Source organism: Neovison vison, chromosome 3, assembly GCF_020171115.1.
Source record: "Neovison vison isolate M4711 chromosome 3, ASM_NN_V1, whole genome shotgun sequence".
NCBI lineage: Eukaryota > Metazoa > Chordata > Mammalia > Carnivora > Mustelidae > Neogale > Neogale vison.
In genome coordinates this window covers 202,783,483-202,854,331 of record NC_058093.1, presented here as the reverse complement: position 1 = coordinate 202,854,331, position 70,849 = coordinate 202,783,483, and positions in this window count along the sequence as shown.

The following is a 70,849-nucleotide window of genomic DNA, read 5'->3' as shown; positions in this document are numbered from 1 at the left end:
CTGTAAGAATCAGTGAGTACTGGAGAAAACCCCAGTCAGAGGACAGACACTGACTTCGAAGCCTTGAGGCTGCCTGTGGTCCCTGAGGCTCCTACACATGGGCTCCTGTCCCAGGATGGTGTCCTGGCTCAAAGTGGGTGTCCAGTCCTGCAGGCAGACGTGGGGTCCGTCTTGACTCATTCAGAGAGCCTCCAGGTACGTGTGTCTCCTGACCCACCTTCTTGGGGTGGAGGGATCGATAGGGTTGGAGCAGGAGGACAGATGCTCACCTGTTCTGTGCTGAGTTCCATTCTGATGGGCCCGTGCCCTGCTGAATACTACCCAGATAGGAGCCACCCCATTAGCGTGGAAACCCACCCCTATCCCTTCCCTGCACTCCATTCCCTCCTGATTATTAGTTTCTGGTCAAGGATTCTGCACACTTAAGAACCCTGTCGACCCAACTGATTGTCTGTATGGAGAAAAGTGTGGGAAAGATTGGGGAACACGAGGAGCGTGGACCAGGTCTGTGTTTATTTTAAGTCCTGAAGTCTCCCTTAATTTACAGATTCTTCAGAGCCAGATGCCTAGCCATCTGCATAAAGCACTCTTTCCTGGAAATGAGTCCCCGGGCCTCCCCAAAGGCCCATTCTTTATTGTAAGTGAGGGCCATATCCCTGCTGCTGGAACATTCCTTCTGCTATTAGTATCCAGAGAGAGAAGGCTGCCTTGTTCGGGACTCTGCTGTTGTTAAGACGGCAACAATCCCCAAAGCAATCAACAAATTCAATGCAAGACCTATCAAACTTCCAGCTGCCTTTTTGCAGAAATAGATAAGCTGATTCTAAAATTCATATGGAAATCCACACAGGTGATGGTGAGTTGGGACGGGGACTTCCTGGAGAGTCAGGCTCTGTGGACAGCACATGGAGTGGGTGGAGAAGAGCTCTGGGGTCACGTGGGTCTGAGGCTGAGCAGGGGACTGTGGACAGGGCAGGAGCATGCAGGTCGCCGGGCAGCACCATCGGGAGGAGCAGAAACTGAAGTGGACGGGTCCTGTGACTTCAGGTGGGTGGGTGGGTCACCATGAAAGGAGGCGGGGCCAAATGAGGGGGCGGGCCAAACTTAAGAAGGGGCGGGGCCAGGTGAGTGTGGGTAAGGCCTCTCTCTATGTCCCTGTGGAGAACACCACGGGCATCTCTCCTGCTGACAGGTCCCCTCACGGTGTTCCCTGGCCCCATCACAGTGGCCCCATCACATCAGGAGCAGGAGAAGGGGCGGTCACCTGTGCGTGAAATGACGAGTCCCCTATGTTCAGGATGGTCGAGGGGTTTATTTTGGGGAGGAGGAGGAGGAGGTCACCATGGTGGAGGTCACCATGAAAGGTTGATGGCACCTTCAGAGATGCTGGTGTCCCCGGGGCGGTTATGCCCCAAGACAAGAGCGAGCTCACAGCTGCCCTCTCGCCCACGTCCCCGCCTCCTTCTGGCTCCTCGGGTTTGCTCTGTGCTGCACGCGGGGTCCCATCTGGCTCTGTTGGTGCCTTGTTCACCGAGAACTTCAGGACTTGGGGACACCTGGGCCCCGGGGGAGGACTTGAAAATGTTCTCGGTTGCATGCTGCAGCAGTTGGTTCTGATGGCAGCCCCCGTGTGACGTCCCAGCAGTGTTCTCTCCCACGGTGCTGACCTGGGAGCTGCCAGGGGAGGGTCCCAAGTCCTCAGGACAGAGGATATGGGAAGGGCACTGTTGGGAATGCCGCTCCCTCCTGAGGGTCCCAGAATCCCACAGGGACAGAGGAAGGACGGGCAAGCTTGTTTTCAGAGATGTGCGGGCCCCATGTTTCCCGGGCTCCTCGTCCCCAGGGCTCCGTGGCATCTCTGACCCTGGTCCCAGGTGGCCCTGGCACATGCTGACCTCCTGCTGTGCTCAGCTGCAGGTGCACGGAAGAGGCAGGTTGTGGGGGTTGGGCTGTCACCTGAAGATAAAAACGAGCTCATGCTGGCATCGCACGGGCGCCTACATCATATGGTCAGGACGTGTCCCTTGACAGGACAGACCAGAGTCCAGCCACATACAGCTCAAAGGGGCCTCATGCGACTGGAAGGGTCCGGGTAGGAGGGCGTTCCGGCAGCATTTGGACAGGGGAGGCAGGGCAAGGGCCTGGGTCAGGGCCTTCGGGGTGTCCTCAGGTGACTGATTGACACCTTGAACAAGGGCGCCTGTGGTCCCCACGCAGCCTGGGGTGAACTGTGAGTGCAGCACGCGGGTGTGTCCTCAGTTTCCCCATGCTTCCCAGCTCTTCACCACTCACATACTGCACGATGTGACTGTGTTCAATCTGGGGGATTTTCTGGGTTTCCTGTTTTAGAGCTGTGATGCTGCATTTAGTGGGTCAGACAAAGGGTTTTCTTGTCCCACCACGTGGCACCCGAGCCCCCGAGTGGGGATGGTTTGCCCTCTGCAGGACTCGAGGTCAGAGATGAGTGTCCTGGGTGTGCTTCCTTCAAGGGCCCATTTGTGTTGGAAACAGGGACTCGTCCTGGAGGAGAGCCTCCACGAGCACTCCCGCGGGGAAGGAAGGAGAGGGCAGTGAGCAACGGAGCTGCGTCTTCATTCCTCCCCGGTTGTGCTGGAAGGATGCCTCCCTTCTCCCTCCTCATGTCCCTGCTGCTCACCCAGCCTGGAGGGGCATCGTGGAGAGGGAAGAGACAGGCCAACGGTCTCTGACTCACACACACACACATTCACACACTCACTCACTCACACTGCACAGGGTTTCAGAGGCTAATAGCTGTTTCCAGCTCGCTCCCTGTCTGAGCAAGGGGTGGCCACGGGGAGACCCTCAGAGTGTGGCTGGAGGAATTCATGAGCAAAGTCACTTCATGGACACCCCCTCCCCTGGGGCTATCACCCTGCCCGGTGCTGCCAGGGAGCTCTGCTCCTGGCTTTCCTTGGAGAAGAGTAACCCCGTGTGTGTGGGGTCTGGGGACCCACGTGGCATGCATGGGGTCACGTGGAACAGTGCTTGCCTCCCACTTGAGCTGAGCATTCCTGTGGTCCATGGCTGCTTCCTCCCTGGCCTGTCAGGACACCCCTGGGTGGGGTGGGGGTCGGTCTTGTCCTCTGCTTTTCCAGGGCTTAGCTCTCTCCACACACACATGTTCTGCCTCCTTGTCCCCATGAGGAGCCCCTCTGCATGACATCTCCTCCAGGCTTGAGGGGAGCTGCTGCCCAGGCTCTAAACAGAACCTCCCATCAGAAAGATGTTTCTGCGTTGCTGTGACTGGTGTGGCCTCCCGGGCTGTTGCGGATGTGTGGAACCAGACCTGGGAAGGCTCAAGCAGGTCCACCCAGGGGGCATCTCTGGTCGTGACCTGGCTGAGCCCAGCCCCCCAGGGCCTCTCTCTAGAAAAGTGTCTGAGGCTGCTTTATCATGTCCCTTGTGAGATGGAAGCATCTAGGAAGTGTCAGTCCAGGGTCTATAGGTAAGTGAGAGCTCAGCACCAACAGTGTCTACTGACAGTTCTGCAGCTGTTATTCTGGAACATTGCTGCTACCCATCTGGAGTGCTGGTGACTGCAGAATATTCTGGGTCCCTGATGTCATTTATCTCCCGAACATGCAGGTAATATTATGTCTTTATGTGACAGTGACCGTGACCCTGGATGGCCTGTGAGCAAAGCTTCCTCATTTGGGTGTAGCTGTCCTCCTCTGTGGCATGGGACAGCCTGCTGGGTGGCGGGTGTGTGCGGAGGGGGGTCGTTCAGTCTGTGAGTGTATGGGAGGGGGAGAAGGGAGGCAGCTCACTCCATCAGTTTAAAAAAACGAAGTCACAGAGGTATTTATGATTAAATATATCTTCCCCCCCAAATCTGTCACCACTCTGTGTTGAAGACACCAGATTTAGACAGTCTGTGGGTGTCTTTGTGGGAGCAAATCACATCTATTCATTGCCAGGAAAGGTTGATTTGAAAATGGCTTGAAGTTATCCATGCTAAAAATGAACATTTCATGAACAGTAATGTGACTGAGTGACAGCCTGAGCCACATGCCCACCTCTTGGCTTGGAGTGTGGACAGGAAGAAAGAACCTCGGGGTGTATCCAGGGTGAATTACCATTTCTCCCAAAGGAAATCCAGTAGGAGGGGGAGAGAAAACAAAAAACAGAGAGGCAGGGTAGGAGACAGTTATGAAAATCCTTAAATGGAAAAGTCAGGGAAGATTCTAGAAAAGCTTAACTGCTGGTTGATGTAGATGCACTGAGCTGGAAAAGAGCGCAATGGAATGCTGCCTGAAATCACCTTCAGTGAGGGGGTCAGGAGTCGAGCTAAAAGACAAATGAAGGATCACTTCTGCAGCCACACACCCGCCCTCATTTCCTCACCAGTGGGATTATGTATATGGGAAATGCAGTGGGATGGCCTCACTCTGGGAGAATTTCTCAGAACACAGTTAGCAGGGAAGACCAGATGTGGCCAACAAGCGCCGGTCAGAGGGCCTGGATTCTGGTAAAATCAGGCTGCCCTGAGCTCCTGCCTAATGGGACTGGAGCTGAGGCGTCATGATTTCCCGGAGACAGAGGTATGGGAGCATCTCCCAACAGGACGGGCCTCTTGGGGACCTGGCCCAGGAAGCCCCAGTTCTGTTCCTCTCCTCTGCCTGCCTGTGGTGCCATGTGTGCGGGCACACACCTGCGACATGGACCCAGCAGGGTCCTCAGCCCCCACCTGCCTGCCCTGGGGCCGCTACCGAGGGAGAGATCCACTCTCCTGGGCTGCAGGGTGGTCCTCCCTTGTTGGTTTAGGGGCGCAGGGCGGCATCTAAAGAGCCCGGCATGGGCGGTGGAGGGCCCGGCCATGTGCCAGCCGTGTTCTCTGGGTGCGTCTGCCCTCCGGTTTCCTGAGAACACGGATTTGGGTTTGTAGCTCTGGGTGTGGCCGGAATTCTGGCCTCCGGAGGATGCGGATGCAGCGGGTACAGGGCCGACCCCCCTCTGGGAGGGATGAGGCCCCACCGCGTGCCCTGGGGGCCGGTCCCGGAGCCGCTGGTGGGCGGTGGCGCCCCTAGGAAGGGGCTGCAGAGATGAGCGCTGCGCATGGACACCTGCCTCTGACACACACCCGGGGCAGATGAGGGACCTCCAGCTGCACGTGGGAAACCAGGTGCCAGGGACACGATGCTGCCCTGAGAATGAGCTGGTATCTCGGGGAGTCTGGGACAACAGAGCTTGGGGTGCCCAACAGAAATCACGCCGTACCTGGGGCTCTCTCTTTAATTCTTTTGTTTTTCCCTCCTTTTCATTATTTTAATTATTGAAGGTGTTATTACGTGTTATTATTTTTCCTCCCTCCCATCATGGCTCCCCCTTCCCGGCCCCACATGGATACGGGCTCTGAGCGCCACAGCCGGCACAGGTCGGATTTAGGGACTTACTGGCAGCTGCCTGGCCCACCTGTCTGTGAAGGCCCAAGCTCGAAGGCTGGCTCCCTGGCGGCTCCGCCCCTTCCCCAGAGCCCACCCCATTGGGCCAATCTGCTCACGTGGCCAGCCTGAGCCAATCCTGCTGCAAAGGACCCCAGCCGTGATGCTGATGCGCTCTCCTGAGCCAATCACTCTGCCAGAGTCGCAGGTCCCACCGGAACTGTGGAGACTAGAAAGGGAACCTGGGCCCCGCCCCTTCCCTGGGTGGGACAGTGGGGGATGAGGGCACATGACCCAGGATGTCAGGAGTCAGTCATGGCTCACACCCAGAGAGATGGCCCTCTGCGTCTTTGATCCTAGGTCCCCTGCTGGTTGATGGCCATGCTCCTGCACTACTTCTTCCTGCGCGCCTTCGCGTGGATGCTGGTGGAAGGGCTGCATCTCTACAGCACGGTGATCAAGGTCTTTGGCTCAGAGGACAGCAAGCAGAGGCTACTACTGTGGGATAGGATGGGGTAGGTGGGGAAGGGGTGGGGGCAGAAGGGGATGGGTTGGGGCAGGAGGGGTAGGATGGGGCAGAGGAGGGTAGTGGGGTAGAATGGCACAGGTGGGGCAGGTTAGGATGGGATGGGGCAGGTGGAGAAGGGGTGGGGCAAGTGAGGGTAGGGGAATACGATGGGACAGGGGGGATAGATTTACTTTTCATGGGTTTATTGTACTTGAAGGTAAGTGTTTTGTGCTTTGAGCTGGCAAATTTCTTTGAGGAGGAAATGGAGGTAAAATACACCTCTCTGCTTCTGGTTTTCTAGGTGTACATGGCTTCATTAGTCCCCTGGAGGGAGGAAGATGGAGACATTGGACTTCAAGGAGCCGGTAGAGAGTAGGGGTCCTGAAGGAGGGCCCACAACAGGGAGGGGCACCTCATGGCAAGAAGAAGGGGGAGGGATGCTGGTAGACAAATTGTCCATTCTGTCCTGCAGTACGAACTGAAACTTTTATACCTTTTATTGAATGGGGAACTAGGTGACGGGGATCAAGAGTATGCTTACCAAGAGTGCCCGGGTGGCTCAGCTGGTTAAAAGTCAGACTGTTGATGTCAGCTCAGGTCTTGGTCTCAGCGTTGTGAGATTGAGTCCCAGGCTGGGCTCAGACTCTCACTCTCAGTGAGAGTCTCCTAGAGATTCTCTTTCCCTCTGCTCCCTCCCCCGCATGCTCTCTCTACAAAACATAAAAGTACACTTAACACGATGCATACTGAGTAAGGTATAGAACTGTTGAATCAGTATACACCTGAAACTCAAAACACTGTATGTTCATTATACTTGAATAAAAAATAGAGCAAGGAGGAAATCTGCTCCATTATTTGCAAAGTCGAAAAGAAAATGGGAATCTTCCCTTTTGCAATAGATGTGCTCCTCACAAGGAAGGGACTACAACAGGTTTTTACCAGTTTGTGATAACCAGGATGGGGCATAGTCCTGATGATGAAGTCTCTCTACTTCCCCTGTCTGTAAGGTTGCTTTACTCAAGGACTCTAAATTGTGGTTGCGAACCTACATGTCCACCAGGACCAGACAGGACACATACACCTGTAAAGTGGCTAGGTGTAGGAGAATAGGCTGTTGGGAGTGGGGCGACATGTGACCCTCCCCCGAAAGCATGTGAATTAAAAAAAGTTCATACCCTATTGAGTCCAAGTAAAGCAGTTTTGAGATCTGGACTCAGCACCCCAGCAGTTTGGTGACGGACTCCTGTGTGTATAAAATGACACCATGGTTTCCAAACCTCACAACTTAAATAGACATGCATAGAGGAGATTTATTTTTTTAAAGATTTATTTAGTTATTTATTTTTTTAGAGAGAGACTGCATGTGAACAAGTGGGGGGAGGGGCAGAGGGAGAGAATCTTCAAGCCGACTTCCTGCTGGCCTCGGAGCCTGAGGTGGGCCTTGATCTCACAACCCACGAATTCATGTCCTGAGCTGAAACCAAGAGTCGGAGCCATCACTGACGGAGCCAGCCAGACGCCCTGCATAGATGAGATATTCTATAAAGCCATGCATTTTCAGGTGGCATGCCGATAGGGTTATTTTGTAACACCTTAGAGTTATTTTGTAAATTCAGATTATTACTTTCTGGGTGCAGAGCTCAGAAAACCCTTGTAATTCTGTCCCTCCAACAAGGTCTGTGGAAAGCACTAGTATTTACAGCAATGTGCTCACCAACTTTGGCCTTCCTCTGTCTCCCACCACCCTCCAATGGGCTCATTTATTACGGCTGCCGGAGTGACAGCAGCTTAGCCTCGGGTGGCTCAGGTGGCTGGGAAATTGGATGATGCTGCGTTGGCGCTGAGCTCAGGAGGGAACCGGGGGATCATTAGAACAGGCTGGAACTCCCCACGGTGAGAACTGAGCTGGGTAAAGAGCTTCAGTCGGCCCCAGGTGTTCACAGCATTGCAGGAGGCAGGTGTCTCTCCATCCTTTCCCCTTGCTGATCCCTCACCCACACAAGGGAGGGCGCAGACTCCTTGCCCATTGGACACATCCTGCCAGATCCCCCCAGGCCACCCTGCCCCAGGTATTCCTGGGGACAAACCAGCACAGGCATCACCAGCTCCCCCAGCTGACTCCAGAGTCGCTCTAGTGCCCTCAGAGGCCTTGGTGCGGACCTCTTGTCCGCCCAGCTGCCATCACCACTGGCTCCTCCCCTTTCTGGAGGCTGCAGCTGAGAGGCCATGCTCTGGAGTCAGGAGTGGGGACAGGACCTGCTGGAGACAGGCAGGACAGCTTTTCCCTCACCCACCTGCGGGCTTCTCTCCGGATTCATCCAGAACACAGCCCGCATTCTCACAGTCTAACCTGAGACAGAGGGAATCTGATCCTGGGACATCCTCCAGTGGTCCATGCTGGCTTGAGGACAGGCCTCTTAAAGAAGCCATGTATGTGAAGTTCAGCCTTGCACCCTTCCAAGCTGGGCCAGACAAGTGTGAGCAACTGCGAGCGAAAGGCATTTCTGACAGACCCCTTATGGAGCCGCAAGTCGGCTAACGGACTGGTTGGGTTTATGTCCCAGGGTCCTTCTCGGAGGAGCCCTCGAGTATTCGGAAGGTGCCCAGAGCATCCATGGTAGGGCTCTGCTGGGGTCCTGAGGTCTGGGGCAGTGACAACTTGTCCTGTCTCTGATGTTATGTTGAAGGAGGGAGGACAGTGGGGCCCAACGTGTGCAGTGTGGTCAGTTCTCAAGGCCTGGCGTGGTGTCCTGGACTGGCGGGGGTGGAGGCACCAGCTCAGGCTGTGTCAGAGCTGCTCTAAGGGGGTGCCGTGGGAGCCAGGCCTGGATGGAGCTGTGGGAGAGAACGTTCCAGAAACGCTGGTGGGGGCCAGGCCCGGTGTGCTGCCGTGCGGAGGGGGCTGTGTGTGCTGGGGGAAGAGGGTGGCCCGCAGGTCCTGTCCCCGAGCTCGGGCCCTGGGTGAAGCCCATCAGGAGGAGGCCCGGCCGGCCTGTCTCCCAGCAGAAACCTTCCCACGTGGACTCATCCTCGGAGCTGAGTCACCTGCAAAGGTGAAACCACGCGCTGCTTCCCGGCCTCCCTTGCAACAGACCCTGCCCTCCCACGTGATCCAGGCCCACCAATCAGAAGCGTCCCGTGAGCCTCTGCGCAGGAAGGGAGCCGGGAGGAAGATGGCGTCAGGGACTGACGGAGACGCCTGAGTATCAGAGGTCGTGGTGTCCCCGGGGCACGGGCAGGGGCCGCAGCCCGCGGTCTGGTTGAGTGGCCTTCGAGGCACTGAGGCCGAGTCTCTGCCCACGACGGGCTCCAGAGTGTCCCTGTGTCCACAGCTGCGGCCGAGCGTCGGCCTGTCCCAGAGCGTGTTGGACATGCGCGGGCTCAGACCCGCCCAGACCTGTGTGGGGCTCCGCGTGTCCGCCGGGCGCAGGTGAGGTGTGTGTGTGGCCGCCGGAAGGGCACCTGGTTGGGCCGTTTCCACCCCGCGGGAGGGCCTTTGGGGAGGGGGCGGTGTGTCCGCTGAGGGTCCCTCCTGCCGCTGGCCTCGGAGGGATGGCGGGGTGGCCGGGCGGCCTGTAGGGGTCCGGAGGAAACCCGTGCTCGTTGGGCGGTGCGCCAGCACGCGCATGGCCCCTCCAGGGCGCGGGCCGGTCCTGCACGCTGGGACCCACATGCACACACCACACGAGCGCCAGTGCAGACACTTTCCCGTGGACACAATCATGGAGACTCGGGTGGGTGCTTCACTCGGGTCTCTCTCGTGTCCCCTGAAGGGCGGGCCCCTCACCCTTCTCTGACCCTTCCATGGATGGTGACCCTCCTCAAGCCCCTGGGGGCCGGGTTCGGGAGAAGGATGCTGTAATGAGCGGCCACAGCCCCAGGCCATGTGGAATGCCCGGGCTCCTGCGTCTGCCTGGGAGGGTCACTGGGCGCAGCTCCCCACGCTGCAGAGCAGTAAGGATCAAACGCTGGTGGCTGGCCCATGGCTGGGCCTGGTGGTGACTAGCATCGAGCGCTGGGCACTATGTACCAGCAATGGGCACCTTTGTCCTCAGGGCAGAGTGGGCTGCCATGTGCTGTGACCGTAGGTTTGTGATTGGGCTGTGTTATTTGTGCATCAGCAGGGGTTCTGACATAGTGGGGGCATTAGCTTTTGTCATCATCAGCTGGAAATACTATTTATACCCAGGCACGTCCATCCCATGAATCAATTACAAGGGAAGGAAATCAGATTTGAGAGAAAGTCCCTGTGTAGTATATTGCACTTCAAATTATAATCCTGTGAAATTTCATTGTTTATGTCTAGACTAAAAGAAATTGAATTTTGGTTATTTAATTACATTTCCTGCTGCTTCTAGGAGGAATATTGTTTTTATAAAGGCATCTGTCTTGTTGAGAGCATTTTTGTTTTCTCGTGTTGCTTCTGGAAGTGAGCAGCGCTGTCAGGGTCTTCTAGTCTTCTCTGGGAGTCTTGGCATTTGTTCTGGAGGGCAAGTCTGGAAGGACATGACATCTGTTTTGCCCCCTTTGCCTTTATCATTGTTACTGTCCTGTTGCCATCATCATCGACATCACAGTCCCCGTCATTACTGTTACCGCACCCTTCCTCATCCGTGTTGGCATCGTCACCAGCACCATCCCGCTGCCACTGCTCTAAGTGCTTTCAGTGCATTCTCCCTTTGTCATCCTCACTGGTCCGTAAGGTAGTGTCCTTGCCATCCCCATTCAAATGAACAAGTTGAGGCACAGAGGGTTACGAGACTCCCCTCATGTTGCACAGGTGGTGAGACACAGAACCCATGCTCACCCTCGGCAGTTTTCCCCGAGGTCCTCCTGAGTAGGAGCACACCCCTGCTCTCCGTGGAGAGCCCTGGCCCTCTGCCCTAGGGTTCCCTCCTCACCTGGCTATCTCCAGAATGCCACCTCCCAACCCCCGGCCTTTTCCAACCCACCCTCCTTCAGACTCCTTTCTGGTTCACCTCCTCAGGAAGCTCCTTCTAGTGTCTCTCCTCAGCAGCTCACAGCACTGCTGCGGTCCCCTCCTGACATCAGCCACCTGAAGCACAGTCCTGATGACCCAGGAGGTGGTCCTTCAGCTGGACAGACTGTCCCAGCCGAGTGCCCTGAGCATCTCTCTAGGACATCTGGAACAGCTTGTTGTTGGTCTTTCAGGGCCCTGTTGGTGGGCCTTAAGGAGCAGGAGGCGTCTATCATCTGAAATTCCTGGTCTGTATGAGAAAAATGGTGCTCTCTTGATCCCCGAGCACACAAATAAAAAAGCTTTCCTTCCTCAAGTGACCCCTGAGTCTGATTCATCCCTCAGAGGTAGAGTGAAACATAGTTGATTCAAACACAGGATAATGGTGGGCATTTTACTTGTGCCTGCGCACACGCTAACTCACAGAACACGGTGAGCGTCCGGCTCAGAAAGGTGCAGGATTTCTCGTGTTTCTGTTTGTCCTGGCGGTTTGTGTGCTCTCCTCATCTTCATCCCTCCCGTGTCCTCACCTGTGCTGGGACTTGGGTTGGAACAGGTGTGGTGCCTGGGCCGGTACACAGAGTCTGACGGGGTGGGGCCAGGGCCCGGCTTCGGACTGAAGAGCTGCCACTGTTTCCTGGACCCTCGTAACCATGTCCCCGAAGACATGCCTGGGTTCACCCACCGAGCCCAGGGGATACGAGACTTCGAGGCCCAGAAACTCTGGAGTGGGTTCAGCCCAGACCAAGCCAGAATTCAGACCACCGCTGACCCACTGCGAGTGGGTCCCACCAGACATGGGGAAGCACCAGGGAGGACCCCACAGAGCAGCCGACCCTCAGTCGAGCCAAAGACCCATAAGGACACAAGGCTGCTATTTTAGGCCACTGTTCCAGGGTGATTCCTTACACAATATCCTGTAGCAAGAGCTGACAGACATTGTCCCCTTTCCTGTCTGGGCACCCAGGAGTACATGGGTGTCCCTGCTGACAAGTGCCTGGGTCCCTCATCCCCCTGAAATAGCAACTCTGGAAAACCTGGGGGAGCCTCTTTTCTGGTGCATTCCGGAGACACCAGGCATGTGTGGACCCTGCGTTCCAGACCCTTGACAGGCAATTGACAACTCGTGTAATAAACACGTCATTATTGCCTATGAAGGTTTTATGGCTGCGTTATAGGAAAGATCTATTTCTGCTCAGGAGTTAGTGGGGGAAGAAAAATACAGAATCCAGCCAAGCCTCCTGAACAGTAATGTGTGATTTGTTTACTCAGTGAGGGATCGGACTGTATGAGCTTTCACGTTCACACGCAGGGCACACGCGGAAAACTGTCCTCGGTGGATTGGTCTGATGAGGCCGGGAATGTCTCAGACATGTGAGTGGTCATCCCGCTGCTGATGAAGACACTTGTAATCCTCACCCCCCGCTGCGAACGGGTTTGGGGACCCGGAGGTGGCTGAGCCTGTGGCAGGTGGGAAGGACCTGGCGAAAATGCGTTATGCCTATTGGCTCGTCATCAGAGGGAAACAACACGACTTACCAAGTGGACCAGGAGTCATCACGTCCCCTGATGGGGCGGTGGGAGCCGGGACCTCCCGGCCAGCAGCAGACACAGGCAGGTCTGTGCTGTGAGCGCTGCCTGGCGGCCCCAGGCCCACACATGCTGCGTCCTGGAGGACAGAGGACTTTTGGAGGTATTCAGAAGTATTCTGGCCCTACTCCCCTCGGCCTGGGCAGAGTTGTGCTGCCCCCGATGTCGGGCAGAGTCCTGGAATGTGTGTGGGCCCGCTGCAGACAGATGTCACTGTATCTAGAAAAGCGCTCCATGATGAGCCGAGAGAGGAGCCTGCCGGCCAGCCTACCAATCCAGGAGGTCAGGAGACCCTCGAGGCTGACCCCAGCAGGCTCCGGAAGGGCTGTCCTGCTCACCAGGAGCCTCACCTGGCTTAGCCTCTGTGGTCCCACCTCACCTGGATGAGCCCCGCCGAGCTCCCTGAGAGTGCCTGCCTGTGCCCCTCCAGCTGTGTCTTCCCCGTGGAAGGAAGGAAGGAAGGCCGCTGCCTTCAGGGCCACCTGCTCTCAGCTCAGAGCGCCTGCCTTCAGACTGATGAGCTGTCGGAGCTGAGCCGGAAATGGCCTCCTTCGGAAGCTTGGACCGGCTGCTCCCTGCCAAGGAGAAAGGCCTGAGGGACAGCTCTCCAGCCTGAGACAGACTAAGCTTCGCACATAAAACGGGTCTCCCTTCCCCAGGATTTTCTCCTGATGCTGAGCCCTTCACAAAATTACAATTTTAAGGATGGGATTTGTGAACGATGGGTTTGCTCCTCCTGTTTCCAGAAGCTCAGGCACGGCAGCTTCCCCCAGCCGCCCCTTGCACAGGCCGTGCCCCCAGCAGCCTGCTCCTGGACAGAGGGCCTGATCCCAAGGGCAGCACCCGCACCCTCTGTCCCCCTTGTGGGGGAAGCAGTGGCTCAGTCAGGCCCAGAAGCTCCCGACTGCATCCCCACAGTCTTCCTTAGAGATCGCGGGGCAGGTTGCTTGGGCCCAGCGTGGCTCGTTCAGTTCACGCCGGCTGGACTTGTGGGCGTTCAGCTCTTCTGAGAAATGCCCTGGATCATTCACTGTGCTTCTTGTTGCTATTTTTAACAGCTCTGTAGCATTACCGTGGACGTGAGACCGAAGGCCCAGCTGGTGACTGTGCTTGTGTGTATCCGCGTGAAACCGTCCCCACGGTCAGAATGGTGAGCATATCCGTTCCCCAGCTTCCCTGTTCCCTTTGCTCACCCCTGCTGCTGTGTGGGAGCAGGCGCTCCGCATGCTGTCACTACAACGCGTTTCCACGTTTTAGGGTTTTTTATAAAGAGGCTCCTGCCATGGGCACCCACTTGGGCTCCTTTTCCTCAAAGTCATGGTTTTGACCTCATCCACGCAGCTGTGTGTCAGCGGTTCAGCCTCTCTGTGGCTGAGCAGGTTAGCGTGTGACGGGCCGTGGCATGTGCATCCATTCGGCTGTGGGTGGACGTTCAGTTGTTTCCAGTTTGGCTCATGGCAGACAATGCTGCTGTGCACGTGCGCGGACATGGTTTTATTTAGGCATTTGCATTTTCCTGGGGTGAGAATCTAGGAGTGAATTGGCCGGGTCACGTGTGGGGACTGTTTAGGCAGCCACCATATTGTTTTCTGGAATCCTGCCACATCTCCGGACATTAGCAGGGCACGAGAGTTCTGGTTCGCCCACATGCTGAGCAGCACCCTGTGTCTACGGGTCTGAAATGTTGGCCGTCGTGATAGGTGTGCAGTTATGATTTTAGACACCCAGAAGGGGTAGGACTCCTGAACCACACACTGACTTGTTGGAGCCTACAGTTCAGTGATTTCTCGTCAATTCCATCACCACACTGTCACCACCGTCCAGTTTTGGAGCCTTTGATCTCTATCTCTGCCCTACGTTTGCGCTGTTGTTGGTCAAGATATGAGGCTTCTGGTTGGTGTTTCTTTCGTTTTACATGAATGTCCAATCTTTCCAACACCGTTTGCTGTGAAAACTAGACTTAGTCCACTGACTTACTATTCGACTGTGTGGAAAGTCAGCGTCCATAGTATTTTGGGTCTGTTCTGGATTACTGTCACCAGAAGGAATTACTAAAATTAGGGGGGGGTGTTCCTCCACTTCCTTTTCTTCCTTAAAATTGTTCTGACCTTTCTGTTTCATTTGCCTTTCTATGTGAATTTCTGAGTCAGCCTGTCACTCCCTCTGCATGGAAACCACGAGCATTTTACTGTACCGCACTACACGAGGGGTTATTTGGTGAAAATGTGTCCCCACTCCAGCGCCCTCAAACCCGTGAGCATGGAACGCCCCTCCCTTTTTTTAGACCTGAGGCTTGTCTTACCAGTGATTTTCAGTGTTCAGAGCACAGACCCTGTACACGTTTCATGGCCAAATGTGATTGTATTTTGCGGTTCACGTTTTCACTTCCTGTTTATGTTGTGGCTCCTGGATGCTGGGGGCGGTGGGGGTCAGGGAAGGAAAGTTATTTTGGTGTTGATCATCCTTCAAGTTCTGGTTGCCTTCCCATGTCCATACCAAGCTGTGGGGCTTCCGGACTTTTCAGAGAGCTGTTCCGTGCACTTGAGGGTTTCTAGTGCGTTTCCTGGGAGAGCAGTGGCACGTGTGGACTGGAGAGCAGACTTCTGTAAGGAGCTGTGGCTACGCCCCCAGCCGTCCACTGAAATCCAGCCCCTTCCCGGGACACGCAGTGGGACTACCTTTCCCGGCCTCCCTTGCATTCCCATGTTCACGTGACCCTGTTGTGTCCAGTGGGTGTGTGAGCAGAACGGAGGGTCACCCTGTCCGGGGCTGGGCCCTAGAGGCTCCTGCCCACATGCTGAGCGAGGGGGTGATGCCCTGAGAAACCTGAGGCTGATGCCGGCTGGGCAGCCAGGACACAGGGTCCCTGCCTGACTGTGGAGGAGAAGCATCTCGTCAGGCTGAACATTCATCCTGGACAGTTTCACCAGAAAAAAACATTATTTTCCCTTTACATTGTGGAAGGTCACAGGTCGGGTGTCACTCCTTCCCAGTCTCAGCTGGCTACTACCTGGAGGACAGACATATTTTCACCCACAAAGAAGAGCACACTGGGGGTCTGGCCGGAGGGCAGGAAGGACAGTGTGAGGGAGGGGGGTCATGGCATCTGCCCCAAGGGAGTGGAGGTGACAGGGAAGAGGGTATTTACAGAGGGATTCTGGGGCCGCAGAACCAGCCTCCGAGCCCCACACGGAGCGGAAAGAGAGGACTCCTTTTGGGGCTCATTTGAGTAGTCTCTGCCCAACGTGTACCCTAGTCCCGTGTCCCTTTGAGGTCACACCCCACATTATCTGGGTGGCTTGACTGACCTGGGGTGTGGCCCGGGACCTCAGCCTGAGGCAGGGGCCACAGCCAGGCTGGCTTGGTCGGACTACAGGGGGTGGCCCAGGGGATGTGGCAGGAGGCCTGATTGAGTCTGTTCCCCTAATTAACGGGCCTGAGCGGCCGACCCACAAGGCCTTGTGTGTCTTGTCCTTGGACAGAATTGTCCTTACAGGCCCAACCCCAGGAGCAGGTGCTTCGGGACGACACCCCACTCTGGGTGCAGATGCACAGGGGTGTCTGCAGGGAAGCACATCTGGGGAAGTACGAGGAAACGGAGTGGCCCAGTTGACAGAAGAACCACAGTGTGCCGGGCGGCCCGGTCTCTCCATTCTCAGTCTCGGTGCGCCCAGATGCTCACTCTCTGCTCCCCATCACTGGACTCGTCTTGTGTCAGGGCCAGTGTTCAGACCGATGCGGTAAACGTAGTTCAGTAAATTCTTATTTTTGCTTTAAGATTTTGCTTGTTAGCGACACACAGGAGAGGAACACAAGCAGGGGGAGTGGGAGAGGGAGAAGCAGGCTCCATGCCGAGCAGGGAGCCCGATGTGGGGCTTGATCCCAGGACCCTGGGATGATGACCTGAGCCGAAGGCAGAGGCTTAATGACTGAGCCACCCAGGCACCCGTAGTGTAGTAAATTCTAGGGGAATTCAGCCCAGGTCCAAGGAAAGTGCAGGGGTGTGGTGGGAACTTTGTGACGCAGTCCCAGCACCAGGGGCTTACAGCCGTGACCCTCGTCGGGTGTCCGGTGCTCGGGCTGCAGGAGGTGCTGTGCCTCATGTGCTCGAACCCAAGGAGGTGGTGCTGCCCAGGCCCATCCTGTGTTGCCCCTGTTTTGAGGAGAGGTCACTGGTGTAGGGGTGGAGTCAGGGGATGGAGGGGTTTCATCCCTGCAGCCTGAGAACCCTCCGCGAGGCCCCCGTCCCGACTCCGACCTATATGCAGGCCTGTGTCAGGATGTTTGTGGCAGGGGGGGTGTAGATGGAAGGTTCCAGAGCCTCTCTCAGTCCCGTGATGGACACGGTGCAGCCCGGAGACAAGGTTGTAGGTGTCCGTGTGCACAGCACACATCCCCTGCCAGGGTCATGCTGGAGGGCGAGCATATGCCCCAGGGTCACGGTCCATGTCTCAGTGTGTGATAGCAAGACCCTGGGGAGTCCCAAGGGACCAAAAGGGACTGTCCCGTGCACTCTGGGTCGATGCTCGATGGCACGCTCTGCAGCAACCAGGTGACCGTCATTTACACCCAGTGGTAGTGGTCTCTGCCGTGTATGGAGTGCAGTGGGGACGGGGACGTGTCATCGACAGTACAGTTCCAGCTCAGTAGGCAGAAGGTCGTGTGTGTGCACGCAGAATACGTGTGCCGTCTTCTAGTGACGCATCCCTCACACACACGCTGTGACGGGGACGGCGTAGCGACACAGCAGTTCCGTGCGTGATCTCGTGCTCCCCGGTGCGCATCTTCACCCTCTGTCACCACGCGGCGTGACTGCACTGGAGTCCAAATGCTGGCCTTCCGTCTCTGTGACACCGCCCGGATGTGTGTCATCCTGACGCCCCGGCCATGCCCAGCCTCTGGATCATTCCAGGCTTGCTATTGGCGCTTTTTTCTGAGACCAGGTAAAAGTCAGGTTAAGGCACAGCGTTAGCTGGTAGCGGCGATGGGCTTCTGATGGCGGGACTGTGGGTGCTCCTAGTTCTTCTTCGACTCCCTGCATTTTCTGGGCTCCTTTCCCGTGCCGGTAATATGTACGTCTCATGCGGCTAAGCTAACGGGAAGCTTTTAAAGATTGGCTTTGCCTGCTGGCACCTTCCTCCCTGGGCACGTGGCTTGGCGAGCACGGGCCCTGCGTGTCCCCACCTTTGTGGAATGTGTGTGCGGTATCTCCCACCGTCACCACAGCCCCACGAAGATCATCCGAATAGCGGTCAGACTGACCACAGCCATCCCTGTACGAGGGTAGCTTCAGAGGGCGCCACTGCTTGTCTGTGCGCAAAGTTTCGTTTGTCTCACGGTGTCATCCACGGACCAAAATAACCTCTGAGTGAACCTTCCCCCGTAATTTTTACTTCAGCTGTGAATTAATCAGTTCCTTTTGTAGCAATGATTTCATCGCTGAAGAATTTCGTTTAAAAAATATCGGATGAGGGACGTCTGCGTGGCTCATTCTGTTAAGTGCTAGGCTCTTTTTTTTTTTTTTTTTAAAGATTTTATTTATTTATTAGAGAGAGAGGGAGAGAGAGCAAGCACAGGCAGACCGAATGGAAGGCAAAGGCAGAGGGAGAAGCAGGCTCCCCGCCAAGCAAGGAGCCCGATGTGGGACTCGATCCCAGGACGCTGGGATCATGACCTGAGCCGAAGGCAGCTGCTTAACCAACTGAGCCACCCAGGCGTCCCAAGTGCTAGGCTCTTGATGTCAGCTGCGGTCATGATCTCAGGGGGTGAGATCGAGCCCTGGATCCGCGTCGCACTGGGCACAGAGTGTGTTTGAGGTCCTTTTCTTCTCCCCTCGGCACCTCCCCCTGTGCCAGTCTGTGTTTCTCAAAGTGAAACAAAAAACCCTTAAAGAATTAAAAGAAAAAAAGTCTGAAAAAGAACAAAAAATGGATGACTGTTCTAAGAGTTGGGTTCCCCTAGGTACTGGGTGACTGATGAGGAGGCGGGAGGACAGGAGGGCGGGGTAGGGAGGCAGGGGTGGTGGAGGCGGAGGCGGAGGCGGCTGCTCTGTCAGGAAGCCAGGCCGGGTATGGGGTGGTGAGAGAGGACCCGGGGTAAGACAGAGAGGTGGGGCAGACAGTAGGGCGCTGCCAGACAAGTAGCGGGGTTGGGAAGGTGAGAGGGGCCAAGCCAGGGGGCCTGAGCAGAGGGGCCGGCATAGACAGGGGTGGTCCAAGAGGGGATGGAGGGGGGTTCAGACCCCGGGGCTGTTGAAGCAAAGGGATCAGGCCAGTAATGGGTGGGCTAGAAGAGAAAGGTGGAGTTGGGTCAGCGTCAAAGCCTGGATGGAGGGGCGGTCCTAGGAAATGGGCGGGGCTACAGCGGGGTTGGGTAGAGGTGAGGGCAGAGCTGGATGGGAGGGGAGACCTGGCAGCTGGATGGGCCTGGCCAGTAGGGCGGGGTCCATAGTCCTTCCCTGCGGAGTGACATAGTAGAAGTGAGGAAAGCCTCCGAGGGTCTTAGAGGTTCTCCTGACTTGACTCTGGTGTCACCTTCACTGGACCTCAAGGGTAAGGGGTGGAGGAAGCACACTGTAGCATCCGCACATGCGCAGTTGCCCCCGCCGGTGTGTTCCACTAGCCTTAATGTTCAGGCCACTGGCCTTAAGCTTTACTCCACTCCTCCTATTTGGAAACCATAAAGCTGTGTTTAATAGTGTCTTTTTACTTTTTGTTGAAAATTTTCTTATTTAAGCATGTTTGAGACCTTCCTGGGAAGTCTTGAACTGTGTAATGACTGTCTTTCTAGTTGAAAGTGTTCTTGCAGACCGTCCATTGCTGTGTGGTGGGCATATATTTTAAATACATTGGACAGCACCATGTTACCTCTTTCCTTCTGTTTGCGAGACTTTCAGTTTTACAAGTGGTTATGTTTGGCACTGTCGCTCCCACTGCTAAGTGTACAGGACGTCTGTTCACACCCCCATCATTCTCTGAGGCTCGTCTTCTCCACGTTCCCTATCTCTGTCCCAGGAGGCCGCCACCTCCCGGTCACCACAACACACTCAGGGAAGCCCCTGCCCCACGTCCCCGTGGGCCTGGGTCTACATTTCTTTAGGCGCGTGCTGGAAGGACAGGGCAGTGCGACCCTGGCACCACCTGCTCCCCCAGACCACAGGGTCCCACACACTTGCCACCCAGACACCTAGGCCTGTGAAGAGATCCCAGCCGGGGAGGGCTAGATCTCATTATAGGGACCTCTTCGTTGTAGGGGAACCCCACCCACGCAGGTCAGGGTGCACACTGCACATCCTGGCGTGCAGTTGGTACAGTGGGGGAATGTGGTAGGAACATACCGGTGTCATTGCAGGCGGTTACCTGGACAAAAATACGCGATGCCAGTTACATTTTGATTCCCGATGAATGACAGATCAGTTCTGCTCTATGCAGGTTTCATACAGTGTGTTCCTGAACACGTGGGGTCTGTTAGGAGGGGTTGGCTCGTGGACGGGAACTACCACGTGTGATGCTCCCTTAGCCCCTGAACGCAGACCACCTGGGCGGGGTTGGGGGGGGCGAGCACAGAGCGACAGGAGCCAGTGGGAGGGAAAATCACGTAGATGATCCATGGAAACATTCTCCTGCGGCCCCAGGTTCTCTGGAAGATTTTCCATGAGTGGGAGCAGTGGAGCCTGCAGGTCAGGGGGGAACAAGGCAGAGAAATCCGGTTTTCAGCACGCCAAGGCGAGAGGAGGCAGCAGGAGGAGAGCAGGCAGGAGGCTCTGCGGGCAGCAGGGGAGGAAAGGGGAGTGCGAGAGGGTGTCTTGGGGGAGATGAAGAATTCTTCTGAGTGGGAGGAAAAAGGTGGAGGTGGGGGGAGCTTCTGGGTGGGTGAACAGGTGGAGACTTGGGGAGCGTGTGTGTCTGGAGCGGGGAGGGTAACTCCAGGCCTTTTCTCCATACCTTGCCCTGTGCATCTCTCTCATCTGGCGGTTCCTGAGTTGTAGCCTTTATAATAAACCAGTAATGTAGATCTTTGTGGTCGATTCTGAGTCATACCATTTAAATTTTTTTTCTGCTATCTCAGAAGTAGATTGGTAGACGTCGTAAATGCAGACGTAGCTGTTTGTGCTGTAGACTTTTGATGCACAGCTCAGTTGTATTCCTTTGGAATGTGATATGCTTGTGTCATGTAATCAAAGTAAGGAGATATGTCATATTGCAGAATGAACAGCCCAGGTATGACAGAGACATGGACAGTGTCATTGAAGGCCTTGTCTGCTGTTTTGTCACACGGGGTCCTGTTCTAGAACTGCATGTTCAGGAGGAACCGCAGCAGAAGAGAGGACAGCGAACCGTGATCCAGAGCTTCAGGCGTGTGTAAGACATGCAGGGAGCAGTGTCCCTGCAGGTGACACCCTTGGAGCTGGCCCAGTTCAGCCACCCAAAGGTCTTTATTTGTCCTGTGGACGCAGGTGCAGATTTGTCAGCTCCCTTATGCCATCCTTGGGTGCGTGAGGGACTGGATTCCCACTTACACAAAGTTAATCTGGAGGAATCTTCAGGATTGGGAAAATTTCCAGCTGGTGCTAGACCAGAGGGAAAAAACAAGAAGTCTTGTGATCTATCGCTAATTGATGAATTTTGGTGGAAGTAAAAAGGAAATCCATTCCCAGAAGTTGCAGAATTGGTTCAGAAGGAAGAAGAATCTCTCAGAGCACAGGAAATGAGGTCAAACCATTTAAATACCTTCCAGTGCCAGGCCTCCAGATCTCCATACGGACGGTGCCCCTGCTGTCTGAGAGCACAGGAAGCCAAGAAAACTGGATATAGTTTCGAGTATGAAGGACAAAAATACTGAGCAAAGCTCCTCTGGGTACATGTCTAGATGCAGTCAGACCCTGAGGTGGGAACTCCCTGAAGAAAGAGGCTGTGTCTCACCTGCTACGGAAAGGCACAGCGGGAAGCTTCTGAGGCTGCTTGGGCGCCGTACAGGAAGCTGCAGCTCTAGAGCAGAGACACGTTGACCCCTGTCGCAGCTCAAAGCGATTCAATTCCAAGGCCACCAGCCTCTTCTCACGAGTCACATGCACAGTCCACCTGGGGCAGGAAGGCTGGGGCGCGGTTGGAACTGCAACGGCAGAACCCGGGGCCCCTGGTGTTTCGGATGGGGCTGAGGGCGAACCCTGGAACTGACGTAGTCATCAGATGTCCAATCCCCACGTGCCATGTGACGGGGCAGCTCAGTTCCGAGAATGAAAATCCATTCCGAGAGGGAAGTGTTGGTGTGTGGGGAGGAGGTCACGCCGTCGACTCCGCAATCCTCTCGATGACAGGAAGGGGAAACGGGGCAGACATGCGTACGTGACTGTGCTGAACATGTAAATGCTCTCCTAAAACTCCACAAAAAACTTGGACAAGAAAAAGTGTCCTGGGGTTTAGTGGACAGGGAGGGGCTCCCGGGAAGGCTGTCTGCTCCTCCTGGCCCCGACCCCCTCCCCAGCTTCAGGGGATCTACAGCTCTGCGGCTGCAGCGCGCCCCCTGTGAGCCCCCTCCTGCAGGGGTTCTTGCTCGCCCTGCTGGCCGCACCTTCTGGTCCCTCGTCCGCTTCCACGAGTCCTCTCGTCAGTGAGCGGTGACACGTCGAAATTAACCTCCCCACCTGGATCGGGTGGTTTCCTCTGGGATTCCCCCGTACGCCAGGACGCCTGCAGGCACGTGGGTGTCCTGGTTCATCTGTGATTGAACAGAGGGGCCTCCCAGCACGGGGGCACCTTTGTGTCACATGTAGCCCGGTGGGGCCAGAGCCAGAGCTGCTAAGGAGCTGTTGAGGGACAGCAAGGGACAGGTGCCATCCTCCCTGGGGACCTGGGGTCAAGGCCTGTCCACAGTCACATGGAAGCAGTGCCCACACTGCAATGGCACATCCGCTGGTGGACAGGCTTTTGTTCGTGTCCTCTGTTCCCCAAAGCCAGAGCCCAGCTGTGCTCTGGGAACTCACGTATTCCATGCGCTGGTTCTCGCTACAACTTTGGAATCTGCTTGACCCAAACATTTTCCTGTCAGATCTACATATCTTCTGGAGAAGGGGGGGAAGGGGTGGTTTGGGGAAAAAAGTTTCCTAAGTGAGAGCATCCTGGGCAATGACGTCCAACCCGTGTGTCCGTGACGGGCTCTTGGGAAGGTAAAGCCAAGACTATGTAACTCCCCAAATCCAGACACAGTCCCCATGCCGGGGCTGGGGAAGGCCACTGTCCCACCCTGGCTGTTTGTCTCTCAGGGCTGTCGAGAGGCACGTGCGCTCCCAGGTCTCCTCGTCCCAGCTCAGGGCTGCTGCTTACCTGCCCAAGGGGCCCTTTCCCACCCGGACCAGGTGCTCTCTGCGGTCCTCCTGAGCAACCTCTGTGCCTCAGGAGCCTGTGAGGCCTCACGCAATGTCCGTGGAAAGACGACTTATGTGGGAACGTTCATGGAGTTGAGTCCCCTCCCCCCAGATGCAGACTTTGTCACCCTCACAGGGACTCCTGGCTCCTCCCTGGAGAATCTGGTGTGAACAGCCCTAGTGGGCTGGGGCACCGGCAGCCCAGTGCTGGAGACCGTCTCATCTGCCTGATGTGGGAGCTTGCTTTACCTCCTTGCTCGGCCTCACTCCGCCCTCCCCCACCCCACCCCTGTCTCTCTGGGCTCCTTGCTCGGAACCCGCAGGAGGACCCCCCGCAGTACTGGCTGAGATGCCCCCCATCCGCCCCCACGCAGTCTGTGACTGGACAGGCGAGGCTGGGTGTGAGACGCTGCAGGGAGCACCCGGGGGTGGGTGTGGGGACCTCCCTGAGGCGGTCAGAGGAGGGACTCGAGGCATGGTCCACCGCAGGTCTGGTGGTTCTGTGCCCACACACTCGCACACACGTGTCCGTCTCCAGCTGACACGCCGTGTTGTGCCCTCAGTGCTCAGGACGACAGGCTCTGTCCATTATTTATTCAAGTGCTGGCAGTGTTTGACCCCACACGGGACGAGCAGCAAGACGCCAGCTGCAGAGACGGTCCTGTGACGGGCCTGCCAGAGCCAGTATTTTTACATAAGATGGGACGAATCTGAAGTCTGTGTTTTTTCCCTCTGTGTCGTGTTGTCGGTCTGTTCCATTCGTAATTAAAAGAAGAAAAATTCAACCCATGATTTTTTGTAGCATAGTACAAAGGAAATAACAGTAAAGTTTTGATTTCAGAGTTTGCTGAACACTAGCCTAGGCCAAAGATGTTTTAGTTCCTTTTTTTCATTTTTTCAGTGTAATGTTTATCAGCCGTTTATAATTACTTATTCTGTTATTGGCTGTGTGTCAAGATTGTAGAGGAGTCTAGAAAGCATTCTGCATGTCTTGTTACTATGATTTACTTTCTCTTACATGAGCATTATAATCTCCATCTCTCTTTCATCAGTTCATATGTATTCTGCAAATTTTCTGTTAGAGGCTTTATTAATCAGAGTTGTTTTAAATTCACTAACTTACATTTCCAATATCTGTGTCGTAGCTGAGTCGGGTTGTGTTGGTTGTTTTGTCTCTTGACTATAAATATTTCCCCCTTGTCTTTTCTTGTGTCTTGTACTTCTGAGTTGAAAGCTAGACACAGGAATGAACAGCAGAAGCTGAGATAATAGTATTTACACTTGGCAACGTGCAACAAGCTCACAGGAATGAACAGCAGAAGCTGAGATAATAGTATTTACACTTGGCAATGTGCAACAAGCTTGCGTCTTGTTCTGTGCAGACCTGTTTTGTGGGGTGAGTTGAGCTCCAAATGCAGCCGGAGTTGAGCTGGATCTGGGTGTGTTGGTTTCATAGTTACCATCCCTGTACCACAGCCTCCAGAGGCTTCTAGCGCCACCTTGTGCCTGTGGTTGGCTTAAGTTACTGGAGCATTTTTCTCCGTGTCCTTAGACCACCCTCTAAATGTGAGCCTGTGCCTCAGAGAGGGCCTCTCTGTACCCACTTGCCCCTCTCCCAGGTCCTCCGCTGTGACTTGAACTCAATGCCTGCTAACCTCGTGGTGGGGGAGTGGGGCTTCTCTGGTGTCCTGGTTAATTGCGGGACTAGGCAGACTCCATGTCACCAGGACTCGGGTGAGGCTCTTGCAGTGATCCTGACCCCCCAGGGCCATCCACACGCTGCCTTGCCGTTTTGATGTGTCGTGTGTGGGAGCTCCCTGCCCTCTACCAGCAGAAGGCATCCCTTACGATCTGGGCCCAGGATGTTTTTAGAGCTGTCCCCGAGCAGGGTGTTTCTCTGAGCACTTCCTCTGGCCAGAGTGTGTCTCCAGCCATGACACGGAGGTGGCAGGGTTGGCTGAACTCCCGAGCTGTTGGAGGTTTTTGCTACAGGAGTGAACAGGGAAGAAGGATTTGGGAAGGGCTTCATTCCTTTCCCGCAGTGACAACTGTGCCCCTCTCCCAGGCCAGCACAACAGAGGGCAGCTTTCTCCAGTGTCCTGGCCTGTCTCCAACCTTTTTCTTTCATTCGTTAATATGTTGTGTTGGTCGTCATACTGGACATCGTTAGTTTTGACGTAGTGTCCATGATTCCTTGTCTGCATGTGATACCCAGTGCTCCATCCAGCCTTTCTCTTGAGTCTGTAGCAAGATCCGGGGAGCATCCACACATGCTTACACACGTGCCGTGTGTCTGGGGCTTCTAGGAGTCTGTGCTCATGGGCCGGCCCATCCTGAGACTTTAGAAGCCTCTGAAACAGTTTAGAAGAAAGGCTCCTGCTTGCTCTTAAAGCAGCCCCGTGTCACTGTTACCCTGATGCAGAGAAGCTGTGCTCCTTCCCCATTTCTCCTCGAAGGCACATTCCTAGGATTTCAGGTTAGTGGGTTTACCTGCAGCCTTGACTCTCTGATGGGTCCCAGCAAAGCTGCTTTTGTCCCTCACCTGGCCTTTTCTTGTCGCTGGTATCGGATGGCTTCCTTTATAGCATGACCGTCCAAACGGTCATGACCCTTCTCTTTGCGGATGTGTTACCTTCCCTCATAGCCTGTGGGACAGACCCTAATCGTTTGCCTAACGATGGCCAAAGAGGATGCTGGGAATGCAGTCTGCCTCCCACACAGCTGTGCGTCCGGATGAGCACAAGCACGCAGGATGTGAGGACTGCTTACTGATCGCGACTGGCTGGCTCGGCCTGCCCTGTCTTCTCAGTCTTCACGATATCTCCCCCATTCAGTCAAGAGGAGTCCTCGAGTTCCGAGATGTGGCATCCTCTGTCCCCATCACAAAGCCCCAGAGCAGCAGTGCTCAGGCATAGACGCTCCATTCTGGGCACAACCCCAGTCAGTGGGAACATTGACAAGGACGGATCCAGGTGGAGCCCTGCAGCTCCTTACACGTTCCCCTCGGGGCCCATCATGCCTGTGTCCCCTTCTGAGCTGCCATCTGGTTGGCATTCCTCCATCAGGCTTTACTGGTATCCAGAGATCTTGTCAACTTTCTGCAAACCAGAGATCCTGGTTTGCAGATCCAACTGCAAATCCCCAGTTGTCTCAAAGAGCTGGAAATACTTCTGTGAAGTGTGAGGGGACCGTGAGTGCAGCATCTGGTCTCAGAGAGGAAGGCCACTTTCCAGAAGAAGACAGTTGAACCAGGAAGGTGGAATGCACCAGGAGATGGTAGAGAAGAGCTTCTGGGGGATGACCGTGTGGTGCTGGTCTGATGAAGGCAGCGCCTCTCTCCTGCTGTGAGGAGCGCGTCTGCGTTCTTCACCAGGACCTACAGTGTTGCTCCTGAGCTGGCCCCACTGCGCTGTCCAGCCTGACCTCATGTGAGGGTGTCTGCTGCTCACACTGCTCCTTCTAGCTGCACTCCGGTGTTTAGTTTGTTTCCAGGTACATCTGGTGGAAGTTTGCAGTTGCCTTCCTTCTGCCTAGAGTGTTCTTTCTGATGTTCCTTCTTTCTTTTCCATTTGCAGAGGGAAAGTCATTTCACAACTTCTCTGACACTATGAAAGTGGCCTCCCCAAGTTATTTGCCATTTCTTCACTATTACTGTTGTGGCAGCTATCACTATGTAAAATCATCTTTTTTTGTTACATATTTTGTTGTTTCTTGTCTGTCTGTTGCCTGTGTCCTAAGTAATCTTGTCAGCCCTGATCACCATTTATCAAAGTGACTAGACAGTGCCAGGAACACAGTACAAGACCAGTAAAGCTCTTGTGAATGGCCGAAGGAACCAGGGATTTATGAAACTGTTCATGAATCTGATGAGGAGGTTCTGGTGGTTTTTCCTCCTTATAATCCCATCCCCCCTTCCTCCCTCCTCCCGGACTGTAGAAGGCCGCTGCTTCCAAGTCATGAGGCTGAGGAAAGGGTCAGCTCCCCACGTATGGTTTTCCCACCAAGTCTGCTTTTCCCAGCCCAGTTCTCTCTTTCCTTCTTGTCTCTCTTCCTCCTCTTTCCTCCATCTGTCCTCTGCTTCTCCCACACCTTCCACAGCTTCAGCCACTTCCTGAACTCGGCTGAGTAGCCCTTAGACCCCCCTTGAAGTCACTGAATGTCCCCTTATCCCACCCTCCAGAAGCTGTCAGATCCAGACCAGCCTCCTTGGTCCTGGGCAGTCCCTTCTTCCTGGTTAAGAAAAAAATGGACTTTGTTCCTCCTGGACCTTAAGGCAAATTGGACATTTGTTAAGCGGAAAGTAACTGTTTTCCCCAAAGCCTGCTCAGAAGTATAGAGCCACAGATTTCTGAGCCATCAACTCAGCTGTGTAAAATAACTTGATTCCTCTCTAACTATGGTTTCTCCCCAGAGCCTTCACTCTGCCTAATGGCAGGAGAAAATAGATTCATTTCCAGGTGAATGGCATCAATTCAGGGTGGTGAGCTGCTCTTTCTAGACAACCCAACCTAGACTCCCTCTGCTCTTAGGCGGCTGGTTCCATGTGGGGTCAGGGTGGGACCTTCAGCCCTCACCTTCTGGGCTGACATCTCCTGACTGTGCACGTGATGTGGTTCCAGATCTTGTCCCAACAGTTCATGTGCCTTTCTTGCTGTCGCATCCCCTGACCCAGATGTCTTCCTGGGGCCGCATCTCTTCCTACACCGTAGGAGTCCTCTGTGGGACCTGGGGTGCACCACACTGCCCCCGTCCTTGTTGGGATGTGGAAACCCAAGGGCTGTCTCCCAGGTCCCTCTACCCTGAAGCCCCACCTGCCCTCACCCTGGCTGTGGGGGGGTCCCCGTGAGGTCGGTGCTTCCAGAATCTCAGATAGGAGCAAATCCTGTTTGTGTTTAGCCCTCCGATGTGTCAGGGGCATCCCCTGCTCTCCGCTTCACAGGTAACTCTGGGTGTGTGTGTGTGTGGGGGTCTCTCACAGACCCGCCTCTGTGTCTTGTCTGTCAGATTTCACTTCCCCCACCCAGGGATCACCTTTACCTGTTTGGGGGTGGGGAAACTCAGACCCCCGATACAGGAGTGACGGTGTCACAGTGAGGCCAGGAGCTCCTTGCCCACAGTGTCACAGTGTCCCGTGGCCCCACGCAGTGGTCATCAGCTCACATGGTGACTTCGCTGATCAGGTCTGAGCTGAATTTCTGTCACGGGTCCTGGGTGTGCAGAGGATGGTTGGGAGGACTGCGGATCAGCGTTGGCCACGGGTCTTACCTGGCCAGACGAGGTACTGGCTGTCTTTGCTGCCGCTGCTGCTCAGCACCCAATCCACCCTGGATGCAGGGGTGCAGGGAGGGGGCTTCTGTTTTCTGAGGCAGCTCCTTATATGTCCGGAAATTTGACAAACAGATCCGAGCCCCACATCTCTACTCCATGAACCTTGTCTGAACCTCCATACTGCTAGTGACTCAGAAGGGCACACTCTTCCACTTCCGTCTGGGCATAACCAGAAGCAGCTTACATCATGTTCTCTCTCAACCTGACACAAGGTTGTTTCGTCTGACTCAAAATTGCTGCAAGGGTGGCTGGGAATTGTAGTGTTTATTCAGGAAAAAGGAGTTCAGCTAAACCCATGGTCCTCATTGCTATCCATTGGTCCAAAGGATGGACCAAGGGTTGCTCCAAGCCTTGAGGGCCTTTTCCATTTATAACCAAATAATTGAAGAAGGAGGTAGATGCTGAGTCAGCGGTTTCAGCTGGGGACAGGAGATGACCAGCAGTGTTAGGAAGAGCGAGCAGACCAGTGGTTTAAGACAAGCTGTAATTTTGGGCCCTTGAGATCTGTGAGTCATTGGATGGCACAGGTCTGAATTTCGAAACAGACAACAGTTCCAACTAGAAGGGAGATGAAAATTGTTTCTCAAAACATTTGTACTGCTGCAGGCAGAAGAGCCACGGAATGCTGATGACATCTTCAAGTAGCTCTTGGGCGGCTTCACTCTCCTGAACAGTCCTTGATTTTATTATGCGTCACCGTGACTGCCAGTTAATGCGTTCCAGCATCCACGTGTCAGCCGTCCGCCCTCCACAGTGTAAATCCGAACACCGTTCCTGCAGACAGCCCTCCCCTTCCACCGTCTCTGGTACGGCCTCGCGAATCTCACCGTGGCGCACGTGGGATGCTTCGTCCCCCCAGCCATGGGGATCCAACCAGCCAGACCCCCTTCTCAGTGTGCACCCCAGCCCCAGACTGCGTGCAGGAGAGCCGTCCTCTGAAAGGGGCCTTGGAAGGCGTGGGCGGTCTCGCTGAGCTGTCTTGTCTCCCGAGCCACTTGTGAGTGGGCGCTCCTTGTATCTGCACACACAGAAGTCAGTGCTGGCCGTGGGGGAGGACCGAGCTCCTCTCTCTGTTTGTGAGCAATTTTCCTGCACAATAGCCTCTCACTTGCCTTTCACTTCTAGAAACAATCGTCCACCTGAATGTCAGAGATAGAATTGTCTCAGAGATGATAATGTGTTTCCAGCTCTCAGACGTCTGCTTCATCTTCCTGAACGAGCTTCAGGATTTGTGCGGCCGCACACCTGAGTCTATTCCTGGGGTGGCAGCCCTGACAGGCCCCAGACATACACACACAAACCTGGGCCCAAACCTGGGGTGATGACCTAGAAACTCAATGCCCAGGTCTGTTTCCAATTATACATTTCAGGAATGCTCCCTGCCCAGTACATCACTCTTTGATTTCATGAAGAGAGAAATTGGAGCCAGAGAATCAGCAATTTCTGGTCTATTCTGGAAGAGTGAGAAGACATCAGAGAAGCCCCAGTGTCAGGGTGACTCTCAGATTAACATTGGCACGTGCTCAGGGGTCTCTAGGAAGCACGCAGCCAATACCTGGTTGGGGTCGAGGATGGACCAAGCCAATCAGAGTCCTTCCCTGAGATTTTCCCAAGGTGGAACAGACACTGTGTGTTTCTCCAGTGGGCACAACTCCATGACATAAGGCTTGGGGTCTGTGGACTCCTGTGTTTCCTGTCTCCTGGATAAGCTGGTCCAGCACGGCAGAGGATAAAGTCAGAGCAGGAAGAGAAGGGGACATGATGGTGTTCTGTTGTCTGGTGTCTGCTGCTCCTGAAGCTCGTGTCCGTCTGCCGCCGGTCGTGAGCTAGCCCACCCAACCTAGGTGGGATCCAGGTGGGACCAGATGGCCCACCCGACATGCATGACTGAAGAGTCTAGAGCTGTCCTCAGACGTGCGGGCAAGTGCAGGGGACCCACAGGACCACGAAGCACCCCTGGTTCTCGCAGGAATGAGGAGTCTTTCTCCTGGGCTTGTCTGAATGACAAGGGAGGAAGCAGGATTTCTGGGGGCCAGGAACAGCTGTAGCCTGGGGAGAGCGGCCGAGGGCAGGACCTGGGACCTTAGAGGAATGCGGCCTCTGTCAGAGCCACAGGCCAGCAGAGCAGAAGCAGGAATGCCCCAGCCTCCCTCTCCTCCCGCCCTCCAGACTCCTGCCAACTCCCCCACCTGGCTGGAAGCCAACCAGGAGTGGAGGAGCCGCTTTCAGGCAGAGTTGGGCCCAGCCACCCTGCACAGAGCAGAGCGGGCGGAGGAGGAGCAGAGCAGCAGGGGCACAGAGAACAACCAGCTCAGAACCCTTCCTCCTGATCCTTGACGGACAAACGCCCCTTGGCCCCTGGCATTTGGAATTGTGTTTCTGTCGTCTGAAACCGGGATTTCTTTCTTCCTTTTTTTTTTTTTTTAAAGATTTTATTTATTTATTTGACACAGAGAGCTCATAATTAGGCAGAGAGGCAGGCAGAGAGAGGGGGAAGCAGGCTCTCTGCTGATCAGGGAGCCCAATGTGGGCCTCAATCCCAGGACCCTGAGATCATGACCTGAGCTGAAGGCAGAGGCTGAACCACTGAGCCACCCAGGCATCCTGAAACCTGGATTTCTGATGACTTGGTCTATTTCCATGAGTCTCTACTGGACCACAGTGTGATCCGGGACTGTACTAGCTCAGGTCCTGGTGGATCCAGGATGGGACCTGCGCCGTGTGGGTCCGGGATGGGACATGGAAGGATGTGCAGATCCAGGACAGGGCCTACGTCATGCGGGTCTGGGAAGGGGGATGCGATGACGTGTGGATCCAAGATGGGACCTGTGCTCTGCTAGTCCGGGACGTGATGTGTATCCTGCGGATCCAGGACAGGACGTGGGACCTACAGATCTGACAGATGATGTCTGATGCGATCTGCACCCTTCATGTCTGAGAGAGGAGGCAGTGAGCATCCAGAGTCCGCAGTGCAGTCCCAACTGGAACAAGCAGGAAAGTGCCCCGGGAGCCTTTGAGAAGTGAGCTGTGGAGTGGCAGGAAGGTGCCATGGATGGAAACGCCAGCTCCTGTGACTGTGGCTCCAATAAGGGGCCACGGTAGAAGCTAGTGGCCAGTTCAGGTGTCTGAGCTGAGGAGGCTTGAGGAGGAGCCTCACCGTGGAGGAGGGGAAGGGGCGTGAGAAGAGCAGGGAGGACGGCAGGTAAGAGCCCCCAGCAGAATCGTGCCCTCGCTAGCTCGCGGGGTCACGGGCCTGGGTGACATTCACAGCCTGTGTGAGTCTGGAACTCGGGGAGGGACACAGGCTCAAGGAGGGAGTAGCAAGACAGCCAAAGATGGTGGAGACTGAGTTAGCAGTGCTCTAATCAAGGGAGGAAGAGGGGCGCCTGGGTGACTCAGTGGGTTAAGCCTCTGCCTTCAGCACGGGTCATGATCTCAGGGTCCTGGGATTGAGCCCTGCATCCGGTTCTCTGCTCCACGGGGAGCCTGCTTCACCTCCCCCCACGCCTTCCTCTCTGCCTACTTGTGATCTCTGGCCAATAAATAAATAAAATCTTTAAGAAAATATTAAAAAGGGGAGGAAGAAAAAAGAAAAACCTTCCGGGAAGCAAGGTCATATTAACACAGAAAGGAGAAAGCGTGGGGAGGATAACAGAGCAGCAATGGGGACATAGATTAGAGAAAGGATGGAACAAAAAGACCCTTAGGAAGAGTGAAGGAGGAAAGTATTGATGTGGGGAAAAGGAGGTGCAAGGTGTCTCTGGTTTGTGTTCCTCAAGAAGTGAAAAAGCAAAAAGAGAAGTAAAATACCCAGACTTGTAGTTTAAGGGAGCTTTTCTGAAATCAAAGAGAGGCTGAATCCACAGACTGAAAGGATGTTGTGTATTCCATATAAAATCCATACGGGCTTATCAACCCCAGGATATGTCCTAGTTTTACGAGACTTCACAGAGAAAGAAACATTTCTCCAAGTTTCAAGCAGCAATAACAGCAGCAGACATCAAGACACTTTTAGGGCAAAATTCAGCGTTGCTCGGATTTTCTGGAGCAAAATGAAGCATTCGAAATGCAGCCACTGTGGCTGGGGGGAAGTGAGTGAAGGAAAGAGTGGGAGTTAGAGAACAAATTCAAAGGAGGGCAGGGCCCAGGGCATGTTAGAGATGTTAAGTTGCGAGAAGAGATTCAGATGTTGATGTTGAGTTAGCGAGAAGGCTTCAGGAGATGCTGTTGCTGTAGTCCAGGCAGGAGGTGTTAGTGACAGGGACTAGGGTGACAGCAAGGGGAATGGGGAGAAATGCGTGCGTTCAGTGCATATATTGGAAGTAGATTCAGCTGGACTCAGTGGCCTGCTGTGTGGGAGTGGCATTGGGGGTGCAGGGTAGGAGAGAGCATGGGAGCGAGCAGGATTCTGGTCGTGGTGGTGCCATCTTGCTGAGACGCAGGCTGGACAAAGGACTGACTTGAGGGCAAAGAGTTTGGTTTGGGTCATGTTAAATTTGAGATGCCAGGAGCGGGAGTGAAATGCCAGGTAGTACTCTCAGGAGCGCTCTTCTGATCAGGACACATGTGGTTCGGTGTATACACCGGTGCTGGAGTGTCCTGCACCTTGAGTGGGCACTGTGTCGGGATGGGGAAACTCAGGCCAGCGATCAGGACTGAAACAAATATAGGGGTCACCGGGATTGGGGTCGTTGGGATAGGGGTGATGCTCAATGATTGAATCTGGACGACATTTCTACGCACGTAGAAAGGGAAGTCAGGAGATCCTAGGACCAAGCCCTTGGGGGCACATTGATACTGCGAAATCAAGGAAGTAGTAGGAGCGAGCAGAGCCTGAGCTGGAGGGGTGAGATCAGAACTGTTGTGAGTTAGTGTGGAAGCTGGGAAGGGACGTGTTCAGAGCGGGGCGGTCAGCTGAGTCGGGCTCTGTCAAGAACAGTAGGACGGAGAGGGAAGGAAACCATTGGTTTGGCAGCAGAGAGGTCCTAGGGGGCTTTGACAAGAGTAATTTGAGTAGGAGTGGGGATTCGGCACTTCACTGAAGATGGTAAGGGAATGCAGGAGGTAAGGATGCAGACACGGTCGCCGTGTCGTTTGACCAGGAAGCTGTCAGAAGTAGGGTGGGAGCTGGAGATCGAGGAGACTCCAAGGGAGTGGTACCATTTCTAAGATGGCAGGTAAGGAGGCACGTTTGTCCGCTGGTAGGACAGATCCAGAGTAGAGGGGGAAGCTGATGCTGGTGCCGTAGAGGGGAGGGTTGCCAGAGAAGGCTTTTGAGGAGGTTAGAGAAGGTGAGTTCCAGGGATTGGATGCCGCAAGGGGAAGGCACCCAGCACACCTTACACCGGGAGAGAAGGTGGAAGGCATGGGTGCACAGGAGGCAAAATGAAGGTTTGGTGGTGAGAAGCTGGGAAAACAACTAATTGTTTCTGTTTTCTCCATGAACTATGAGGCCAGATGATCCGCTGAGATTGGAGAAGAGAACGTACATGGGGAGCTTGAGGACAGAAGGGAAAGTGAAAGCATTGTTTTCGAGAATGGATGTGAACTTTGTCAGAGGAGTGCAGTGGTGCAGTTTGAGATCTAAAGACTCGCACCGGCAACGAGACCAGTTAGCACAGGGCGTGCTCTCCGGCAGGCGCCCTCAGCTTGGGGGCAGGTGCAGGTTAAGTGGGGAAATGGACTTTTATTTATTATGTTCAATTAGCCACTGTATAGTACGTAATTAGTTTTTGATGTAGTGTTCAATGTTTGATGAGCTAAGTATGATCGAGTTTTGTTTTGCCCGTTAGAGCAGTGGAGGGTGGAGGGAGAGGGCGCAGGGGAGCTAATGGTGTCTGGTGAGCACGGACTCTAAGGTGAGCTGGGCAGTGAGGGCACAGGGAGGTGTGGACAGTGAGAACTCAGTAGACCTGTTGTTTTCATGGGGACAGCGTGGCCAGAGCCTGGACGGGGCGCTGCATCCTGTGGAGTGAGTAGTCAGGAGCGCAGCAGTTGCATACTAGATGCCGGGAGCAGAGCGGCTGTTCGGGATCGCAGGGTCCCAGGAGCTGGGGTGAAGCTAAAGGTCATTGAAGGGGTGAGGTCAAGCAATGGAGACCAAGAAATGGAAATGACCATCCACTTGTCACTTGTAACGGGTTTAAAAATGAGTGACATGTGCACTGTGTTAGATGTCAGGATGGTGGCGACCTGGGGGAGGAGGGGAGGACAGTGACCCGGAGGCGCCGGTGGGCGGCGGTGGCAGCGGAGTGGGTGGGGCACGTTGTTGGCTGAGGTTCTGTGTCTTGAACAGGTGGCGTTTGCCCAGGTGCATTCACTTTGTGAAAATTCCTCAAGCGGTTGTCTTATGATATATGCACTTTCCTATTTGTTATAATTTGATACAGAATTAAAGATGTAAACAAAAGTAAAGGAATACCAAGACAGGGTTATATAAATTACGGTGCAAATTGTTATAGCTGTTTTTTCCCTCCCCCATCTTTGTATTTGACTTCTTCGTACTCACATCTGGGCTCAGATACAGAACTGTGGACCTCCTGAATTTTTTCTGAATATTTGTTGTTTCGTTTCTTATAATTAAGTCTTTCATCAGTTTTTCATTAGTAGCATCAACAGGGGATTGCATTTAAAATGGAATATTTTTAGCATCCCAATGTGCAGTGCACTCTTAATTGTTCTGTTTGCAGGGTCATTGGAGAATTTATTGCACAAGTCCATTAATGACCTGGCCAGGTGGCGTGTTGGGTCCAGGGACACGGGCTTAAGGTCATTTTCTTTCAGTCCTCCCTGTGTGACGGTCATTAAGTGTAAAACCTCATCTGGAGATAATGTCAGGGATGTAAAGTGCAGGCCCTTTGTGGAGGCGAGCTGGGCTCCCATTGGTCTGGCAAATGTTCCTCTTTTTGTCCTCGTCCAGATGGCCCCAGAGTGGGGCCTCGGCTCTTCCTGCTGTGTCTTTGCGCGGGGTAGACAACAGTCTCCTTTGTTTTTCTTGGAGCCCCAGAGCCTCGGGCTGGAATGGCTGCAGCATGCCCGGCCTGGCGGGCACCGATGTCTGCAGGCGGCTCTGCTGATTTACACAAAACATCACCCCTCCTCGGTGGCGGGAGAGGGCCTAACAGCTGGCCCCGTTCAGAGCCACAGCCGAGCTCCATTTTCTGGAATCTGGAGTCTCCCCCAGGTCCCCTGAGAGCTGGAGGCAGTCTGTGCTCTACAAGGAATGTGTCTGAGAGGCGCAGTGCCGCTCAGTTGTGCAGAATAGGATTACCATCCTTGCTCTCTGACTGGATCGTGCTGGTCTCTAAAAGCCCCGTTTCCCCCCTTAATCTCATCCTTGTGACTTCTGCCTTATAGTTTTCTCCAAATAACCCCAAAACAGTCATTTTGGAGAAAATTTCCAATCAGGACTAAGGTTTCCATTCAGGTTCCCCAACTCCAGATCGGGCCGCGCTGTCTCAGCGGTGTTCTTGCCTCTGCTTCTCTTGGGTATAGGGTCCCCGGGAAGGAGGGAGATAAGGCAGATAAAGGACAGGACTCCCATTTACATTTGATTTCCAGGCAATTTATTTTTATTATAAATACGTCCTAACAATTTCACAGAACTTTTTTATACTAACAGGCACATATATTATTTGCCAAAAATGCGAATTTAATGACACATCCTTTATTTGCTGAATCAGGCCGCTCTGCGTCCCCCTCCCCTCTCCCCCACCTCTCCGACATTGCTTCTGAACCTCCTGGCTGGGCGGGGCCAGCTCAGCCCCCTTTGTGTGGACATCCGAGCCAGGGTGATCCGAGCCAGCAGCCTCCCCTAACACAGGGAGCCTGCCCCACTGTGCTACTGGGACGAGGGGCACTCGGCGGGAGGCAGTGAGCCGCAGATGGGTCAATAGATCAGGACGTGTTCTCCCCGGCCCCGGACTGTGTTGAAGCCCCTCTGCTGGGCATTCCTGTGACTGCGTCCACCTCCCCAAGGGGGCTGTGTCTGTCGTGAGCTCAGTGGCACGTTTGGGTCTCTCTGCATGGCTGGATGGTGGATGTGGGGTTGGGACACCACTCCCAGGAACTGCGGGACCCTGGCCTGGGGGGAGCAGGTCATCTTGAGAGAAGTGGTGGGTCCTGGAGGTCACAGGGAATGGCACACCCTTCCCTTGGGTTTCTCAGGAACCTGGCAGTGAGACCTCTGAGCCTAGGAGTCATGTGGGGCGCGGGGAGCAAGGTGCAGAACAAGCTTGCCACGGAGAGTGGAGACAAGGCAAGACAAGGGGCATGGGGTGGAGAAATGTCACTGCAGGGGCAGCTGGGGTCAGGACCCCAGGGTGTGGCCAGAGGTCAAACCTGGCCGATGTCCCCCTGCCATTGTCAAAGCTTTGCCCTTTGATGCCTTTATACTCAAAGATGGCACCGCGACGTCGGTTTTAGCAGTTGACTTTGGAGCTCTGAGGCTGGGGGCGTTCGCTGGGGGTGCTCTGAGCGGGGATGGGGGGCGCTGACGGTGGTGACCGGCTCACACAGCACGAGCCTCTTGGGCGTGAAGGGCTCAGCAGATATTTGTACACATGTCTACACAGCAGCCTCACTCCCAACAGCTAGACGAGCAAGCAGCCCTCGTGTGTTCTGATGGACGAATGTGGTCCGTGCGTGCAGTTGGACATTATTCTGCCAGACGACGGAGGGACATTCTAATGCCACAACCAACAAAAAGACAACTACCGGCTGATGGCACTCGTGCGGGGCGCCGGAGAGTCAGACTCCCACTCAGAGCAGGGGCTGCGACTGGGGCGTTAGTGCTCCAGGCCCTCAGGGACGACACAGCGCTGGTGGTGATGGTCGCACAATGAGGGAACGCTTCATGCCGCCGGACCGCATGCTCAAGCCCGCTGAGGCTGTAGATCGTACGTGATAGGTTCTTCACCGCAGTTAACGAGAAGAAGAAGAACTTGGAGAAGAGAACAGAAGCTGGTGTTCTCCTGATCCCTGGGGGCGTCCCTGGTCTTACGTAGCCATGCGGGGGAGGGGGGAGGTTGTAATTTTGTTTCTTCTCCGCTGTCATCCATTCTCCAAACCTCCCGCAATGAAGCCCTGTACAAGCAGATGAAGTGTCGGCGGCGTGGCGGGAGGTCCCCCAGAGTGTCCTCGGTGCCTGCCCTGGTGAGGCTGCGTCAGGTGCCTGCGAGGGCTGCGGTGGTGGCTGTGGTTTCGGCCCAAAGTCTCTTCCGTGACCGAGTGCGTGTGAGGGTCCTCCGGTAGCACCGCATATGCTGCGCAGCACGGGTGCTCCCTGAGTGGTCCTGGCAGCCAGCGGCGACCGAGGGCCGCAGAGCAGGCAGGCAGTGGGCCCCAGCTCTCCCCGCCGCCCCCATCTGCTGCCCGTGCAGCCTCCCTCATCCTCTGAAGCAGCGTGACCTGGGCTGTCGCTTCTCTCCCCTCCAAGACCCCACAGGGGAAAGCGGCGCTGGCACAAGGTCCCAGTGAAGGCTCCCTGCTCTGCCCTGCTGACCAGGATGGTGCTGCTAGGGATGGCAGTCCTTGCCTCACTTGGTCCAGGCCTTTGTGGCTCGTCCCCACTGCTGACCAGATCCAGTGAGTGTCCTGCCGCCTCAGGCTGCCCCAGACGTGGACACTGTTATGGAACAAGTGGGTCCTTATGGCCCCTGTGGGAGTAGCCAGGCCCACCATGCCTCCTGATACAGAGTTCTCAAAGCTGGTTTCAGGTAGGCCTTGCCTAAATGTCAGTGAATCCTCCAAACCCTTGTCCTCGGTCCATCAGCTGAGGGGACGTGCAGTGATCCAGGGGTCAGGGGGGCGGGGTGGAGTCTTCCTAAGGAATCCCAGGTTATATGACCCCTTCCCAATCTCCAACCCAGCACCCTTGCTGCACACTGGCTACACACCCCACACATGCACATGTGTGCACACACAGCACACACTCAGTTCTCTGCCATATGATTCAACATCCAAACTGTGACAGCTCCAAGGCTGGAAGGAGCCACTTTTTCTGTTTACCCATGTCCACCGATGGCCACCGGGACTGTCCTGGGAATATGTCCTTCTACCCAGAAGGTCCTTCATGCCCTGATTCTTGCCTTTATCTCAAAAATCCTCTTTACCTTCTCTCCCTCTTGCGTGCCAGCCGCACAGACCCTCTCCTGCTGCCTCAGGGCCTTTGCATCTGCCCTTCCTGTGACTTGCGCCACCCTCTCCTTTCCCGGCTTATTTCTGCTCATCCTTTAGATCTCAGCTGAAGTGTCACTGCCTGGGAAGTGCTTTCACTGCCCTTCCATGTTCATCCTTCATTTTTTGTTCCCTTGACGGGCTGGTCGTATTTCCCTTCTAGCATGTACCACAATTTGTAATGACATATTGCTTTCATGTGATTATTTATTCAAGGTAGAACTTCTGTAGACTGTGAGCTCTGTGTGGAACAAATAACCCTTCTTACCCCATGTCTAGCATGATGCTGCCACTGGATGGAAGTTTGCTGAAAGTTTGAATGAGTTTGTTCCAACACCTTTCCTTTATGGGGAGAGAAACCGAGGCCCAGAGAGAAGGGATCAAGTCCCTCTGGTGTCATCAGGTCACATCCTAAGGATCAACAAGTTTCGCTCTTTTTTTTTTTTTTTTTTAAGATTTATTTATTTATTTGAAAGAGAAAGATAGCACAAACGGGGAGTGAGCAGGGAGCCTGATGCATGGCTTGATCCCAGGATCCTGGGATCATGCAGTTCTCCCTCTTTTGACCCAATGGTCCCTGTGGGTCTTTCTGCATGAACTTGGGCCCCTCACAGACTGAGCAAGAATCTGGGCTCCTTCACTGGAGAGCAGCAAATTCGCAGGCTGGGAGACCGCAGACCCTCCCTGAGGCCCGGTTCTGGTGACGGGATTTGGGGCTTAGTCCCAATATGGCGTGCTGGGTGCTGGTGAGAGGCCATCCGAGTCCCCAGAGAGCTGACTGGAAGGGCAGCACGGAGCCCTGATTCATCGCCCGCAACCCCCGAGGGCTCCTAAGCCATAGGACATCCCATCCAATAAGCCAAGAATAGCAGGGGGTTAATGAGCCTGTGAATGAGAGTTTATCTTGGCAGAACATGGAAGCTCAGCATAATGGCAATGTGGGAGAAGGCCATTAGTGGGAAGGCAGAGACTAGAAAATTAGCATCGCCCCCCCCCCCCCCCCCCCCGCTAGGTTCCCCGGAGCCCGCCCCATCAGTGGTCCCTCGGGAGGCCCACAGGTGGCCCGGATGGCACCAGCCAGATTCTCACTTGGCGGGGCCAGCAGTAACCCATTTGGGATAAGAAGCCATTTCTCTTTCCATCAACCACATCGAATTGGTCAGTTTGAAAGAGTGAATATTCTTTCCTGCTATTTGCTGTGTTTTAGCTAATTCGTTCATTTTCTCAGTAACTGTACGAGTTCAGGCCCATTTCAGCAGCAAGTAACAGAATTCTAACTCAAACTGGCTTATGGGAAAAAGGTAGCCTAGGAACATGAGAGGAGTTTATTGTAGGACCCCTGGAGTGTCCAGGCTTCCTATTCTGTCTCTCACCTCAGGTCTTGTCTGGGCAGGGATTCTCCTGCAGGTGGCAGGGCCCAGGGAAGGAGATGTTTAGTTGCAGCTTGGCCCGCCTGCCTGCCTGCCTGCCTGTGGGTCCTGCTGGACGGGTGTTGGCTGACTCAGGCCTCTGGGAGGGAGGATTCCTGGGACAATTCCATGTGGGCACAGCTTCCGCCTTATAAATTCTGCACAAAATTCCATGTGGGACAATTCCATGTGGGCAAAGCTTCTGCCTTATAAATTCTGCACAGAAGTCCTTCATGGAGAGCATTCTGTAGAAGCATGAAGTGGATCTAATTTCCCAACCCTGGGCTTTCGGGTACAACTCAAATGAACACATTTTCCTTGATTTGCAAATTAGTGTGCTGGAACGGGTCAGGAACTAGCTATTGGGAATGGGTTGTTAAAAGTGATCTTTCAAGGGCGTCTGAGTGGCTCTGCCTTAACATCTGCCTTCAGCTCAGGTCATGATCCCAGGGTCTTGGGATCGAGCCCTGCATCCGGCTCCCTGCTCAGTGGAGAGCCTGCTTCTCCCTCTCCCACTCCCCCTGCTTGTGTTCCCTCTCTCACTGTGACACTCTCTGTCAAATAAATAAATAAAATCTTTAAAAAAAAAGTGATCTTTCAAAACAAGTTAATGTCAGATAGGGTTCTTGCTCCCTTTACAAAATTCGTTTATAAATACTGGAGAGCAGCATCTCCCCTGGGACACCCCAGAGACCCCCTACTTCCCTCCATGGTCCAGATGTGGCGTCCCAGACTGCACGATTATGGAATGCATGGAGTACTTTCCTGCAAGGGCACCAGCCATTTCTCATCCAGCTGTGAAAGCACCACGCTGTCTCCCACGGCCTGCAGAGCTCTGCGTGGCATAGCCCCTGCCTGCCTCTTCACTTCAGTGCTCTTCGTCCCCATGTGGATTCTCCTGCAGCCCCTCTGACTTTCCAGCTCTTCTTTGAACATGGAAAAATCACTCCTACCCCAGGGCCTTCGTTCTTGCTGTTCTGCTTGCTTGAACAGTGTTTCCACACACCCTGTCCTTCTAGTCTCAACTGTGTCACCTCCTCAGAGACGCCTTCCCTGACCTCCTGTTTAATGCAACCTCCGCACACCAAGTCACACTCACATCAGCTTCTTTACTTTGCTGCCCAAATGTGTTACTGAGATTATTTGCCTACTTGTTTAGACTGTAGTTCGGAGTCCACTGATTCCAGAACCAGATGCCTTCTCTGAATGTCAGCATCACCACTTCCTGTGTGATCTTGGGAAAGTGACTTGGCCTCACTGTGCCTCAGTTTTTCATTTACCAGTTGAGGTAATGAGGGCCTCTACCTCAGGTGTTAGGGCATCCGTTGGGTGATTGAGCCCGTCTGGGGTGTTTAGAATGTCTGGTGCGTGTAAGTGCTATGTAGGTGTTTACTTGTATGGTGCTTCCTCTGTTGCCTCCCTTGCTGCCCCCACTACCACCACCACCACCATTATCATCACCACCAGCATCACCACCACCACCACCGTCACCATCACTATTTCATCGCAGGAATGTAAGCTCGGGGAGCGCACTCTCCCCAGTGTCTGGGACATGCGTGGCACGTGGCAGCGTGGAAGTGCGTACGGACTGCGTGTGGCATTCCTGGATGAATACAGGCGCAGGCGCTCCGTTTGCATTGGGACTCTGCTGCGGCGCCAGCATCAATGGAATAAGCTGCTGATGGCTGGATTCTGGACGTTTAGGATCCTGCCCACTCTGGAAAGCCCTCCAGCCTTGCCTGCGCTCCCGGCACCTCTGAGTCACGTGGGACTCCGTGCTGCCTCATTGATTAAGTGTCCAGGCCCATTAAATGACGGATCTTACATCAGGACCATCCTGCCCTGGGAGCAGGCCTGGGCAGGAGAGTGCTCTAAATAAAGACATCTAATGATGGGTGTGTGACCCTAGGGCGAAGGGGGTGTGGGGGAGGGAGCTTCCTTTTCATTAGTGGAGGCCAGAAGAGGCCCCCGCAGGAGGCGTGGGGCCAGAGTAGGCCCCCGCAGGAGGCGTGGGGCCAGAGCAGGCCCCCACAGGAGGCGTGGGGCCAGAGCCTGCCCTGCACTCTGAGTCAAAGAAGCTGGGCACATAAAGCTGCCTATGGGCTCTGGGCAGCAGGTTTTTGAGAGCTTGTTTGGAGGTTCTAGCAGGGGAGCGCAGCTACTTGTATTCCCTTGACCGAGGAACGGTCCTCTCCTCTATCAGGGAAGGTCATCGTCTTTGATTGAGCGCTCAGCTTCGGGAGGGACGCACATGGAGCGGTGAGGGAGGAAGGGGACACCCGCCTAGCCAGCCAGATCAGCCGAATCAACCCTGGCGATCAATGGGGTGACAGAGGTCGCAGCCAGATCGCCCTCACATCCATGGGCAGCAGGTTTTTGAATGGTATTGGGGTGAGTAGTCCGGGGCCGCTCAGAGCTACAAAGGAGGATGAGAATTTCCAGACTTGACTTTGAGCATCTGCCTGGAGGCTGCTTTGCAGCCATACTCCCTCCGTGCTCAGCAAAGGGAGGAAATCGGTCATTTGCTTATAGTACTTAGCACACCAGATTATAGTGGGGTAACCTGTATTACCCCATTGTAATAATATTCTACTAATCCACAAAAAAGAAAGAGAAATATCTCGCTTTCATGTTGCCATTAAAATCCACATTTATGAAATGCTCCTTTTCATCCAGATACGTACTCGTTAGGTTGCTAACACTCTCGTGCATCTTATAGACCAAAAACGGAGGTGGGGCTTTCCTTGGGCAGCTCTTCTGTCATACTGGAAATCAGATGTGCTCTCCAGAATCTGTTTCTTTTTGTCTGTCAAAGTCCAGAGTCGGAACCCCGTCTTAGCCCCACTTTCCATGATAGAAAGGAAAGGAGGGTGGAAAGAAGGGGCTTGCCCAAGATGCCCCAGCCTGTCTCTGCAGCAGCGGGCCTCCCCTCCCCCGCCACCTGCTGCTGGTCCATCTCGCTAATTATCAGAAATGGTCCCACTTACACCCGCATGAATTAACTTGTATGACACTTAGACGTCTTTCTCCGCCCCAGCGACTTTGCCTTTATGACTTTTCAGGGAAGAGTTGGCGCTGTGCGATGACCAAGTCACTCACAAGTGGGGCTGGGCCGTGAGGACACTGCACGGGGTCCTCACGTTTCCTGTCAGTGACCCCAAAGGGTCCTGGGCTGGATGAGGTACAGAAACACCTATGTGGGCATCACAGTCAAGGTGGGTGAGTCAGAAGCGGTTGCCTGCATGGACCAGTGGTCAAGGTGAACTCAGAGCAGTGGTCCCAGAACTTAGAGGACGTAAGGTCCTTGTAACACCGTGGAAAGTATTAAACATGGGAGCTTCCAGAGGCTTTCTCATGGAGCACTCAGAGAAAAGACTTAGGGAACAAAGATCTGCAGTTAAAGGCTCCTGCTCCGCTGCCAAGCTGTTTCTGACCCAGACGGTTTGCAGACCACACGAGGGGAAGCACGTCCCCGGGTCAGGCCAGGGCCTGAGGCTGGATGACCTCTGCTGTCTCTGCCTTGGGCAGAATGGGAGGTCTTCGGGCTGTTAGGGCAGAGCCATCCATCCCCCAGGCTGTTAGGGGAGGTGGTGTCCTTGGGTAATATATGGTAAACGTTCCATGAATTTGTAAGTGGCAAGGACGGCTCTCATCGCAGGAACTGTCCTCACACCGTTGTATTAGCTTGGAGCGTTAAACAGCCTTGTAAAAGTCATAGCTATTTTTAGGAGGGACAGTGTCCTTGCACAAATACAAGGGTGCTTTAGAGTCAAAGCAAAACATGATCTGCTGGTGAAGGCAGCCTGCACTTCCCCTCTGTCACTAAATTACTTGGCCTGACAGTGTGTCCAGGCTTTGAATTATTAAATACAGAAATGTTGGCCCCATTTAAGTGCAGTTCCTGTAAGCTCAGTGTTGGGAAGAAAGGTCACAAAGGAAACTCTCTGTAGAAAAATGAAAGGAAACGTGACACAGAGACCCAAATGTCTGGGCCTGCAGGAGGAGGGGGCGGAGGGGGTCCAGGAGGAGGAGAGAACGGTTGTTGTGGCGGCGAAGCGCTCGGCTCTGAGAAGAGGACGCCCCTGTGTGCACTTGGGCGTGCACTTGGTGGCGGAGCTTTTCCTAACTTGGACCTGGGCTCTCACGAGGAGGTTTGCAGACGGGGGCAGCGGTTCACGGCAGAAGGTGAAAATCAGCATCCGCTCCAGAGAGTTCCAAGTCTGCACCAGCCACACGACCCTGGGGAGATAACGGGTGCCTGACCCCGGGGAGACACATGCCCCTGACCCCTGAGAGATACGTGTGCCTGACCCGGGGGAGATACTGTGGGAAGATACATGCTCAGACATCACCTTCGACACCAACCAGGTGTGTCTTCCTTGCACCCACAGTATGTCTTCACCCACCAGTGATGTCTCCATTGTTCCTCTGATGTGTCTGAAGGATGGAGGGTGTCTGCCTGCTGCACTTGGTGGCTCTTCTCCCTGGGGTATTGATACTGCATGGGATGTCTACACAGGACTTGGAGATCACACTAGTCTCTGTGCTGTCTACACAGACGTCCTGGGTCTTACTCCTTCTCAACTGTGTTCACAGTGACAGGGCAACTCCCCAGTTTTAGGTGTTTCTGAACTGAGCAGGGATGCTCTGAGGTTCCCTGTGGTGTCTACACTCACCTGAGATGTCACATCGGTTCCAGGGTTATTTCTACACTGCTCCAATGTATCCCTAGTCCTCCTGGTGTGTCTGTATTGGCGTAGGATGATTCCCTAGTTCTCCTAGTGGGCCCACACTGACCTGGGAGATCTCCTGGTGTGTACACCCAATGGGTAATGTGTCCCTGCACCGATCCCGTGGTCTCCCCACCTCTCACGCTGTGTCTGCATTGATCCTGTGGTCTACCCACCTGCCCCCCTGTGTCAGCACCGAACCCAGTGGTCTGACCCTCTCCCCTGCTCTGTCTACACTGACCCGGTGGTCTCCCTACTGGCCCCCTGTGTTTACACTGACCCCATGGTCTCCCCACCTCCCCTATTCTGTCTACACTGACCCAGTGGTCACCCACTCTCCCTTGTCTGTCTACAGTGATCCAGTGGTCTCGAACCTCTCCCGTTGTGTCTACACTGACCCAGTAGTCTCCCCTTCTCTGCTGCTCTGTCTACACTGACCCGGTGGTCTCCCCCTCCCCTTCTCTGTCTATACTGATCCAGTAGTTTCCACACCAACCTCCGCCCTTCCCTTGCACTGTCTGCACTGACCCAGTGGTCTCCCCCTCTCCCCTGCTCTGTCTGCACTGAGCCTGCTGTGGCTCCCGAGCCTCTTGGGCCTGCACTGGCACATGAGCTGCATGGAGGGTTCCTAGTAAAGCCGCCTGGAGCTGGTGCGTGTGGCCCTTCCCCGCCCACAGCCCCGGGGTTCTCAGCCGGGAGCTCTGGTTGCAGTCTGGAAGCATCATTTCACGACCCCTTCCCCGCCTGGGAATCTGTTTCAGACCAACTCTTCTGTCAGTAACTTCACAGCTCACACCCGAGCCCTCAGTCAGGTGCCGACCCTCCGGCTCTCAGCTCGCTTGTCCGCGGAGCGCAAGGCCGCCTGGGCCGGAGTCGTTGAGCGGAGGCAGCCCTGCTGGGGGAGAGGAGCTCTCCTCCCGGGCCCCGAGGACGGGTCTCCTGCCCCTGGGGGAGCGGCAGCCCCGCAACCCCGGAACTCCCACGCCGAGCCCGAGGGAAGGAAAGTGAGTTGGGGTCAGTGGTCAGTGTGAGAGGCCTGCCCGAGTCCCAGACGCCCTCCCTGGATCTCAGGCCACAGCCAGGAGGGTTCAGGCCCCTTCCCAAAGTCGAGGCCTCTGAGAACCCCCCCAGTGGCGGGGAGACCACCAGGTCAGGCTCCCCCGGTGAGGCCCCTACAGGGGAGGTCCCTCAGGTAAGGTTTCCCCAAGTGTGGACTCCCAGGTGAGGCCCTTAAGTGAGGCTCCCTGCAGGTGCAGTGCCCCCAGGTAAGTTTCCCCAGGTGAGGCCCCTGAGCAAGGACCCCCACCCCCGTGAGGTCCCCCAGTGAGGGTCCAGCCAGGAGCAGATCCCCCCCCCCCACCCCCAGGTGAGGACCCAGGGAGCTGCCCTCAGGGGTGGGAATCCACAGGCTAGATGGGGAGCAGGTCGTCAGGGGGCAAAGCTGACGCGTCGCCTGCTCTCGCCCTCAGACTGTTTCTCTGCCCGCGGGAACGGGGCTGCGCGTGTCTGCAGAGAGTGGGGCTTCTCTAGCCGCGGCCCCAACACACGGAGGTCACCAGGGTCCCACCGCTCCCTGTCCTCTTTGCCCCAGGTGAACTCAGGGCTGGCTGTGGGGCAGGAAGCCTTTCCCCGTGCATCGTTCACAGGTGCCTGAGTCCCCAGGTGAGGGGCTTTGCAGTAACGATCCCCGAGCATGGGTCGGAGCTGCGTGTCACCTGCGGCTGAGCCCGAGGAGGAAGGCAGGCGTGTTTGCTCCGCTTGTGGCCTTAACGGCGGGTCTGAGCAGCAGAGGGAGGAGTTGGACCGTCAGCAGGGAGGAGGAACTGAGCTCCTTTGTAGAGAGAGGCTCAGAGGTTTCTGGAAGGCAGAGCAGGCCTCCACCTCAGAGCCCAGCCTGAGATTGGAAGCACGAGAGGACCTGCTTCCTCGCCCTCCCTCGTGAGGCTGCAGGTTTGGGGGCAGCGGAGCCTGGAGCCCAGGCTGTGGACTCAGTCCTTCCCTTGCGCTTCCCTTGCTCGTGCAGGTTAGAGACAGTGAAGGGGCAGAAGGCAAGCCCAGCATCTGGCTGGGTCCATCTGGGCCCCGACAGTTCCACTCTGAGCTGTCCCATGGAGCCCTGCCTGGTGCCTTGCGTGGGCAGTGGGGAGTTTGCTCTGCCCTGAGACTGCAGGAGGGAGGGGGTCTGTGGGCAGAGGCAGTGGCTGAGCAGGGGTCCTGGGATGCCCGGCTGCTCTGGAGCTGATGGGCTGTGGGGGCCTCTGGGGGCAGGGGCTCAGGTGGAGACCAGACTCGGGAAAGCAGGAAGAGGGGTTCAGGACGAGGCTGTATGTCTGCAGAGCTGGACCAGCAGGGAGTTGTTTCCCACCATCCCATGGGAGGTTGCTTCACGGGGTGGTGAGCTCCCCGTCGCTGGGAGGATTCAGGAAGACGTGGGTGATGGATTTGCAGTCAGGGGTTTGGTCCTCGGGGAGAGGCTGGACCCAACTAGGTCGCCGTGAGGGTTCCCTGACGATAAATGCCTGCAGTGGCCCCTGGGAAAGGAGACTCCTTGCAGAGTTGTCCTTGGGGCTGGGGTGGGGCCCGAGGACGCCCGGCCTCTGCACTTCTCCGGGGTCTGAGACCCCAGGCCCTGGACTCGCTCGTGCAGCCGGGGCTCTAAGAGGGCAGGGGTCTCTGTCCTGGATCCTCCACCCCATCCCTGGGGCCAGGACCACCCCCAGCTCTGGGCGGACCCTCACGGAGCATGTGTGACGGACTGCACAAACAGGGAGGGACGGGCCCCCTCCCTCTGCCGGCACCTGGGCTCTGACCTGGGGGCCCCGACGGTGGGGCTAGAGCGTTCGGCCTGTGCAGACGAGCCCTGGATGGGGACGCCCCAGCACGGGAACCCCTGGGAGGAGGCTGGCCTTGGAGATGCTGGGTCCCCAGCCCACGGTGGGGTCCCTCAGGCGGGGTCTTCCCTCTGTGAGGACTCAGCACGTGGTGATGGCTCCGCCCTCCCGGAGCATCTGGCAGAGGGTCCGTGTTGTGAAATCAGACTCCAGGGGGAGCCTCCGCGGGCTTTAGGTGTGTGTTGGTTGGACTGACTGTCCACCCTGGCCCCCCAGGCCCTCTGTCACACATGGGAGAAGGGCTGGGAGGAACCCCAGGGAGCCCTGTCCAGGGGGCTGCCCCCCTGGGCCTCCCCACTGTGTCAGGACAGAGCCTGGGGGCTGGGATCTGGTGGAGCAGGTGCTCCCAGGGGTGGGGCAGGTGCTCAGGAAGCCGACTGTGCTCCCTGTGCAGCCGGGTGGGTAGATGCCGAGATAGCAGGACAGGTCTGGGTCCTGGGGGGCTGCAGCTGCAGGCCCTGCTGGGAATCAGACCTGTTCCCTACGGGACAGACCATCCACCTGGAGGTGTGGTAGGAGGGGCCCCAGATTCCCACGGGAAGTGACCCCAGCACCGGCTGCTCACGGGGACAGGACGGCTTAGAGGCTGGAAGGATGTGGGCTCTGCTGACCAGGCCAGGATTTCTCCTGCTTGGAGAGTCCCCACAGGGGTGGGGAGAGGGGCCTGGGGCGGCTTCTCAGGTGAGGTTTCCAGAACAGCACCCTCGGGTGCCTGAGCCGGAGCCCTCACGGGGCACCTGAGCCTCATGCCCCAGGTGGTGACTCTCCTGGGGGGGCTCTTTCCCACCTGCCTCCTGCCCAGTGCTGCCCCTGAGAGTCTGCACCGCGTGGAGGGGCCTGGTGGGGGGCTGTACTTGCCGTTTGTAGAGAAGCACTCTGGCGGCTGAGCATCTTAATGTAAATAATTCAGTAGGAAGCAGAAAAATCACCTGGACATGGTTTTGCTTAAGGACAACACATGTGAAGACTTTGGATTATTTATTCCCTTAATTTTTCCTCAAGTGCAACCATAAATCCATATTATTAGTTTTTTAATGAATATTAATTTCTAAAATGAAAGGTTCCTGATTTTTCGGAAAGGCCAAGGGAGGGAAGCCCAGTGCAGTTCTCAGGCTCCTGAGGCCCTGACTCCGGGGGCGGGTCCTGGCTACTCGGAGAAGCCAGGCAGCACCCCTGCTGTGTGCCTCTGGGGTCTTCAGAGAAAGGAGCGGCGCGTCCCCTGACCTGAGAAGGAGAGGGAGGCAGGAGCCTGGGAGGGGTGGTGGCCAAGATGTCCCCACTGGGCACCTTGGTTGCATGGAACAGGTTCACCGAAACAGAGGCTTGAGCTCTGAGCCTCAGAGGCCCGCCTGGTCATCAGGGGTGCCACATGCTGGATCCATAGATGCTGGCATGATTCTGGCCTGGGGGAGGCCCCGTCTCCTGAGCACGAGCACAGTGGGGCCACGGGCTCAGGAGAAGAAGGTGAGTGGCTAGCTCCGCCCTCTGTCCGCCAGGAGCAAAACGGCAGTGTCCTCCGGTGACAGCCTTGCTCCCTGGCCCTAGACCTTGTGGCTCCTAGAGGCGCCTTCTCCCGGGGTCCAGTTGGGCTGTGTAACCCCGAGAGCGTCAGTGAATCCCACAGCCTCGCCGGTGATGATCAGGCTGTGTACCTTCCTCTCACGGGGGCTCTGCTGCCTAGAAGCATCCTCAGCAGGGGCCAATAGGTTCCCACAGGAGAGGCTGCCAGGCAGTGTGGACAGATTCCCCCCCCTTGGACTCCTAGGATCCGTGTCTGAGGCCCCACGTGGCTCTGGTGGGGGCCTGGGGCTGCCCTGGATGATGAGCAGAGGGAGCTGGGTGTCCTTGCTGGGAGGGCAGCACCGGGTCACAGGGCAGAGGTCAGGGATGCCACCCCCTAGAAGGGTGACTGGGGCCTGCAGGTTGGGGGTGATCATAACCATCTCCCCGAGATGAGACCGGGCAGGTGGGAAGACACGCCCCTGGCACGAGGTGTGCCATTGAAACACGCGGTCAAACCCAAATGAGGCTCAGGCCCCGTCCCTGATCCTGTCTGCTCAGCAGGGAGCTGAGCCCCTGACTGTCGTGACCCATTCACCCTGCAAACGGAGAGTTGGGCGCCGTCCATCTTGCCAGGACATTGGGGGCTGGAAGCTCATTGGGTCCCATCCCTGACGGGCGCTGTCCAGCCTCCTCTGGTAGCTGGTGGGGCTCCCAGGAGTTCCTTGGGTGTCTGACCTTCAAACCAGTGCTGCTCAAACCCAGTGCCATGTGGGAGTCACCGGGCTGCTTGTTGAAATGGAGACTGCTTCAGGCGGGGTGCAGGCGGTGGGACCTCGGATTCTACCTTTCTCCAGAGCTCTATCTACTCCATCTTCTGTCCTGGAATTCCCCCGTGGGTTTACCCTCAACCGCAGCACCAGACTCCAGCCTGGCCTCCTCCCTGCAGAGAGCCCCTGTGCCGCCTGTGGATGGTCATCTTGACCTTGGCCAGCCTGGCTCTCAGCTCTGTCGTCAGGGGTCTGTCCCAACTCAGCTGGCCAGGAAGAGGGAGGCGGGGAGAGTTCTTTGCCCATAGCCACTCTGCGGAGGGAGAGCCTGGAGCTGAGTCCTCATCGCGCTTCCTCTGTTTCCAGGAGGTGACATGGGTTGGCTAGGGGATGCCCACATGACCGCGTTCCTTGTTCAGGTCCCCTTCAGTCTCCTGATGGAGTAGCGGCCTCCGCCAGGGGCTGGCCTGCCCTTCGCCCCTCCTAGACACTTGCAGTCTTCCTCCTCCCCATTCAGACTGGGCCCAAGTCTCTGAGTCTTCGACGGCTGCTGTGTTTGCCTAGCTTTTAATAACGGGGTGCTTGGAGACATTTTCATGTATTTAAGTAAAAAGTGAATCATTATTCCAAAATAATTGTTTTTAAGAAGGAATCTTGGGTCTATGACAAAATTGACAGGAAGGTACAAAGATGTCCCACAGAACTCCTGACATGACGCACAGCCTCCCCAGTGGCAGCGTTCCCCTGATATGGGACATTTGTTACCAATGAACCCACAGGGACAGGTCATCACACTCCAGGGTCCATGATTTGCTGCTCATTTGCTCCTGGCATTGGAGGTCCTATGGGCTCTTGGGTGCCCAACTCTGTGACAGAAGGGACCCATCACGACAGGGTCCTACAGAGTGCTCTCACTCCCCTGGAAGCCCCCCGCTAGTCACCCTTCCCTCCCACCTGCCCTCGCCATGGCAGCCTCGGGTGCTCTCGCCGTGTTCTTGGCTCAGCCTTTCCCAGAGTGTCCTGTGGTGGGAACCACACACCCGGTGGTCTTTCCAGAATGGCTGCTCTCACAGAGTGGTCCGCCCCTCCCAACGGCTCCTGTCTCTGTTCCTTTCCAGTTGTACTGAGTTACAGTTGACAATGTGCAAGTCTAAGCATTAATTTGCAACACTTCTGTAACGGAAAAGCTAGCACTTTGCAGCATAGCACATAATTATCATTTCTTTTGTGTGGGGAGAACATCTAAGATCTGTTTTAGCAACTTTCTAGTATTCAATAAAGTATTATAATCACCACCATTCCTGAGACTCACCGATCGTAAAACTGGAAGCTGTGTCCTTTGAACGGCACCTTCCTGACTCCCAGGCACTGAGCCACTGGCATGCGTCATTCTGCTCTGTGAGCTTGGACTTTCCAGATTTTATGCGCGTGTTCCTTTTTCTCGGTGTGGCCGTTTCACTGAGCACAATACCTTTCATCCACGTTGCCATAAATGGCGGGATTTCCTTCTTTCTTGTGGCTGAATAACATGCCGCGGCATATACAGACCACATTTTCTGTATTCACCAGTTGATGGACGCTCTGTTTGTTTCCGTATCTTGGCTGTTGTGAATTAATGCTGCCTGGAGGTGGGAGTGTGGATACCGCTAAGATACCTTAGTTCATTTCCTTTGGAAATCTGCCCCTAAATGGGGCTGCTGCGTCGTAGGCTATTCCCAGTTTTGGAGTCTCCACATTGGTTTCCAGAGTGGCCACACCAGCTTGCGTTCCCACCAGCAGTGTAGGAGGCTCCCCTTTCTCCGCATCCTCACCAACACCTGTCATTCCTGACTTGTTAATTTTGGCCATTCTGACTGGCGTGAGGTGGGATCTCACTGTGGTTTTGATTTGTATTTCCCTGATGCCGAGTGATTTCTTTGCCGAAATGTCTGTTCATGTCTTCTGCTCATTTCTTGATTGGATTATTTGTTCTTTGGGTGTTGAGTTTGATAAGTTCTTTATAGATTTTGGATACTAGCCCTTTATCTGATATATCATTTACAAATATCTTCTCCCATTCTGTCGGTTGTCTTTTGGCTTTGTCGACTTTTTCCTTCGCTGTGCAAAAGCTTTTAATTTTGATGAAGTCCCAATAGTTCATTTTTGCCCTTGCTGCCCTTGCTTTTGGCGATGTTTCTAGGAAGAAGTTGATATGGCTGACTGAGGTCAAAGAGATTGCTGCCTGTGTTCTTCTCAAGGATTTTGATGGATTCCTTTCTTGCATTGAGGTCTTTGATTCATTTTGAGTATTTTTTTGTGTGATGTAAGGATATGGTTGAGTTTCATTCTTCTGCATGTGGCTGTCCAATTTTCCCAGCAACATTTGTTGAAGAGACTGTCTTTTTCCCATTGGACGTTCTTTCCTGCTTTGTTGAAGGTTAGTTGACCATAGAGTTGAGGGTCTATTTCTGGGCTCTCTGTTCTGTTCCACGGATCTATGTGTTATTGTGCTAGTACCATGATGTCTTGATGATGACAGCTTTGTAACAGAGCTTGAAGTCTGGAATTGTGATGCCACCAACTTTGGCTTTGTTTTTCAACATTTCTCTGGCTATTCAGGGTCTTTTCTGATTCCATGTAAATTTTAGGATTATTTGTTCCATGTCTTTGAGAAAAATTGATGGTATTTTGATAGGAATTACACTGAATGTGTAGATTGCTCTAGGTACTATAGACATTTTCAGTATATTTGTTCTTCCAGTCCATGAGCATGGAATATTTTTCCATTTCTTTGTGTCTTCCTCAATTTCCTTCATGAGTACTCTATAGTTACCTGAGTACAGATTCTTTGCCCCTTTGGTTAGGGTTATTCCTAGGTATCTTATGGTTTTGGGTGCAGTTGTAAATGAGAGCAACTCCTTTCTTTCTCCTTCTTCTGTCTTGTTGTTGGTGTAAAGAAATGCAACTGATTTCTGTGTATTGATTTTATATCCTGACACTTTACTGAATTCCTGTACAAGTTCTAGCAGATTTGGGGTGGAGTCTTTTGGGTTTTCCACATATAGTGTCATATCATCTGCAAAGAGTGAGAGTTTGACTTCTTTGCCAATTCAGATGCCTTTTACTTCTTTTTGTTGTCTGATTGCTGAGGCTGGGACTTCTAGTTCTATGCTGAATAGCAGTGGTGATAGTGGACAGCCCTGCCATGTACCTGACCTTAGGGGAAAAGCTTTCAGTTTTTCTCCATTGAGGATGATATTCGCTGTGGGGTTTTCATAGATGGCTTTGATGATACTGAGGTATGTACCTTCTGTCCCTACACTTTGAAGAGTTTTGATCAAGGAAGGATGCTGTACTTTGTCAAATGCTTTTTCAGCATTTATTGAGAGTATCATATGGTTCTTTTTCATTCTTTTATTAATGTATTGTATCACATTGATTGATTTGCGGATGTTGAACCATCCTTGCAGCCCAGAAATAAATCCCACTTGGTCGTGGTGAATAATCCTTTTAATGTACTGTTGGATCCTGTTGGCTAGAATTATGGTGAGAATTTTTGCATCCATGTTCATCAAGGATATTGGTTTGTAACTCTCATTTTTGATGGGGTCTTTGGTCTTGGGATCTAGGTAATGCTGGCCTCATAAAATGAGTTTGGAAGTTTTCCTTCCATTTCTATTTTTTGGAACAGTTTCAGGAGAAGAAGTATTAATTCTTCTTTAAATGTTTGATAGAATTCCCCTGGGAAGTCATCTGGCCCTGGGCGCTTGTTGGGAGATTTTTGATGATGGCTTTAATCTCTTTACTGGTTATGGGTCTGTTCAGGTTTTCTATTTCTTCCTGGGTCAGTTTTGGTAGTTTATAGGTCTCTGGGAATGCATCCATTTCTCCAGATTGTCAAATTTGCTGGTGTATAGTTGCTCGTCATATGTTCTTATAATTGTTTGTATTTCTTTGGTGCTGGTTGTGATCTCTCCACTTTCATTCATGATTTTATTAATTTGGGTCCTTTCTCTTTTGTTTTTGATAAGTCTGGCCAGAGGTTTATCAGTCTTGTTAATTCTTTCAAAGAGCCAGCTCCTAGTTTCATTGATCTGTTGTTCTGTTCTTTTGGTTTCTATTTCATCGATTACTGCTCTGATCTTTATTATTTCTCTTCTGCTGTGTTTAGGCTTTCTTTGCTCTTCTTTCTCCAGCTCCTTTAGGTGAAGGGTTAGGTTGTGTACTTGAGACCTTTCTTGTTTCTTGAGAAAGGCTTGTATCACTTTCCTTTCAGGACCACCTTTGCTATGTTCCAAAGCTTTTGAATAGTTGTGTTTTCATTTTCATTTGTTTTCTTGAATTTTTTAAATTCTTTAATTTCCTGGTTGACCCATTCATTCTTTAATAGGATGCTCTCTAGCCTCCATGTATTTGAGTTCTTTCCAACTTTCCTCTTGTGATTGAGTTCTAGCTTCAGAGCATTGTGGTCTGAAAATATGTAGGGACTGATCCCAATCCCAATCAGGTACCAGTTGGGACCTGATTTGTGACCCAGGATGTGATCGTTCTGGAGGATGTTCCATGTGCACTGGAGAAGAAAGTGTATTCTGTTGCTTTGGGATGGAATGTTCTGAAAACATCTATGATGTCCATCTGGTCCAGTGTGTCATTTAAAACCTTTATTTCCAGGCACCTGGGTGGCTTGGTGGGTTAAGCCGCTGCCTTTGGCTCAGGTCATGATCTCAGGGTCCTGGGATCGAGTCCCGCATCGGGCTCTCTGCTAGGCAGGGAGCCTGCTTCCTCTCTTTCTCTCTCTGCCTGCCTCTCCATCTACTTGTGATCTCTGTCAAATAAATAAATAAAATCTTAAAAAAAAACCCAAAAACCTTTATTTCCTCGTTAATCTTTTGCTTAGATGTTCTGTCCATTTCAGTGGGGGTGTGTGTTAAAGTCCCCACACTATTATTTTATTATTGTTGATGTGTTTCTTTCATTTTGTTATTAATTGGTTTATATAATTGGCTGCTCCCATGATAGGGACATAGATATTTACAATTGTTAGATCTTGTTGGATAGATTCTTTAAGTATGATAGTGTCCTTCCTCATGTCTTACAGTATTCAGATTAAAATAGAATTTTTCTGATACAAGGATTGCCACCCCAGTTTTCTTTTGATGTCCATTAGCATGATAAATTGTTTTTCACTCCCTCACTTTAAACCTGGAGGTGTCTTTGGGTCTAAAATGAGTTTCTTGTAGACAGCATATCGATGGGTCTTGTTTTTTTTTTTTTTATCCTTTCTGATACCCTATGTCTTTTGATTGGGGCATTTAGCCCATTTGCATTCAGGGTAACTATTGAGAGATACGAGTTTAGTACCATTATACTGCCTATAAGGAGACTGTTACTGTATATTGTCTCTGTTCCTTTCTGGTTTATTACTTTTAGACTCTGTCTTTGCTAAGAGGACCCCTTTTAATATTTTCTGTAGGGCTGATTTGGTGTTTGCAAATTCTTTTAATTTTTGTTTGTCCTGGAAGCTTTTTATCTCTCCTTCTATTTTCAGTGACAGCCTAGCTTGATAAAGTATTCTTGGCTGCATATTTTTCTCATTTAGTGCTCTGAATATATCATGCCAGTTCTTTCTGGTCTGCCAGGTCTCTCTGGATAGGTCTGCTGCCAATCTAATATTTATACCAATGTATGTTACACACTTCTTGTCCGAGCTGCTTTCAGGATTTTCTCTTTGTCACTGAGACTTCTAAGTTTTACTATTAGACGATGGGGTATGGACACATTTTTATTGATTTTGAAGGGTGTTCTCTGGATTCTGATGCTTGTTCCCTTTGACGTTTTATGGAAATTCCCTACTATAATTTGCTCCAGTACACCTTCTGTTCCCTCTCTCTTTCTTCTTCATCTGGGATCCCAATTATTCTAATCTTGTTTCATCTTATGGTATCACTTATCTATCTAAATTCTCCCCTGGTGGTGTAGTTGTTTGTCTCTCTTTTGCTCAGCTTCTTTATTCTCCATCATTTGGTCTTCTATATCACTAATTTTTTCTTCTGCCTCATTTTTCCTAGCAGTAAGAGCCTCTATTTTTGGTTGCACCTCATTATTAGCTTTCTTGATTTCAGCTTGGCTAGATTTTAGTTCTTTTATTTCTACAGAAAGGGATTTTATTTCTCCAGAAAAGGATTCTCTAATATCTTCCATGCCTTTTCGAGCCCAGCTAGAACCTTGAGAATCATCATTCTGAACTCTAGTTCTGACATATTACCAGTGTCCGTATTGATTAGGCCCCTAGCCATCGGTCCTGCCTCTTGGTTTTTTTTTTTTTTTGGGTGAGTTTTTCTACCTTGTCATTTTATCCAGATAAGAATATATGAATGAGAGAGTAAAATTCTAAAAGGGTCACAAAGACCCCAGAAAAATATATGCTAACCAAGTCAGAAGAGAGCTAAAACCAGGGGGAGAAGAAAGGGAAAATAAATAAATAAATATGTATATGCGGGTACATGCGCGCACACGCGCGTGTGTGCGTGTATGTATGTGTGTGTATATATAAAACAGAGCTATCCACTTGATTTTGGGGGTATTGTGGTGTCTTGGAAGAAACTACCTCCCAAAATTTTAAATAAAGAAAAACTTATAGATATACAAAAAGAAGGGTAAACACGATGAAGGAATGGAATATGACTGTAAAGGTGAACATTAAAAAGGATTCTTAAAAAGGAATTGATAAGTTGGTTGGAAAAAGAAAAAAAGAGAGAATGTGACCAGGTTGAAGCTATATTTAGGGTATATTTTGATCTATTAGAAGAAATTATATCCCAAAATTTTAAAGAAAAAAACACCTGTATCTGTACAAGAAATAAGGTTAAATACAATGAAGGGATAAAATATAACAATGAAAAATTGAAAAGATTTTTTATAAAGGTATTGATAAAATAGTTTAAAAAGGTTAAAATAGAAAGAGGAAAAATTTTTAAAAAATAGAATAAGAAAAAAAATTTAAAAAATTTAACTTTGAAAGACAAAAGAATCATGGGAAAGAAGCCATGAATTCTATGTGCTGTATTCCCCTAGCTCTGGAGTTCCGCAGTTCTCATTGATCAGAGAACTTGGTCTTGGCTGGATGTTCTTGCTGATCTTCTGGGGAAGGGGCCTGTTGCCGTGACTCTCAAGTGTCTTTGCCGAAGATGGAAATTCACCACCCTTGCCAGGGGCCGGGCTAAGTCATCTGCTGGTGTTCGCTCTCAGGAGCTTTTGTTCCCGGAGTGCTCTCCTTAGAGCCCCGGAGGTCGGGAATGAAGATGGCGGCCGCCCAGTCTCCCGCCCGGAGGAGCTGAGAGTGCAGGGCCCCGCTCCTCAGTGCACCCTTGGAGAAAAGCCGTCAGTCCCTCCCGGCTCCCTGGTCTCCTGCTGCGCTCCGAGCTCACCCAGCCTGTGACAGAGTGTTTCTATTTCTGGCGCACAGCCCCTTTTGGAGTCTCCAACCCCAGCAGATTCTTGCCGTGCCCTCCTGTACCACTCCTGGAAGAGGAAGGAGGGGGGGTCTCCATGGATCTGCCGCTTGTGTGGTCCCTGCTTGAAGAGCAGTGTCCCGCCTGTGCATCGGATCACGGATTAAGGTAACCCTGATCTGAGAGCCTCCCCCGCCCTTCGGCTCTGTGTCTGCTGTTGGTTTCCCCACACTGATACCTGGGGGCTCTGCCACTCAGCCACCCCTGGTCTTTCTGTGATCTCAGGGACCTGAGACCACACTGTGCCCATGAGGGCTCCACACCCCCTCCACCCCCCACCCTCGCTCTGCCTCTGGAGTGATGTCCCTCAGTGGGGCAGCCTTCTGAAGCTCTGATTTTGTGCTGTGCTGCTCCGCTGCTTTGCCGGGAGCTGGCTCCTCCCCCTGCAGTCTCTCTTCCCGTGTATTGCCTCGGATTCACTTCTCACGTCCTGCCTTCGTGAAAGTGTTCACTTTTCTGTTCCTAGAATGGCTGCTCTTCTTCTCTTCCATCTCCTTAGGACAGTGGATCATAGCACCGCATCAGACATGGTTTGTCTTCTCAATCTCTTGACCGTGCCTTTCCCAGAACCAAGGTTTCTAGTTTGAGTCAAGCCCAGATTATGGATGTATTCCTTCATGGGTTGTGTCTTTGGGGTCAGAGCTCAAGAGTCATCACCTTGCCGAAGGTCACCTGGGTTTTCTCCTGAGTCATCTTCTGGAAACCTTAGAATTTTGCACTTGAGGCCATAGATCTATCTTGAGTTGATTCTGTGTCTGGATTCAGCTTGTTTTTCTGTGAGGATGTCCAGTTGTTCTAGCACCATTTGCTGAAAAAAGATGGTCTTTGCTCCATTGTTTGCTGTTTTGTCGGCGATGAGTTGACAGTGTTTATGTGGGTCTATTTCTGGGCTCTGTACCGTGTCTGTCGATCTCCGTGTGTGTTCTCACCAATGACACGCTGTGTTCACAGGTTGAAGTCAGGTACCATCACTCCTATAATCCTATTCTGTGCCTTTTTTCTTTTTAAAAAGACTTTATTTATCTGAGAGAGAGAGTGAGAGAGCATGCATGAGTGGGAGAGGCAGAGGCAGAGGGAGAGGGAGAATCCCAGCACTGCCCGGTGAGCCAGGAGCCCGTGAGGGGCTCGATCTCACAACCCTGAGATCATGACCAGAGCTGAAGCCAAGAGTTGGATGCTTAACTGACTGAGCCACCCGGGTGCCCCTTAGTCTGTTCCTTTAATATCGTGTTGACTGTTGTGGGGTTTTGCTTCTCTGTATAACCTTTAGATTCACTTTGTTAATGTTTACAAAGTAACCTGCTGGGATTTCCCTGGGATTGCGCCGATGCATAGATCAGTTTGGCAAGAACTGACACCTTGACGATGTTGAGTCTCACTGTTCATGACACGGAATACCTATCTAGTTCTTTGATTTTATTTATCAGAGTTTTATAGTTTTTCTCATATAGAGCTTGTCATACTTTGTTAGATTTATACCTAAATATTCCATTTTGGGGGTTGTAATGTAAATGGTATTGTGTTTCAAATTCCCCTCATTAAAGGGAGTCATTAAATGAAAAGTGAAAGAAGAAAGTCAGCAGAGGCGGTCAGACAGGTGTGCTGTGCCCATGGGAGGGCTGTTTGGGCGGGCGGATGGCGCCGACCTGGGGTCTGCTGGTCCCGGCCCCAGCTGCTGCTTAAGTGCTCTGAGCGCACTGACATGGTGGGCACCACCCGAACCGGTTCCTCGGCTCACTAACTGGCCCTGCTTCCGACGCCCTCCCTCCTAGGCTCTGCCTCGGGGTGGAAGCTCTGCATGCTCTGTCCGGCTGCAGTTCTAGCCCCCGCCCCTCCTCCCTCCCCGCTCCTTGTGTTCCTTTCACTCCCTCCTCCCTATTTCCCCTCCCCACCCTCCCTCCCCCTCCACTCCTTCTGTTCCTTTCCCTTCTTCCCCCCCTTCCCTCCCCCACTGTGCCATCCCCCTCCGCTCCTCCATCTTCCCGGAACCCTCCCCTCCCCTTCTCCCTCCTCTTCTTCCATCTCGCCTCTTCCTTCCTCTTCCTTTACAGCCCCTTCCCCCTCCTTCCCCTCCCTGCTCTGCCCCCTTCTTCCCCCTTTTCCCTCCTTTACTCCCTCATCCTCTTCTTTCTTCCCCTGCTTCCCCCTCTTCCCTCTCCCCCACGACAAATCCAGGCCCTCCCTAACACAACCCAGGGCTGCCGCCTTCCTTCTCAGTGGACTTTCCTTTCTGCCTCTTTCTGCCAAGAGGTGCCCTCCAGTGACACATGTAAGATGCTACCAACCAAAGGACTGTCGAGAGGGCTCGGGAGACGGGGGAGAGAGAGACAGGGAGGGAGGAGGAGAGAAATGCAGGGGTGGCTCTTAAAGCTTCTGGTCGGAAGCGATGCATGTGACTCCCTCCCATGCTTCTTTGGCCAAAGGAGGTCACTGGGCACGCCTGAGTCTGGCAAGGTTGGGGTGCAGAATCTTGTCCCAGGGGGAGAGGCTGATAAAACCAGTGGGGCCCGTCACAGTCCCTGTCCTAAAGAGTGCCCTGATCCTCTCAGGGAAAGATCTGGTTCTTTCCTCGTGTTGCCGTTGAATTTACGAACCCCGGGTGCACAGCCCAGTAGATGTTCACAAGGGAGGACGTGGGGACCTGTACTCGGGTAGGGAAGCGAGGTTGTCAGCAGAGCAGGGGACCCTGCCGGTGCCCCCAGCCTAGGACAGCTTCCCCCTGCCTGGCCCTCCCGAGGGCCGAAAGCCAGGTGCAGCCTCCCACAGAAGCAGCGGCTCCGTGTGTCTGGCAGGAGTCCTTGAAAGCACAGGTTAGGACTCTGGAAGGCCTTGGGGATGGAGCCATTCCGAAAGAGAAGGGGGGCCCTGGAGCCCTGTCTGGAAGGGCGGTCTGCTCCAAGGACAAAGCACCCGAACTCTGCCCTCCTCCCTGGGGATTGTGTCCCCCTTTGTCTGGGAGCAGTCAGTCCACCAGAAAAACCAATTAGAGGCGGAAGGAGATGAAAGGCGCTCACTGGTACCCTGTGGGCATTTCAAACAGCCCCGGGGAGAAGCAGCGAGAGTCCACTCACATTAAAACCTGGCACATGCTGGATACTCAGCAGCCCTGTGTCCGCAGTTTGTGCTGTTTCTATGGAAACACGCAGCCCTTGCGCTAAACGCTGCAGCTCCGAGGTCTATGGGCTTCTGTCCCAGCTGTGGGCCCGTCCACATGCCTCGGAGACTCCTTGGGGGCGGGGGTCCTGCTGGGGGAGGGGGCGTCAGCTGAAGGCCTGTCCGTGCTGGGAAGCACATCTGCTTGGGGCCTCCTGTGCTCACCTCGTCCTAGATTCCTTTGTGTCTTTGCAGGGAATAGGAACAGACTTTACAGTGCTCACCTCCGGGGGAGCTCAGGGTCTGCCCCAGTTCTCTTTCTGCCAGCAAGAAGAGCCCCGGATTCCAGCGGACAGTGGCGAGCTCAGACAGGGTGCGACCAGAGACTGGAAAGAGAAATCCAGACCCTGGGCTGCCTGTTGAGCAGAGCAGGCCTGAGTAATACATCTGAGCATAATTTGCACTCTGTGCCTCGGAAAGCAGAACTGGGCATGAGGGGAGGGGCCATCTGCAGCGACCATTGAGGGGCCGCCCTGGCCTCCCCCAGCTTGTGGGGGTGGCGGAGGTAACCCTGGGGAAGGAGGTAGCCGTGCAGGTGCTTATGGTTGCAACAGAGGTGGGTCCCTCAGAGGGAGGGGGGGGCGATTCTGTAGCAACATGTGTGATGTGGAAAGGTGCCGGCCCCTCACTGGGCCATCTCAGGCTCTGCAGGTGCCCCGGGGAGGGGGCTGTGCTGAGCGAGTTTGTGGCACAGAGAGACCCATGTCTTTCCTGCAGTGTGGCCCTTACGGGCACCTGATGCTTGGCTGAGAAAGGGGGCCTGGGCCAGGCTGCAGGAAAGGCTGTCTTTGCGGCTGAGGGACGTTCTGGCCTCGCGTGTCATTCAGGAGCTCTGGGGACCAGGAGAAATAGCCACACTGGGTGACAGCTTCTGGAAAGGGGCAGAGATGGCAGAGACTGGGTTCCGGTCTCAGCCCCACTGTGTTCAGAACGACCGATACTTCTTTGGATGTTACAAACCTTGAGTATGCTGCCTGCACCTTTGTCCTCAGAGGGGTGTGTGACAGGATGCTCACCGGGACCGGTCATGCCACCCAGAGGGAGCCGATGGCCTAGCCAAGGGGGTGAACTGAGAGGCACAGGTGAGCCTGGGCGTGGGAACCCTCTCCCATTCTTCGGAGGCCCCTGGGGGTGGGTCCGTGGGGGGAGGGGGAGTGCAAAGACGGCTTGGGTAGAAGAGTCCGGGTCACACACCACATGGATGGTGCAAAGGGGAAACCACATGGTCCTCAACTGGGGCAGAAACCGCATTTTACAAAATGCAGGCTTCTTTTGGGATGAAAACACTGGAACTTGGAAGTGTAGTAAAGGCCGGGAGACGCTGACACCCTCTCAGGGGAGATGGGGAGAGAGCTCTCCTCCTCGGTCAGGAGCACAGGACCTGACGCAGCTCCTGCCCGTCCACACCATACTGCTGCTGTGGCCAGACTGTCAGACAAGGAAAAGAACAACCTGCAAAGGAAGGGCCGGGGTCCCCTGTGTTCACAGCACGGTCTGACGCGTCGGAAGCTCTGAGCACTGCAATGGAGGACGCTGCTGACAGATCCAGGCAGGCGGACGGACACAAACCAGCACCCAGAAGTCTCTCGTGTTCAAGACACTGAGGACAAGGATTCTGAAAGGAAATGAAGAAAACATCAAAAAGAACAAGATATTTAGACATGAATTTGACCAAAGAGACAGAGACTTGTGCAGTGTCGGTACACAGTGCTGCGGAAAGTCAATGAAGGAGGTGCTGGTGTGTGAGGACACATGTCCCTACTCAAGGGCCGGGGGACTTGACGCTGCAAGACGGCAGCGCTCCCCACGGTGGTCTCAGGTTCCATACCAGCTACCGAAGTCCTAAAAACCCTTTTCTGTAGAGAGAGAAAAATACATTCTAAATTTCTTATGGGATCTCAAGGGACCCGGAAGAGTCAAGATAATTTTGACAAAGTCGGAGAAGTCATACTTTCTGATTTCAAAACTTACTGCAAAAATACAGCAACAGAAATCATGTTCTGGTGTAAACCAGAAGTGTAGACCAATGGAAGAGAAGAGAAAGCCCAGAGACAAGCCCTCATATACCAGGTCAAATGATTTCCATCAAGGGTGCTAAGACCATTCATATGGGAAAAGACCGTTTTTCTGGTTCCTTAACAGAGTGTTGGGAAGACTGGACATCCACAAGAGACAGGAGTGGGATCCTTATTTGAGGTTGGACACCCAGACCAACAAACTGGATCAAGAGCCGAAACCGCAGAGCTCTTTGGAGGACACAGAGGAGACACAGAGGAGCCGAGACCACAGAGCTCTTCGGAGGACACAGAGGGGCTGAGACCGCAGAGCTCTTCGGAGGACACAGAGGGGCCGAGACCGCAGAGCTCTTCGGAGGACACAGAGGAGCAAAGACTCGTGACGTCACATTTGTCAGTGAGTTACTGGATGCAGTACCCCGAGCTCAGGTGGCTGGAACACACGGCCAGTCTGGACTTGTGAGGAATGAAGACATGCGGCATCAGGAGACTCCATCAAGGGAGTGAAAAGGCGGCCCTGAGAACGGGAGGAACATCGTCACACCTCCGATGAGGGATTAGTAGCCAGGACATGTAAGACTCCCATAGCTCAGCTACAAGAGAACAATCCAGTTACAAAATGCACAAAGAACCGGAATAGCCATGTCATCAAAGACGACGGACAGATGGACAGTTAGCACGTGAGAAGCTACTCGAGGTCCCTGCTCATCAGGGGGACACACAGGACTGTCACCAGGCTCCAGAGCCATAGGAGCGTCCTTGTCAGGACCAGGAGGCTGCGGGTGTTGGCAAGGCCGTGGGAGCTGGAAGCCCCGTTGCACATTGCTGGGGGCTGTGGAGACGGCGCGTACACCAGGGAAACGGGGAAGTCACGGACAGACTCAAACACGGAAATTCCGTGTGAACCGGCAGCTCCCCGCCAGGGCTTTGCCTGAGGGTGTTGAGAGCAGGGGTTCATGAGGTACTTGTCCTCCGTGTGCAGAGCGACTGCGAGGAGGAAAGGACCCCAGTGTGACCTCTACCGGCATCAGCCACCCGGGGGACCCGTCAGCCACGTGCGCCTGGGCCTGGGGGGCGGGGTGAGCCTGCTTGCGGGGTCCCTCCCCTGACTCCGGCTCTCCCTGGGGGGCCAGCCTCCGCCCCTGGAAAGCAGCCAAGCCCCGGGTCTGGAGATCTGGACTTTGCAAAATTAAATTCCTCTGCGGGCCAGAGGCTTTTCACTCAAACAGCAATCTCATAAGTGCTCATTTTGGGATCTGACCAAATACTTCCTTCACAAAAGCCTGTGGATGTGGTGTGAAGGGAAGAAAAATTATTGCGTTTCTGGGCTCCTTTTGTCAAGGGCACTACACCCCATTTCTGACGCGTTCTCCGCGGGCAGATTGATTTTCACTCCCCCTCTTTACTGCTGGGCTCCGTGGAGCCAGGGCTGTGGGAGGGGAGAGAGGTTTTGATTTTCCGCCGCGCGGCTCTTCAACGTGGGGCACCAGTGCAGAGTCTGGACCGGAGTCACGCACTTAGATGGCGGGGGCCATCGGGAGCCCCGGGGGAGGCGTCCAGGCAGGCCGTGGAGACCAGAGAGTGTGCGTCTCGCAGGGGTCGCCAATCATTACCAGGTGGACAGAGCCCAGCGCCACCAAGACCCCGACTGTGGGAGCATCCAGGAGTCCCCCTTCTCAGGTGAGAGCTTGCGCGGCCCCAGGACGCCCTCCACGGCCCTCCAGATCCATGCACCACGGCACTCACCCTGTGCACCCCACACCGTGACCTGGGGGCCCTGTTGCCTGGGCTCCCCAACTCCTGCCTTGTGTTCAGGGTCCACGTGGGAAGGAGACGGGGTGGGTGCAGAGAGGCTGGGGTCCTCCCTACTGGGGACTGCGTCCGGGCCAGGAGCTGGGATCACCTGCGGGGCTACAGTGCCTGGAGACCCCCAGCCCACTCTCTTAAGCCCCTGCAGGACCAGCAGCACCATCCCCTCCCTGCCCTGCAGGCCAGGGGTGGAAACCGCTCCCCCCCGCGGCCCCTCTCCACTTTTCCCACCTCCTGCGCTGCATCCTCCCTAAGGAGCCCCTTCTTGCACATGTGTTGTTCAAGCCTCTGTGTGTTTCCTGTAGCACCTGGATGACAGAGCTGGGGATTAAACCAAGAAAAGGAGAGCATCAGGAGCCCCTCCCTCATGACAGAGAATTACCCTGCTCCTCCATCAGAGGAACCATCTCTGCGGCATCTGACTTTGGCCCTGACCCAGCACTGGGGACCAGATCACAAGGTCGGACCGTGTCCCCCTCTCATGCCCTTGCGATCATACTGTGACTCTTACGCCAGCCTCTCTGCGGGCTGGCCATGGTCAGCTGGGGCGGGCAGGGTGCAGAGGGTGGGGGGCGCATCTGGCCCAGGAGTTCCCGGGAGCCAGGTCTCCTAGGGTTATTGCTCGGGAGCGTAGCCCACCTGTTGGTCCCCGAGGAAAAAGGAGGCTCAGGTATGGCTGCTGGTCCCACGACGTGGGGCTTCCAGCAGGGCCGTGAGCCTGGGGTGGGGCAGTGGCCGACAGGTGCTGGGCTCCTGCTGGGACACACTGCCAGGCCAGTGGCTGCCCATGGCCTCCTGTGCGGGGATATGGCCCCACCCACCAAAGTAGCAGGCAGGTCCCAGCTCTGGGGCCGTGGGAGACCCTGGCAGGTGCACGGGCGGCTGGGGGCCCCTCCTAGGTTTGTTCTCACCCCATCCTGGGTCAGGCCCGTGGTCCAGAGTGGGAGGAGCTCTCCGTCCCAGTCCGGAGCTCATGTGTGGCTTTGCTGCTTGTCCAAGGGACAGACTCCCGGGTGAGGAGAAGCAGAGCCATGAAGGAGCAGTGACGGCAGCAGGAAGCCCGTGTGGGGGTCGTGGGCCTCCGGAAGCCCCCCGGCGGCTGGCTCTTGCTCCGCGGAGGGCATTACCCACACAGCAATGCCTCACGTGGACTCGAAACAAAATCGGGCCACGATACACACAAAGTTCTTGCTTCAATGCCACATTGGGCCACGGGCACGGTCCCAGCAACTCTGGGTCCCCATGGTGTTCTAAGACCATTTCCACTGTGTGGACGCCTGCAGGCGTCAAGTCACTGCTGTCTCCCGGACACTGGCCGTGTCGTCCACAGGCTTCTGCCCCATGCGCGGTCGCCGCCGACCCCTGCGAGCACGTCCCAGGCACAGAGCTCAGTGAGAACCGCACAGCCCAGCATTTTAAACCAAATCGCCCGTGTCCTGTCATTTCACTCCTGCGTACGTCTGCGTGTGTCGTGATACACGTTCTCACTGTCCCAAAATGCTGCTCTTCGTCATACTTTATTAAACCAACAGGAGCTCCGTAATTGCACGCCGGTCGTGCTCAAACTCTGGGCCTAAAAAGCTGTATTTTAATAGCAGGTTCACTGGACCCCAAGTTGAAACAAATTCTACATACTGTGTCAGCGCTGCGTCCCCATGTCCCTCCCCAACTCATGGGCACCCCATCCTCCTCTCCATGAGGGCACGGAGTCACCTGGGTCTCTGTCCGAACGCCCCGCAATCTGATTTTAGCTGAATTGCTACTTTGGAGGCGGTCACAGGCTCTCCCGTGTCCCACCGTGCTGCAGCTGGACGTCCGCTCTGACTGCCGAGGAGGTTCACGTCTGATTCTGTGAACGCGTCCTAGCAAAGCCGTGTTCGTTGTACCGCGACACACAGGGAACCGTGTCCTGGATGTCCAGCTGGCGCCTATGACGCTGAGACCCACCGGTGATTTTGGGCACAGGGGTCTGCCCCGGTGGAGTGTCTGCTTCACTTCCGCCCGTGGCACCAATACGGTTGAACGGAACCGCTTTTCCAGCAGGTGCCGAATCCCCGGTTCTCTCATAGTCTCTGAAATCGTCTCCCGAGTTCTTCTCTTCAGGAAGCGGCTCCATGTTCACGAGGACGTGGAGTTACCAGGAATAAATTTACCACGATTCGTGCTGCAAAGGCTGGGTAGATGGTGGCGTTTTCCTTTATCCATTTCCAGGGTGAGGAACGGGCACCGCAGCGACCTCCAGCGGAGCACGGAGTTTCCCGTGCGTGTTTTGCTCTGTCAGCCCTACGCCGTTGTTCCGCTCCTGCTTTTATTTTAATCGAGCTGAGATTCTGGTCACATGAAATCAAGCCGTTTAACGTGTGCAGTTCGGAGGCACTCGGGACATTCACAGCGCCGTGCCACCGTCGGCTCCGAGCATCCTTGCCGCCCTCCCCCGTCCCTCCGGCCCAGCCCCTCCCTGGCGGTTACCTATTCCCCATGTCTGTGTTTGGGCTCTCAGTCCCTCACGTGAACGGAGCGCTGCGGGAGCCGGTCTCTGCGTCTGACGTCCCTCTCCCGGGATGACGCGTTCCGGTTTCATCCTGTCGCGTGCACGGGCGCTCTATTCTTTTTCATGTTTTGCTTTTTTAAAGATTTTATTTATTTATCTGACAGAGAGCTAGAGGGCAAAGTGGCAGGCAGAGGGAGACGCAGACTCCCCACCAAGCAGGGAGCCTGATGTGGGGCTCGATCCCCTGGGATCATGACGTGAGCTGAAGGCAGACTGTCAACTGGCAGAGCCCCCAGGTGGCGCCCCTCGATTCACTTCATCGCTCAGCAGGGTCCCATCGTATGGACAGATGACTTGCGTCCAGTCGCTGGGTGACAGACGTTGGCCGTTGGGCGTGTGTTGCCATGAGCATTCACGTACAAGTATCCGCGGGGTTGCCAGGTCATGTGGTAATTCTCCATTAAGCTTCTTGAGGAAATGTGTGGCGGTTTTGCACCGTGGCCGCGCCGTCCTCCCGTCCTGCTGGCAGCATCCGAGGTCCCGCTTCATTCGCACCTTTGCCCTCACTGTTCCTCTCTGTTGTCAGAAAGCAGCACCTGCCTGGGCGTGCGGCAGGACGCCGCTCTTGCGTGGCTTCCCTGTCCTGATGGCTGCTGGCACTGAGCTTCTGCAGAGAAATGTCCCTTCGAGTCATTGGCCCAGTGTTTATGGTCCAGCAGGACCAGCAGCACCATCCCCTCCCTCGGTATGTGTATTTAACCACAATTAAAAACCTCAGTTTTTTAAAACTATGGCTAACACCTTACTCAATAGCATACTCCGTGGTTAAAAACTAAACATTTTCCTCCTAAGTTCGGGAACAAGACAAGGATGTCTGTTTACGCCACTTCTATGCAACACTGTACTGGAATCGCTACTCAGAAAAAAAAAAAATAGAGAAGAAAAAGCAATTAAAAAGATACAAATTGGAGGGGCTCCTGGGTGGCTCAGCTGGTTATGATCTCATGGTGGCCCAGGTCATGATCTCAGAGACCTGGGATCGAGCTCCCCACCAGGCTCCCTGCTCGGTGGGGAGCCCGCTTCTCCCTCTGCTGCTCCCCCTCCTTGTTCTCTCTCTGTGTGTCAAATAAATACATAATCTTTAAAAAAAAAAAGATACAAATTGGAAATAAGAAGGAAAGTTTTTTCTACTTACAGATGACTTGATCTTATGTCTAGAAAATCCTAAAGAACACACACACACACACACACACACACATACAGAGTTAATGAAGGAATTTCGCACTTGCAGGATGCAAGACCACACCCCCAAATCAGCTGTATTTTCATATACTAGTCACAGGTTCTTTAAACATCAAGAACATTATTTCATGCACAATACCATCCAAATCCTAAAACACACGGGAATACCCCTCATCAAGGGGCTGCGAGATTTGTAGGCTGAAATACAAAGCCCGAGGGGGAGAAATCCGAAAGACCTAACTAGATGCAAATACAGCCTGTGTTCACGGACTGAAGAGTTCATGCTAAGTCAAAACTACCCAAAGCAACCGGCCGATCCAATGCCAACTTCTTCACTAAAATCCTGAAGGCGTTTGTATGGCAAAAACGGCAAACCACATCCTAAAACACACGTGGAGCCGCTGGTACCACCAGGAGCAAAACAGTCGTGACAACCAGCTACGTCGGTCGGGAGACGTACCTTCCCCACTGCGCACCTTACACAACCGTGGTGAGCACGAGGCAGGCAGCCGCGCAAGGACAGACGAATGAGGCAGGACGGAGAGTCCGGAAATGGAGCCGCGGCGGCAGTGATCAGGAGATTCCTGACAACGAATCCAAGCCCGTCCTACAGGACAACAGTGTCTTCAACAAACGGGGCAGGACAACCGGATAACCACATGTAAGAATGAAGTCGGAGCCCCTTTCCCACATGCAGAAATCAACCAAAATGGACCAGAGACCTAAATTCAAGAGCCAAGCCACATACTCCTCTGGAGAAAACCTAGGGGTCAAGCTTTGGGACTCAGATTTGAAAATGAATTCTTAGGACACCAAAAGCACAAGCAGTAAGAGAAAAAACTAAACTGGCCTTCCACAAAACTGAAAACTCCTACGCATTAAGATCTTGACGCTACAGCGGACGACGGGGGTAGTGCACACAAATCGTGGATCTGAACAGGGCCGAGTGTCCCGAGGACACCAAGAACTCTTACGTCTCAACAACCAAAGAACAGCCCGATTAAACACTGGGCCAATGACTCGAAGGAACATTTCTCTGCAGAAGCTCAGTGCCATCCCCTCTTGTCTTTGTGATAATCGCTATGCTAATAGGTGAGCTGATACTTCACTGTGGTTTTGCTTAGCGTCTTTACTGATGATTAGCGACGTGGAGCAACACTTCATGTCCTTGTTGCCTTTTATATGTCATCTTTGAAGAAATGTCTGTTCAAGACCTCTGTCCATTTTTTTAAAAAAAGATTTTATTTATTTATTTGAGAGAAAGAGATCACAAGCAGGCAGAGAGAGAGGTGGGGGGGAAGCAGGCTCCCCGCTGAGCAGAGGCCCCCAAGTGGAGTTCCTGACGTTAACCCCATGTCCGCACACCGACGCACACCTGGGACGCAGGGCTCCATCCCAGGACCCTGAGACCATGACCTGAGCCAAACGCAGAGGCTTAACCCACTGAGCCACCTATGCGCCGCCCTTTGTCCTTTTTTAAAATCAGATTTTTGTTTGCTACAGAGATGCAGGCGTTCCTTGTACCTGTTGGTACTGACTTCTCATCAGACACGTGGTTACAGCATTTCCTTCCATCCTGTATGCGGCCTTTTCCTCTGTCGATGGTTCCTTTTGCTGTGCAGAAGCTGTTTAGCTTGCTGTGGCCCCACTCCTTGGTGATGCTTTTGTCGAGTGTGTTTTTGCTATTGTTCCAAAAATCGGTGCCAACACCTGTGTCAAGCAGCTTTTCTCTTGTTTTCTGTGAAGAGTGCCATGGTTTTAGATGTTCCATGGAAGTCCTATCTATATCCCCTCTAGAGTAACTTTTGTGAGTGCTGCAAGACTGGGTCCGGTGTCATTATTCTGCCTGTGGGGGTTCTTTCCTAGGTTCCCTGAGGTCGAGGGTTGGGTTATTTGAGATCTTTCTTTTTTTAAAATGGAGGGTTTTATATCTGTAAAATTCCTTCTCAGCATTGCTGTCCCACACATTTTGATACGTTGAGTTTACAGTTGTGTTTCAGTGTCTTTTTCACTTCCTGTTAGATTTCATTGTTGTTTCATTCCCAAGTATTTGTGAGTCTTCCGGTTTGCCTTTTGTTGCTGGTGTCCAGATCCCCGCCACCGTGGTTAGGAAAGAGACTCGTTACGATTTCAGTCTTACTTTGTGACCTGAAATATGATCCCGGAGAGCTCCTCAAGGAGCAGTCGGCATCAGCGCAGACGCACGTGCGTGTTGGGGCGGAGATCTCGAGTCGGGCTAGGGATGCGGGGAGTTCAAGAGTCGTTGTGGTCAGGGACTCTGCGACATCCCAAAGCAGAACAGACGTACCTGGAGAAATGGGGAGACACCTCAGGCCACCGTGGTCACAACTTTGGTCAAGATCGGTTACCCGGGGGTGGGAACGAGGGAGACACCCGAGCTACAGCTGGGACAAGAGAAGGACAGTTGAGTTAGAGGCCGGCACGACACGCACGTGAGGTGCTGGACGTCCCAGGCCATGGCAGACACAGCAGGTCAGTGTAGACATCGGGGGAGTCTGGGGAACCTCTCAGGCCAGTGCAGGCAGATGCGGCTGGGATCCGCCGATTCACAGGACGCTGGTGTCGACACACACGGGGAGGAGACCGCCAGGTCAGTGCAGACGGAAGCGGCGCACCACTTCGGTACCCACACGGGGAAGTCGTGACTGGTCCAGATGCATCTCAGGAACTACGGAGACACGACGGTCAGGGTAGACAGAGCTGTGGAATGGACGAGATGTGCCAGAGCAGGATACGACGAGCAAAGAGGGAGACTTCCCGAGGGCACAGAGGAGTCACATGTGACACACATGTGAGGAATTACACAGCCCAGGTCAGTGTATTTACCCTGAAGAATTAGGGAGATAAACCCGGTCATAACAGGAACAGCTGGGATTAGAGACCCGCTCATGCCCACGACTGGGCGTACGTGCATACCCGGTCAGAGAATATGGCCTCTGAGAAGAGGCAGGGTTAGAATGGCCACATGGGGAGAACCAAGGAA